The sequence below is a fragment of the Teleopsis dalmanni genome, chromosome 1 (assembly GCF_002237135.1).
Source record: "Teleopsis dalmanni isolate 2A chromosome 1, ASM223713v2, whole genome shotgun sequence".
Taxonomy (NCBI): domain Eukaryota; kingdom Metazoa; phylum Arthropoda; class Insecta; order Diptera; family Diopsidae; genus Teleopsis; species Teleopsis dalmanni.
In genome coordinates, this window is record NC_051846.1 from 119,895,547 (window position 1) to 119,950,230 (window position 54,684).

Consider the following 54,684-nt stretch of genomic DNA (forward strand, 5'->3'; position numbering starts at 1 on the left):
TACAGATGATCAACCAACAATGGCTGAAGCTGATCACGAAATACCTCCTGACAACGTAATTATTGGATATAAAAAATAGTCGTATAAAGAGCCCAAGACAAAACGTAGAAAACTGCCGACCAATTTATACCGTTCTGTATTACTCACACTATTACTAATATTGCCAATAGTAATAGAGTCTCCAATTGATAATAAAAGGTTTGAGTCAAAATTGGGTATTCACTTTGAAAATCTGGGTATAGCTGCCATATCAACCACTGAATGGAATCTATTAGTTTATTACGACTTAAGTCTTTATTGAACAGAAGCATCAGCTCTAAACACAGGAATAACGTCGCTACATCAAGCTTGTCAACAAATAAAACGCATCATGTGCGAGTACAATTAATCACTTTAAACGTATTGAATCCGAACTACAACTCGATGATAAATTACTTCATGACCATCGATCCAGAAGAGGAGCAATTGATCTTGTAGGCAATGTTGCACATTCGCTATTTGGAGTATTAGACTCAGAATATGCCAAAGGAATGTCAAATATAATTTCAGAAGTGAAACTAAATGAAATGCAATTATTGACGTTATTTAAGAATCAAACATCAGTTATCGATTCAACAATCAATATAATGAAGAAAGATAAAATCGCAGTTCAAGAAGGTTTTGAGCACATTGACAATGAAATAAAGGCACTGATGAATTCCATAAAAGATACAAATAGAGAGGTTAATCAGGTACGGTTCAATCAAGTTTTCAATGCAGGAGCCATTCAATTAACACTGGTAGCAAATAATCTACAGAAGATACAATCTACCATTATAGATGCTCTAACTGATACTCATCATGGAAAAGCCAATCCGTTGTTATTGACACCAACACAATTACAAAAGGAAGTCAATCAAATCAAATTTCATTTATTACCATCATTAGAATTACCGATGCCAGAAGATGAGCTAATATCCCTTTACAGACTAATGAAGGTTAAAGGTGGAATCACACAGCAGCATGCAATTTTTAGTATATCATTACCCTTGATTGAACATGAACGATTTGAATTGTTTCAACTAATTCCAATCCCGAACTGGTTAAATGACTCCATGGCCGTAATTGACTCATGCAGTTCTATTTTGGCTATTAATACGCATCATGATCAATATTTTCCTCTTATGAAATCCGATTTAAGTCTTTGTGAGGCCATAAAGGAAGGGGAATTTCTTTATGCCAACGTCCGCATACGAAACAATTTTGGTCCTGGAATATGTGCGTGTGAGATCAACCTATTCAACAACAACACAATATTAAACTGTCGGTTGAAACACACTATCAACACTCTGACCTGGATTCCATTGAATAACAAAAATCAATGGATTTATGCGACATCAACATCTTCACGAGCAACTGCAGTATGTAATAAGGAAATCATACCACTAAATCTAAAAGGTTCAGGCTTATTAACGATCGACCCAGACTGCGTGCTTAAACACAACTTCGTTTCCGTGCAAGGACAACAAATAATTGCAAGCACGTCAAGATATTCATACAGTAGTCTTGGTAAAATCTCCGAATTAAGACTACAATCCCCTATGAAGACATCAGATGCTTACATCTGACAACCAATACGATCAACAGCTGAAAGAGCTCACAGTATTGCAGAAGATTTTGCAGTCGTACCAGATAAATGATCTTCCGAATCAATTTCAGTCACACAAGTATCACAGCTTCACCATAGCTTACACAGCACTTGTTATAAGTCTGATATTAATCATAATCATGAAGAAGAAGAAATTGCAGAAAAAACCTGTAAACCCAATTGAAGTTCCACCCGATGAAGAAGCCATCTGCACGACACCTTTACCCATGCCACGTCGGTAGTCACGAGAATTCGTTATCAACATATAGTCGGACTGACTACCTGACAGCTAGAGGCTCATATTATTGAACGGTTGTTCAACACGGGGGAGAATGTTAAATATTATATTATATTATTATGTATAAATAATTTGTTTGTATTATTTTGTATGAATAATTTGTTGTAATAATTTCATTTCAAATATATTTTGTTGTAAAAAATAATTTTGTCAATGCAATGCCCAAAAACACGTCATACGCTTTGTTTCCTCATGAAAACAAAAGCGTCAAATTTCGTCTGCAAGAAAATGCACTCTTGCAGTTTGTAACAAGTTCATTGTTTGGCATGCATGGTCGTTATTTTAGTTAATTTATTTGTTGTAAATTGATTATTAATTTTAAATAAAAGGCACAATTGAATTGATGCGAAGCCACATTCGTTATTAATTCATTGCTTTATTCTATTAGCTTTGTAAATTTAGTTCAAGTGCTAAATTTACTTCACATAAGCGCCTATTCACTGGATTTAAGTGTTCCGTGACTAAGATAATTAGGACAATCGTCGAAATCTCTGGGTTCAAGTACTCAGTGGCTTTCTTGTTTAAATAGAATCAACATAAGTACTGGATTCAAGTGTTCAGTGCTTGCAAATAGTTGATTCCAACGTTGATCAGACATTTTGGTTTAATCGTACACTCATCTTTATTGGTGGTATATGCGATGTTGGTCCATTAAGTGTGCGTGTGGCTTTCCACAAGGAGTAGTCAGTGGCCTCAGAGGGAGACAAGCTTGCTAAGTAAGTTGCAATGCTTGCATTTTTTCTTGCCTCTAGATTTACTTTGAGTTTTTTGGTGGCTACATTCAGGCGCCTCTTATCGTTAGGATTTCTCGTCATCTGCCAGACCCTACGTAATTTACGTTTTTCAAGTAGTTGTTCTTTGATATCCTTGTCTAGATGTACAGTCCTACAATTCTGTGTAGACGGAGTTGCAGACCAAGCTGCCTTTTGTATAATTTTGTTGAATTGTTCTACTGCGACTTCAATGTCATGATTAGTTTTAAGAGGAATATGTGTCGAGAGGTGCTCGCTAATGTAACTACGGAAAATAGCACAATCAGTTCTTTTATTGTGAAGTCTTAGTTCTGGAGTTTTTAGGACGATATTCAAATGAATTTCTAACAGAAGAGGAGAGTCATCAGACGAAAGATCTAACGACGACCGCAAGGTTAGATTATTTATGGGTACGCCCTTACAAATGCAAAAGTCAATGACATCTGGTGTTTTATTTAGATCTGTCGGCCAGTAAGTGGGTTCGCCAGTAGATAGGTGAAATAGGTTGTTTTCTTATATCGTTTTTAATAGCTCGCGTCCTCTGGGTGTTATTAATCTTGAGCCCCAATGAGTATGCTTGGCGTTAAAGTCATCTGCTGCTACGAAATTGGGCCCGAGCGTTTTGAAATAGTTTGCGAATTGGTGACTTTTAATTGGTTGATTAGGTGGACAGTATTTAGAGGCAATAGTTATTTCACCATATATATCTCGTACTGATATGGCTGTTGATTACAGATAATCTTCATTGTGATTGGTGAGAAGTGAATGGTCAATATTATTTTTTATGATTATTGCTGCGCCACCACGGGCTTTACCAGAAGGATGGTTTGCGTTGTACATTGTGTAATATGGAACCCTCAAATAACTTTTTGATGTAAAGTGAGTTTCACTTATAAACATAACATCAATGTTTTTGTCAAGAAGAAAAGTCTTAATTTCGCAAATGTGTTGGGTCAGCCCGTTAGCGTTCCAAATAGCTATCTATAGACTACCCATTATTTGGATGTATTAGCGACAAATGCGGTTAGGAGGTTGAGCATAGAGCTCATTTGTTCCATAACCGTTTTGAGCATTGATTTAAGCTCAGGAAAATCGTTTTGCTGAGCTGAGTTTACGTGCTCCTGAGTGTTTATATTGTTAGATTTAACAACATTTGCATACGTTTGGCTTGTTACATTCAATTTGGTGTTTTGTTGCCTTTCTGTATAAGTTGTTATTTTTCTAAGTAGGGCTGGAAACGCTTTTTTCTGGAGTTGTTTGTAGACTGTGCACCCTTTATAGTTAGCCGGGTGATTACCTTCACAAAGAACACACCATACATCATTGCCGGGGATTTGCGAGGACAATCTGAGGATAAGTGGCTTTCAGGGCATTTAACACAGCGTGGCATACGATTACAAAAATGTTTTATATGACCACATCGTTGGCACCGAGTGCATTGCGGGAATTCGCGCTTCTTTTTAGGCGCTTCGATGGAAATTTTTGTGTGCAGCAAGTCAGTACAGTTGTAAATTGTTTTCACCTTGTCTGAGGGCTTTAGTCCAACGAAAAACAGAGGAAGTGGTTTTTTTGTTACACGATATCGAATGTTACTGATATTGACTACTTCATGGCCTAAACAAATTAAGTCTTGTTTGATTTCATCAAGAGGTATTGATGGATGTAGGCCCCTCAACACTACATTACAGCTTCTATCTTGCTTTAGCTTGTAACTATGAAATTCCGTCTGCTTTTCTGCAAGAGCTTTGGTAACTTTTGAGTAGATATCCGCTGTGTTGGGCTGTATTTTGACTTCATTATTACCCAAAATTTTGAGTACAAACTCATTTGGAGCCACATCATTTAGCAGTGCCCGCAATGGTTGAATGTTACCAACACCCGCTACAAGTATTGGTGGTGGTTTAGGAATTTTACTTTCTTTAATTAATTCGGCATGTTTTGATGTTTCTTCCTGATTATCAGCGTCAGGGTTGTCTAGAACCTCAAAACGGTTAGGTGTTGCAAGCCAGTAGCTATCAAGCTTTTTTTGTTTATTTTTTCGCTGTGCATTTACAGGACTAGAACGCCCACGTTTACCGTTTTGGGGTGAATTATTGTTACTCGCAACGTTCTTATGTACTGCGTTTATAATTGTAGCACTAGTACTGGTTTTCTTTTTAACAGAAATTGGTATATTTTTTTCAGCTTTAAGCTTTTCATTTTCTCTTAGTAGAGATTCGCAACCTTTTTCTAATGATTTGATCTTTTCTGTAAGATGTTTTATTCTGTCTTCAAGCTCATTAATCTTACGGGACTGCATCGAGATCTTAGGTTCATCATTTCCTAGTGATTGTGATGAGTTATTATTTAGTTTAATTTTTTTACTATATTTTCTTCGGACATTGTTTTGTTTAGATGTTTGGTTGTTGGATGGTTATTTATTTTAATGTCATCTGAAGTAAGTATTACATAACTGTTTAGGCCCTTTTCACTGATATGAGAGTGCCGCCTTGTAGCACTATTACTCATACACTTGTTTTACAATATAATTACAGTAAGTTTTTATGATTATTTTTAATTATTTAAGTTTTAAATTTTTAAACTAAATTATTAAAGTTTATATACGTTTCATAAAGATAATTAAAAACTTGCACTGTGGCAACACCACATTTACAATTTATTACTTCCGTTAGAAAGCATATGCTGTCTCTATCAGCTGTTTTTGACAAAACACAAATTTTTGTTTTCGTTTATTTTGCGAAATTACAATTGCAATTGCAATAAACAAATAAATAATTATAATTGTGATTAATAAATTAAATTAAATAAAAATTACAATATATCCAACTGAGTTGTGTTGTGCAATGTTGTGTTTATATAATATATGCACAAAAGCGCACTGGTATATTTAGTTTCTCAAACTTTTTTATAATACTTTTTAGCTTTAAATGTTGATCTGCTGTCTCTGTCAGCTATTTAAGCATTTAAGATTAAGTAATGCAAAAAGAAAATAAACAAAAAATCCGAAAAAGCGCGCGCTATTTTCAAATTAATATTTTATGCACTTTTCACTTTTGGTTTATACAAAAATATTTAATATAAATAGTTTTAAGACTGTGAATTTTAACTTTTTCGTTGACCGACTTGAAAACACCTCCGCTCAATTTTTTATATGTGTACATTAATTCAAAAAGAAGAGATCTGTTGCAACCGTTTAAAACTGTAAAAATATCTAGTACTGTAGTTTACTACAGTTCTCAATTTATCAGGGGACTCGCAGTCAAGTTAAGAGTACACCAACGCGGCATAAGTAATTATAGGCATTATCATTTGTTTGACCAATAAGCCACGCACATCGACTGGGGTATACTTAGCAGATAAATTCAAATATCTGAGGCAAATAAATGATTTTCTAACGACATGATTGATATGATCAGAGGCATGTAAATTTGAATTCAAAGAAAATACGAGACATTTAACTGATGCATTATATACAATAATTGCGTTTCCAATAGCCACCGGAGGTAATTCGTCTAACTTTAATTCGAACTTGGTATGCAGCAAAATGATTGTTTTATCTGCATTTAGCAGCATATGTTTACAACTGCCCAACGATGTATGCATATTAAATCAATATTAATCTATGTTACAAGGTGATTTCACTCGGGCATGAATGATACATTTGTATATCATCAGCATATCCATGCAGCTTCAAAAATTGAGATATTGAGATATTGAGAGAACGTCATTAATATAGATCGAAAATAGTAATGGCAATAGAATCAATAGAAGCAATAGAATCGAGCCTTGAGGAACCCCAGAAAATATATGTTCAAAATTTGAAAAATTATTGTAAATAATTACTGACTGCAATCTCTCAGTAAAATAAATAAAAATAAATTTAGTAACTAATCTGGAGAAGTGAAACTTATTTATGAGCTTTTTACAGAGCAAAGCGTGATCAACTCGATCAAATGCTTTTAAAAAATCGGGAAGTAACCAAATCGCTATCATAACTCAATCTAATATCTTCAGGGACTTTCAATATGGCAGACGCACAACTATGACCTTTTCTGAAACCAGATTAAGAAGGAGATAGTGGATGGAAAATGTTTAGATGATTACGAATCTGTTCAGACATTATAGTCTCACACATCTTAGAGAGAGAAGGAAGAATACTGATAGGAAGATAATCAGAAACTGATGACAATTCACTTTTTTTTAAATTGGAATAGCTTTAACTTTTTTCCATGCCCTTGGAAAGGTAGATGTAGTAATACAATAGTTTATAAGTTAATGGTAATATTATGTATGACAAAATTGTTGGATGAAAAGCTAAGCAACTTGCCAACAAAAGCTGATTTAGAGGTGATTGTGTCGGAAGTGGGCGAACTCTCTAGTAAGATTACAGAGCTAACGGCAGAGAATCGTGTGCTAAAACAGAAGGTGACGCAGCTCGAACAACAGCGGGAACGGGATGCACATAATATTAATTATATTATAAACGCACGAAAACGAAAATCGCTGGTTATCAAGGGTTTGAAATAACTGACAATCCAACATTGTCGATTCGGAAATTATGTGCTGAAGTTCTGCACGTCGATGATGTGCAAATAGCTTCTGTAAGAAAAATATTTGAGAAACACGACAAAATAGGAGTCGTTGCAGAGTTTCAAAAAGAGCAGTGTATATTTAATATTTTCAACAATATTAAAAAACTCGCTAATACGGAAATATCAATTGAGAGGGACTTAAGCGCAGAGCAACAATCAGATAAACGGGTCATGCTTAAACTAAAACAAAATTTGCGTGCTGTAGATCAAAGTCGTAATATAATAGTTAGAGAGGATCGTATGAAAATTGACAACAAATGGCTGTATTGGAATAGAGAAAAGGAGCTGAAATGTGGTAGCAGTAATGGAAGGGATGTACTGCAGGCACTTTATGGCAATAACCTGGAGTCAATAAATGTAACATATTGGGAGATTTTGCAAACAATTAATTCTCAAGAAAACTAAATAAAGACAATGTTGTCAGCTGTAGTTTAAGTTTAGATTCAAATTCAAAAGAAATGTTAAATATTTTAGCATTTAATGTAGCAGGTCTAATAAAGAAAGTTAATTACTGCGATTTTATAAATTATGTAAACTCATTTGATCTGTTCTTTTTATTTGAAACGTTCATGGAAAAATCCTTGGAGAAGATTGATAAAGTGTTTGAAAAGTATTTATTATGGTGGATTCCAGCAACTCGGGTCGCAATCAAAGGAAGAGATAGTGGCGGTATATTATATGGAATAAAGAAGAACTTAGCAGATAAAATGAATATACGTGTTTAGAATTAAGATTTATTGTATCATGGCCTTTAATTTATTTGTCATTTTTGTATTGTGTCGTCGCCTTTAAGCACACGCGAAAAGGCGACATGTGTTTTTGAGAAATAATAAAGCAGTCGTGAATAAAAGTTATCAGTAAACTAACTGAATAAAACATTGGTGCCGAAACCCGGGATAGTGATCCATAAAAGGGATAGTGATCCATAAAAGGGATAGTGATCCAGAAAAGGGATAGTGATCCAGAAAAAAAAAAATATATAATTGCAAAATGTTAGACTCAGAAATTCACGAACTCAGCGACGGGGAGCAAGGAGGCGTGCAGAAAGGGTCTAAGAAAATGGCGGAATTGAAGGCGTTGAGAGGCAGCACCAAAGGCAACATCACTCGCATAAAATCAATGATTTTGAAAAAAGGGTCAAGTTTGTCAACAGAAGAACTTAACTGCAGGCTTAGTTTGACAGAAAATTACTTCAAACAGTTTCTGAGTGTGCAAGCAGATATCGATAAACTAAACCGAGGTGCAGATACTTCTTCAAGCGAAGCAATTACAGCAGAAGTTGAAGATGCATTTGTGGCCACGAAAGCAAAAATAATGAGTTTACTAAAAAAAAGAAAGCTATCACTGGTAGATGTCAATGCAACGAATACAACATCGTTATTGCCGGGCCCAAGAAGTCATCGGGAAGTAAAATTACCGAAATTTGAAGGGAAGTATAGCGAATTTCCGAAATTTATAGCCTTGTTTAATAAATTAATCAACCAGGATGAAATGCTTGATGACTGTGAACGATTTTTGATACTTAAAGAGCACTTGGGCTCTAAGCCGCTGGCAGCTATTGACGATTTTGATGTCACAGAGGACAATTACCCCAAAGCACTCGATCGATTGAAGGAATGCTTCGATAAAAAGGCGTTGATGTTCGAGGAACATACTACAGCCCTCTTTGCTGTCCCAAAATTAACAAAACCATCTGCAGTTCATTTAAGAAATGTATTAAATGCAGCGAATGCACATTTGAATGCAATGCTATCATTAGGTGATTACAAAGATATAGCGAATGCCATGTTAATTCATTTGGTGATGGAAAGAGTGGACGAAGATTCGCAGGTCAAATGGGAAGAATCAGTGGATTACAGGAAGCTGTCAACTTGGAATGAATGTTCAGCAGTTTTGACGAGGCGATGTGAGAACCTTGAGGCAAGGGAACATAAAGTTAATCAAGTGAATTCAAAGGCTGTAAACTATCAAAAAGAGTATAGAAATAACCGCAACTACTCAACCTCTCTTGCAGTTACAAAACCTTTATGTGAAGTCTGCAATGGCAGTGGCCACGAGATTGCAGATTGTAGCAAGTTTAGAAAGCTTTCTTTAAAAGAACGCTTTTTCGTAGCACGGAGAATAAAGGTATGTTTTACATGTTTGAAAAAGGGACACCTTCAAAAAGAATGCTCTGCTGTTAAATGCTCGAAATGTAATTTATCTCATCATCAACTTTTACATAAAGATTATATCTTGGAGCCAAATGAACAAAGATGCAAAAATGGGCCATCTACGTCAACACAGGAGACAGCTCAGTCATCAGTTATGAACGTAATGACTGAAAACGAGGTTTTTTTGGCAACAGCAGTAGTAATGGTAGCGGACAAGTTTGGCAAATATCACCAAATGCGAGCCATATTAGATTCTGGCTCTCAAGTAAATTTGATGTGTGAGAAAGTTGCTCAAAAACTGTTATTAAAAAAAACGTCTTGTAAATTAGATGCTAGCTGTGTTGGAGACGTTGTAACTAGCTTTAAAACAAAAACTGTGGCTACCATCAAATCAAAAATAAATGAATTCGAAGTCAGTCTGCAATTTTATGTTTTACCGAAAATAACAAGCTCCAAACCTAATCGTTATGTCGATGTTGCGGACTGGAATTTACCAAAAAATATTCAAATGGCTGATCCAATGTTCAATAAGCCAGCGCGTATAGATATTTTAATTGGTGCGGAAATTTTCTTCGATTTGTTGTCGATTGGACGAATTTATCTTAATGAAAGGTTGCCAACCCTACAGAAATCCATACTAGGGTGGATAGTTGCAGGCAAAGCAGAAGAATGTTTAGCGCCTAGTCATAAAATAAATAATATGCTGGTCAATCACAACCATAATGAGAATGAAAACTTGAGTCAATTGGTTGAAAAATTCTGGAAAATAGAACAGATTTCAACTAAATCAAATTTTTTAACCGAAGAAGAAGAGGAATGCAAGAAAATTTTCCGTGAATCAATTCGTAGAGATACATCTGGCCGATTTATTACGAAAATTCCATTTAAAACAACAGTGAGTGATTTGGGTGGTTCCTATAATGCTGCCAAACGACGGTTGCTGTCACTAGAGCGTAGGTTGAGTAGAGATCGCTCTACACGAGACGCTTACAACGCATTTATGGATGAGTACCTCTCTTTAGGTCACATGACGATCGTTGAAGAAGCTGATATGGATAAGATAAAATATTTTGCACCGCATCAGTATGTGCTACGACCAGACTCCACGAGTACGAAACTTCGAGTTGTGTTCGATTGTAGCTGTAAAACTGACAGTGGCTTGTCATTAAATGAGGTAATGATGAAAGGACCACTGGTTCAAGATGACCTGTTATCTATAATACTGCGATTTAGATGTTACAAATATGCAATTACGGCAGATGTAACAAAAATGTATCGCCAAGCATGGGTGACTGATGATGATGCGAATTATCAAACGATTTTGTGGAGGTCTTCCTCAGATGAAAACATAAAGGCCTATCGCTTGCGAACCATTACTTATGGTACAACATCTGCCCCCTATTTAGCTACAAGATGCTTAAAACAGTTAAGTGAAGATTATATCGATAAATATCCGATTGGATCGAGAAAGGTGTTATCTGATTTTTATATGGATGATTTGATCAGTGGATCAAATGATGAAGATGAAATTTTTGAAATATATAATCAAGTATCAGCAATAATGAACTCAGCAAAATTTAAGTTAAGGAAGTGGTTTTCAAATAGTGAAAAATTTCTTAATTTCGTGCCTGAAGCTGATAAAGAAAAGACTCTTCGGATGAATGATGAGGAAATAATAAAAACTCTTGGTATCATCTGGGCTCCAGTGGGAGATACGTTTCGATACGTTTGGCCAGATTTTGATAGCTCGAAAGCGGTGACAAAAAGAATAGTGTTGTCGGAACTATCTAAGTTGTTTGATCCCCTTGGGCTTATTAACCCATTAATCGTAAAGGCGAAGATTTTCATGCAAGATTTGTGGATATTGAAGGCTAATTGGGATGAATCCCTACCAATGAATTTACATAGTCAATGGATAGAATTCCGCGAAAATCTAAAAGACGTCAAGAAAATAAGTGTGCCTCGATTTGTTTTGGCAGAAAAACGAGTTGCTAGAGTTGAAATGCATGGATTTGCTGATGCATCAAAAAGAGCTTTCGGGTGTTGTATTTATATTCGCTCAATATGTGTGGACAACGACGTTACAATGCAGTTGTGGAGTGCTAAATCCAGAGTAGCGCCATTAAAAACTTTATCTTTACCAAAATTGGAACTTTTGGCTGCGGAATTGCTGTCGAAACTAGTGACAAAAACCAAATCCAATTTTCCAATTTCTATTGACGCGACCTATTTATGGGTGGATTCCGAAATTGTGCTAGATTGGCTGAGCGAGCACCCATCAAATTGGAATACATTTGTTGCCAACCGGGTATCATTGATTCAAGAGCAGACAAAAACGTGTATTTGGCGGCATGTTCCTTCAAAGTCTAACCCAGCGGATATAATATCAAGAGGTGCGTATGTAGATGAACTATCTAATTCTATTTGGTTTGCAGGTCCTTCTTTCTTGAAGAGAGATTGTTGTGAGTGGCCACCAAATAAGTCTAGAAAGAATACTAATGCTGACCAAGAAAGGAGTCGTAATAGTACGATAATGACTGTTAATAATTTAAAAAAAAAAATACCTTATGAGGCATGCTCTGAGGATAACTCGAAATCTTCTTTTGTGACGTGGGTTGAAACCTTCAGCGATTTTGAAAAATTACAAAGAATTTTTGCCAATCTTCTTGGCTTTCGAAGAAGCGTTAAGTCTATGACTGAAAGATTAGATGAAGCACTAGTGCGTATATTCTACTGTGTGCAACAACATTATTTCAAAGAAGAAATTGAGCTGCTATTGAAGAATAGAGAATTGCCAGCAAACAGTAAATATAAAAATCTGAGCATTTTTGTAGAAGATACTTATGGTGTTCCGCTACTACGTGTTGGTGGGAGATTAGCGAAGGCTGCATTACCATATGATGCTAAACATCAAATTTTGTTACCGAATAACTCAGAAATAGTTTGCAGTTTTGTACGATTTCTTCATTTCAAATATTTGCATGCTGGTACGCAAGCGCTTATGGCTATAGTTAGGCAGCGATTTTGGATATTTCATGCTAGAGGAGTAATACGCAAAATTACTGGTAGTTGTCTACAATGCTTTAGATGCCATCCAAAATTGAGTAATCAGATTACGGGCGATTTACCCTCTTCTAGAGTCACCGTAGCGAGGCCGTTCACTGTGACTGGAGTGGACTTTTGCGGCCCTATTACAACAACGTATCTACTTCGTGGGTACAGAACAACAAAAAGCTATATTGCTGTTTTTATTTGTTTTGCCACAAAAGCTGTGCATATGGAGGTGGTCTCTGATTTGACTGCAAAGGCTTTCCTGGCTTCATTAAAAAGATTTGTAGCTCGACGCGGCTTATGCTTAAAATTATTTTGCGACAATGCCACTAATTTTGTGGGTACTCGTAAAGAGCTCGAGGAAATGAAATGCAAGTTTTTTGATCAACAAGTACAGGGCAAGATTTCAAAATATTGTACTGCCAATAGTATTGAATTTCATCATATACCACCCAGATCCCCCCACTTTGGTGGACTATGGGAAGCGGCTGTAAAATCAGCAAAATATCATTTGGCTAGAATATTGGGTCAATCACATCTTACATTTGAAGAGCTGGCAACAGTGGTTGCGGAAGTAGAGGCAGTTTTAAATTCAAGACCTTTGACAACCTTGTCTAACGACCCAAATGATGAAAGCGTTCTTACACCGGCACATTTCTTAACAGGTGGTCCGTTGGTTGGAACTGTGGAACCTACTGTGGATAGCGAAGAATGGTCTCATAAAGATAGATGGCTACGAATTTCGGCCATACAACAACATTTTTGGAGAAGGTGGTCGGCGGAGTATCTTCATGAACTTCAACAGAAAGTCAAATGGACTAAGAAGCAGAAGAACCTTAATGAAGGTGATATGGTGTTAGTTGCAGAAGAAAATTTGCCTTCTAAGCAATGGCTTATTGGGAGAGTGCTGAAAGTGACAAGAGATGCTAAAGGTTGGGTTCGAGTTGCTGATGTAAAAACAAAGAATGGAGAGGTTCGCCGAGCAATCCATAAATTGGCACCTATTCCATCTGAATGTTGATGTCTGCTGGAGCCATCAAAGGCGGCGATATGTTTAGAATTAAGATTTATTGTATCATGGCCTTTAATTTATTTGTCATTTTTGTATTGTGTCGTCGCCTTTAAGCACACGCGAAAAGGCGACATGTGTTTTTGAGAAATAATAAAGCAGTCGTGAATAAAAGTTATCAGTAAACTAACTGAATAAAACAATACGATTTACACAAATATTGAATATGATGGTAGTTAAGCTAAAATTTGAAGAGACACTGGCGTACATTATTCCAACATATATTAATTGCAACAACTGGGATGCCGATTTTAAAAACTTAAGTGATGTACTGTTCGAATTAGGGTGCGAAAATATATTAGTTGCAGGAGACTGTGTAACGACCCTTTCTTGCAGTCGTTATTTATTTGCTGAGGTATGCTCAGTCTCACCAGCGTCGTCACAATAAATTTATTGATTGTAGCCAAAATATTCAAAGTGTTGTGGTTTTATTTCAATTTCTTTATTTACGTAATGCTTTATTTCGGAATTTATAAATTTTAAATTTATATTTAATATAGGAAAAACAAATTAACTTTGTTTCAAAGAAAATAAAATAAATATATATGTATATATAAACAAAGTTTAAATATGTAATTTTTACGTTTCGAAAGGGTAAAAATTTAATAATTAAATAAAGATGTCTTTTGAGAAGTTTCAGTGCTTGAATGTCCTTGACAGATCTTCCTCCTTCAAGCCCCTGGTTTTGTATTCTTCTGACTTTATCTAAAAGTGCGGGATTTATTAGGGGGATTATACTGGATCTTGTAGAATTACTTTATATACTGTCGGCGTGAGACCACCTGTCATGTTCAAGTATTTTACTACAACTATGCCTTCGTTTGGAGATTTTCGTTATAGTCGGTCTCCTTTGCGTATTACGGAGAATTACTTTCGACACAGTCGACGTGATACCACCTATCGTGTCTCAGTATTTCCTAGTAATTAGTCCTTCCTTGGGATATTTTTTTTATATAAAATATCCTTATAAATATATAAATTTTTGAAATTATTTTGGACACAGTCGACGTGAAACCACCTGTCGTGCCTTAATAATTATTATACCTTGATTTAGATATTTTTTTCATATAAAATATCCTTATGAATTTTAATTTTAGTAACTATTTTGGACACAGTCGACGTGAAACCACCTGTCGTGCCTTAATAATTATTATGGCTTGATTTCGATATTTCTTTCATATAAAATATCGCTATGTATTTTAATTTTTAGCAACTATTTTGGACCCAGTCGACGTGAAACCACCTGTCTTGTCTTAATAGTTATTATGCCTTTGTGCCTCTATAGCTTAGTTGACTTGGTCTTCCAAGGTGTATGTGCCCTTGAAATTATAAAACCAAAGTGTTCGCATAAGTAAAATGCGCGTCTTATATACACACTCGACCGAGCTTTTGTGTAGCGTATCATTTTATTTACAGCTGATCTCACGTAATTCTTGTTTAATTTTGCCGTTCTGATTTTCTATTTCATGTTTTGTGCGTTACTCAGCTTGTGCATTTAACTTCTCTTTAAGCTTCTCTTACGGCGAATATTTTTGGCAGTTCTTGTTTTCTTATGCTAACGCTACTTTGTTTTGATTCTTACAAAACGTGTTTTAAAACTACATTCGGTCGGTGGTGGTTTTTATTTATTTTGTTTGTTACGATAAATAAAATGCAAATATTCATCAAATTTAAAAAAATAAAAATAAGAAATATAATTAACAATAAATAAGGTGAGTTTATTTATCATTTATTTAATTATATTTTTATATTTCATTTCAATATCATTTCAGATTAGTTTAAGGTGTTATTAAGACTTGCAAGCGGTTTGGGTTTTGGTAAATTGTTTTGAATAAATATTTTAAATATTAATTAATCTATTTAATTCCAGATATTTGCAACATTTATTACCATTGAGTCTACTTTTTCCAAGTTTAAACATAAACATAAAAAAATTTGTCGTTTTATAAAAAAAACTGTGTTGTATTGATGTGTTTTAGTTCGTGTTGTTATTGTTTTTAGTGCACGTTTATGTAGGTGGAAATTTAGTGTAAATTTCCATCCTTACAACTGTAATGCCAGAATTGGTAAGGAGCAATGTTTGGAATTTAACCCAACTTTACTAGCCAATGGACTATGTGCTATGGATGACAAAGTAGATAGAAATGGCAGAAAACTACTTGAAATCTGTAATACGGTAGGTCTTACTGTGCTGAACGGAAGATGCGAGGGCGACAAAGATGGCAAGCATACATTTCACAGAGGAACTATTGCCACCACGATTGACTATGGTTTAGGAGCGGGGATCTGGTTGAATAGAATCAAAAATTTCATAGTGCAGGATTTTATTTACTCAGACCATCAGCCGATTACAGTAAGTGTCCACGCCGGGAAAATTATTTAGGAGGAAAATTCAGGTCTACAGTTGTTACCTAAACTATACTGGAACAAACGTATATATAATTTAACACTTAATCAACAAATTATTGGAGTAAATAGAGCGACAATATGCTCAACAAATGGAATTGAGTTTTTAATGAATTGTATAAATAATGCAGCAAAGCCTCTGCAACAAAAGCAAAAAACTGGCGTAAAACAAAACCAATGGTTTGACTCTGAATGTAAAATATTAAGAGATACATCTTTTCGATGGCTAAGAAGAGTTAAAAAAACAGGATTAAAGGAAGACATGACAAACTACAGTCAAGCAAATAAACGATTTAAAGAACTTCTACATCATAAAAGAGCGACTCACTATAATGAGCTAGCTATCTCAATAGCAACAGCAAAGGACAGTAAATCCTTTTGGGGCAAAGTTCGAAAACTGACTGGGACGAGCCATATAAAAAATGCAAAGCTAGACGCACTGGAACTGAGTAAACACTTTGAGCGGATACTAAACAACAGTATACATAATGAGAGTTTAAGTTATGAGATGCCCATACTTGAAATGAGTGAACTAGATAGAACGATTACAGTAGCAGAAGTCAAAAAAATATTGCACAAGTGTAAGGATAATAAAGCTCCTGGAGAGGATCGAGTACCTATGGAATTCCTTAAATATGCTTCGGATCTATTTATTGAAAATATGACAGCATCATTTAATTATGTCTACAACAGCGGCAATGTACCTGATTCTTTTCGCAAGTCGATTATCTTCCCATTGTACAAAAAAGGCAAGACAAAGAATCCAGAAAACTATAGGGGTATATCTTTTAACAATGCCATGGCGAAAGTATTTGCAAGTATTTTGAACGAGAGGCTACAAGAATGGGTTGATAACCATGCACTGTTAATTGAATTTCAATCAGGTTTCAGAAAAAATTATTCAACTGTGGATAACATTTTTATTTTAACTAATATTGCAAAAATGTATATTGACAAAAACAAAAAACTTTATGTTTTTTTCGTGGATTTCAAGGCGGCGTTCGATTCAATACTAAGAAATGCGCTCTTCTATAAGCTTAGGAACTTAGGATTGTCAACAAAAATGATGCGGATTATTTGGAGCTTGTATCATGGTAGTAAAGCAGCAGTGTGGGATAGAAATATTATTTCTGATTAGTTTCTTACACAGTCTGGGATTAAGCAAGGCTGTGTTTTAAGTCCACTTTTATTTACTTTATTTTTAGATGACCTGGTTAACTTTTTAAACGGTAGCATCATGATTGATGGCATGCAAATAAAGGTTCTGATGTATGCAGATGATGTGGTGCTATTTGCAGAATCACCAAGAGCCTTGCAGCTAATGATAAATAGACTGAACGATTACTGTAATACCTGGAATTTAGAAGTCAATATAGCAAAGTCAAAAATAATAATATTTAAAAAATATGCAAGGCGTCTTGCATGCGATGAAAAGTGGTACATTAACGGTAAATTATTGGAAGTAGTTAAGGCATATAAGTATTTAGGCGTTTGGATAACATATAATGCAACATTCAAAACACACATTAATAAAATAATCAAAACTAGCAATGAACAGCACATGGAGAAGAGCATTAGGCAATGATACGGTAGCTCTTCCAGTTAAATACAAAGTTTTCCAAGCTGCTGTCAACTCAATTATGAATTATGATTCCCAAGTTTGGGGTTAGAAAAATATAATGATGTGGAAAACTGCTGACTTATTTTATCAAACGTATTTTGCGTCTACCGGTCAACACGCCAGGCTACGCAATTTACCTGGAAAATGGCTTATCAACACTACATATCGGCACTTTAAAATCCCACTTTCAATATATTAACGCTGTTATGAAACACACAGATAGCAGACTTACCAAACGGCTTGCGACATACTTTGTAGGTAGAAGGAGTTCGTATTTTGCGGCATGGTTAAATTTAGCCGAGGAACATGAAGAAAATTTGAATTTAGAGGACATGAATGGTTGGATTGACTGGCAGCAGCGCATTCTCCTAAAACAGGATCAAAGTGATAGTGACCAATTTGTTTATAAGGCCAAAACAAGCTACTCTAGACAAACATACAGGGAACTAACTTACAATCTGGGGAAAATGAATTATTTTTATGATAAATATACTGTGGAAAATATTCGTACAATTTTCAAATCTCGTACTGAACTCATCAAACTCAATTATTTACCCTACGTAAGTGGTGCACTACCTGTTTGCAGCCTATGTAATAAACAGGAAACGGAAAACGTAAAACACTTTCTCGCAATTTGCAAAATTTTAAAGGAAATAAGATACAAGTATTTTGGGGAAACGACTTTGAGCCAAACAGAATTGCACGGTATCCTTAATGGAATGAACTGGCTAAATATATGCGCATATCTTAATCAAGCAACAAATTATAGATGAGATCTTTTAACCGCACTTATGTAAGCACACCAACAATATATACTAATTATAACATCAAACTCACTACAAGATTAGAGGGATTAGAAAAGTAGGCAATCGCTAGGTAAAGCTGACGACATTAGTCATAGCTTTAAGTAAAAAATGTATAAAGTATGGATAATGATTGTATGTTTTTTTAAATTATTAATAAAGAAGAACTAACTAACTAACTAACTTATGTATGGCAAAATTAATTTTATGAATTTAAGAGGAATTTTATCTATCCCAACGGCATTGGATTTAATACTCATTAAATTCGTAAAAACAATATCTTCACTGAAGCTGTAAAAGCTAAAGCTTCATTAACGTCAACAACAACCATATCTAAGAATACTGAAGAAAAGTTACCATTATCATCTACAGAAGAGACAAAGAAGTTGTTTAGAGCATTCGGCTCCACATTACATAATTTACATATATTCCTTATAACCCCAAGTATTTTGATATTATTCCAAAGGGTTTTAATAGATTAGGTACCATCAAGCTTAGATTCAAAGTTAACTGACTTAGTCTTATGAACAACTCTAGCAGCTACATTTTCAGCAATTCTAAACTTCATCCAGTCATATTTAGTAGGGTACTTTTTCCAAACTGCATATTTTCTATTTCTTAAACTTATAAAACGTTTTATTCTAGTACTGAACCATGGGGAAGAAACACTATTGACGGTAATAGTACGAAAAGGTACATAGCGATGACGAAGGCTAAGCAGTTTAATGCCTCTAACTTTTGATCAGCTGAAATACCAGACCAAAATTCATTCCATTCAATTGAAATAAGTTCACAAAATAAGCCCACTGAATCAATTGACTTAAAATCTAAAAAAGAAAATCTAATTGAAATGGATTTTTTAGCTTTCTTAAAGTCTAGTGTAATAAATAGTAAGTCGTAATCTGAAACAAATGAAATCTTTTCAAACAACAATAATTATATTAGAAACTGCGATAATGTCCAGAAAACTAGGCTTAACATTATTGGCATATATACTAGGTATGTTGCTATTGACGATACTTAAGCCCGACATAGCAATAAGATCATTTAAACGGGAAATATTACTTCAGTTTGAGAAAAGATCACTATTGAAATCACCAAGTACTGCTAGAAAGTCTTAAAGCCAAAGTTAAGAGCGATGGGTTGCAGTGAGTCAAAAAGGGAACGCAACTGAAGCGCTTGTGTGAATAATACACACACCCCACCAAAATTTTCTAAAAACCAACATTGGTGCATATGATAACGAATTCAATGTCAGACTGACCAGATACACCTACCAAATTACTTTTTAAATGAGACTTGCAATGAATTGCAAACCCACCTCCTCTCCTTTCCTTCCTATATTTGGCGGTACAAAATAAAATTGTTCAGCGAAAGATTTAAACTATTGATATCACTATTAAACCAAGTTTCCGAAACGCATATGACATCAACATCAGAGTTTTCAAAAACAGTCTTAATATAGTCAAATTTTAGATCAGTTAGGCTTCTAGGGTCGATAAGGGATCGAATCAGCGAAATACAAAGCTGAAACAAATGTTTTCACAGACGTAGCGTCCCTGTTTCTGGCGTCCGAGTATACGGCTGAATAACCGTTTTTATTATCTTACTTTAATAGTAAATGGTTTAAGAAATTCAGCAGCAAAGGGCAAGGTTGGAGGCCTATTTCGCGACCCAAAAAAAGTTCAATCTCAATGCTACAGGCAGCAGCCCTGTCACCAACCTAGGTTACTTTAGGCCAATCACTTACTGCAGATGAATATTCAAAACATTAACAGTTTAAATAGAAATATAAACCGGACTGATCTTTTGTTGACGACATCTGCATGCCCATGGATACGATTTGCCCCATGGAATGTTAATTCTCTCTTCCAAGTGGGTAAACTTGTCAAACTTGCCACCGAAGCTAAACGCCTTTATGTCTCAATCATTGGGATCAGTGAGATGCGATGGAATGGGAAAGGAGATTTTTCGAGCTCAAAAAGTGACCGCATTATCTACTCACGAATGAAGAACGATAGCTACCCACACATTCGTGGCGTTGGAATTTACTTTGAAACGCAAAAAATACAACATATCCCGGCTCGCCAGCGATAATACGAAAGAGAATTTTATTAAAAGCATTTTAAACAAAGGGCCTCGAATAGAAGCTGACGTGAACTCTACCACTGATATAAACGAGTTGTGGAATATGACTAAGCGCATGATTGAGGATACTGCAGAAGAAGTCATTGAAGCAGCTAGACGGGAAGATAAAAAATAGCTTACACCTGCATTTTGGTCTCTTGTTGAAGAAAGACGCCTCGCTAAACCACAATTAATTAATGCCCTAAGTGTTGAGCAAAAAGTTTGGGCACAAACCTTATACCAATCTCTAGTGAAAAATGTTAAGTATAAGACCATAAACGACAAACGTAGTTTTATGAACAGCATCACTGCTGAATCGGAAGCACTAATTCTAAGAGGCGATTTGAAAACACTGTTTAATGTCACACGAAACCTCACAAATAAACAAGTTTTAAAGAACGTCCCCATAAGGACAAGGGTGGTAGACTACTAACTACAGCCGATGAGCAAATTATTTGCTGGTTAACACTTCCAGGAAACTTCTACCACAGTTTTATTACGTCTGTGAACGTAAACACAACCTTATTCCCACGCACACGACCTTTAAGATCCATACCTACGAGTACCCCTGATAGAGATGAAATTGCGCAACCCATAATTCAACTTAAAAACAACAAAGCGGCGGGTACAAACAATCCGCCTGCTGAACTATTTAAAACTGACCTCCTTGTGCTAGCTGACATACTTAAACCTTCCTTCGACGAAATCTAGAATACTGAAGCTGTACCCTAAGAGTGAGAAGAAAGTTTGATTATCAAAATTCCTAAGAAGGGTGATAAGAGGGACTGTAACAATTGGCGAAGCATCTCGCTCATCTTCGACCCAATCCGAAAAGGGCAAGCGGATTTTAAACCTAATAGATCATACGTTGATCACATCAACAGCCTGTGCCTTATTATAGAGCATTGTAATGATTTAAACACCCCGCTGTTTCTTGTGTTCACCAACTTCGAAAAAGTCTTCCACTCTATGAACCGAAGTGCCGAAGTGGCGCTTGAAAGCGTAGGTATTCTTGAAAAAATCAGAAGCCAATATTAAGTCTACGAACGCTCATAATTTGCTTAAAAGCTCTACCAGCTACTAAAGCATTAAAGCTGTTTTTGTTTTTGAAGAATTCAGATTTTTGAAACTTTTATATACTTAATCTCCATATTGTTTTGATTTCTTATTGCCTGGAGGGTGTAATTTAGATCGCCTCCACGTGGTACACCCTGGGTAACGCCAAATGGTCTCTCAGTGTCCGGGAGAGACACTGTCCCTTTAATGGGCTCCAGTATCCGTCGACAACGATGTTAGTGATAAAATCAGCATCCTTTCCTCCGACGACGGAGGTAGTATTTTCTCGTCATCCGAACTGGTTGGTATTGCGCTGTCCCGCGAACACTCACCGATGTTCAGCGAGGTAAGCTGAACAGCACCGTTGTCGAAAACACTTAGGTATGTTGAAGATTGTGTAAATCAACCTCCAACACTCGAAATATACCTCGGAAGCCTAAATCCTCCGCCTAGCTGAAAAAGGAGAGGACATCCTTCTAATCCAAGAGCCTTGGGATTTGCGGTCTTAATGCAAACAAATACCGTATAGTATTCGTAGAAGGTCAAGGTAAACCCAGATCATGTATGTAGTAAAAAATAACATTAATGCCTTTTTACTCCCTAGATTTAGCAATAACGACAATATAGCCATGGCCATCGAACAGAGGTAAAGGCTCTCTGGATTGTCTCAGCTTATATGGCACATGATCATGGTGCTACTCCACCACATGATTCTCTAAGGCTTCTGAAGGTGAGTGTCTGTTTGATTTCATTCTTACAGGTAACTATATGATTGCTAATAAAGGCAGTGAACCGACCTTCATGACTTCTAATAGAAGGGAAGTACTCGACATTACCCTTATTAGCGAACATTCCTCAAATTTTCTCAAAAACTGGTCTGTATCATAGAACTGCTCCTTTTCGGACCATAGCCACATAATTTTTAACTTGGATCCGTTGATGAACTTTGAAATAATTAGATCACCCAAGCCAGTCAATAGGAAACGTACCGAATGGTCCACTTTTCGATCAACTCTTGAGTCTAGCTTACAGCCGGACCCCCCACTATACTTAACTGCGCCGATATCAAATGGAAAGTCGATCTCCTCAAGGCAGCAATTAAAGGCGCCACAGTAGCGGCTTGTAAGCCCTCAAAATTTCGTGACAAACCCAAACCTCCATGGTAGAATCTAGCTATTGTAGATCTCCGCAAATGTTGCAGAAAATTCTTCAATGAAGTCATTTACCGGTTAAATGGGCACTATATAAGGCAAAACTTAGGGAATTTAAATATGCCATTCGGCGGGCCAAAAGAGCAGCTTGGAAAAATTTCTGCGGTAACATAGAAACTTCTTCTGAGTCTAGTCGACTGCGCAAGATTCTCAACTCCCACAAGACCCTAGATTGTATCCGGGGTCCTAATGGTCAATGGACTAACTCTAGCAAGCAAACTAGATATTCTGCTAGACACTCACTTCCCAGGGAGGGTGGTTTCCGATGCTTACGCATTAACACAGTTCGCGCCACCTCCACTGGCAGTCTCCAATCCTTTTCAAGTGCCAACACGCAAATAAAGTGGGCCATTAAAACTTTTCAACTACACAAATCTCCAGGTCTGGACGGCATCATTCCTGCCGACATCCAACAAGGCGAATTTGTCATTCTTCCCTGGCTTCTGAGTATATATACAGTTGTCTCAAACTCATGTATGTCCCACGTTGCTGGAGAAGTGCTCGAGTAGTATTCATTCCCAAAACAGGGAGATCGACACACTCCACCGCCAAAGATTATAGGCCCATTAGTGTGTCCTGCGTCCGTCTGAAAGTACTAGAAAGGGTTCTTAATCTTCATAAAAGAAACACTATAAATCCCGGACTTTTTTCTTTATCACAGCATGCATATACTAAAAGCAAGCCTGTCGATACGGCGCTTCATGCACTCATTTCACAAGTTGATCATTCCATCTGTTCAATCATGAACATGAATTATTACGTTATGACTCCCGGCAGAATGTTCAATCATGAACATGAATTTAAATATTTTATTATTATAATTTACTATAATAATTTGTATTATTATAAATCCATTATCACCCAAATTCTTAGAATAATGTACTAAGGAAAAATATAGGTAAATAGTAAGATTTTTGAGCATCCGTATCTAATTATCACAATAAAATATATTCGTAAAAACAATAGGAGGATCATCCCTAGTGTTGGGACTTCCGTCCTTTTTAACCTTTTGTTGCAAACAATAAGAAAATGTAATACAGTCCATTAAAATCATATTATTTTAACCTTGATGTAAAAATTAGTCTTAAGATAATTTTGTATATATACACAACATTGTTTTAAATAAAATCAGTAACTACAAAATATTCAATCAGTGTACGTCAATAATATAATAGTACATTTTGGTCCTTCGACCCGGATATAGCAAGAGTGCTACATTCAAAGGAGAAGTGAAATAAAATAAAGAATCCACAAGTGATCCCTCACCAATGGTAAGACACTTGATTATATAATCTAATTTTGGAGCCTTACAAACTCTAAAATTCGAAAAATAAATCTATAGTTTTCACCCATCAGTGGTAAGAAACTATAGAAAATCAAAAGCATTGTCAGGGCAAAAGACTAATAAAAATAACAATAAGCATCGTAGCTGCAATAGAGCAGAAAAAGCAGCAAGAGGTGACTCTGTGGGAATACTTAGTTTCAATTGCTTTTAATAAAGATTTAATTTCAATTTCATTAATTTTTAGGGATTCATTGAATTCGTTTTGTATTCTTTTAAGATGTTCGTATTTTTAATCACACTTTCTTATATTTTTCTCAAAGTAAAGTATATGTTGGATATGTTGCATATAGTCTTCACATATAAAATTTATCATTTTATTATTTAAAATATTAATATTAAATTGTTTTACTCATGACACTTATCCTCACTGATTCCTATATGACACTTATGGCATTCTTTCATTTTTAAATCATATGTATTATATATTCAAAACAATATTTTCAATACTGTATTTGACATTTAACTGACTATATCAACAAACTATATTTCCTTCTATTTATTCAATTACACAATTAACAATTGCTTTTTGTGAAATAAAAATGTACCTTCCACAACACTAGTTTTTGTTTTTATTTCAAGCTGTAGCGACACTTTTCGTCGCTCCTTTCGCCGGGGTAATACTCAGGGGTTGGTCCTGGCTCGTTACAATAAATTTTTAAATAAGGAGACAGTGTTCAATTTTAATATTTGTTTATTGTGATGTTCTCTTAAAACTAACAAAGTTTATTTGTTAATATTTGTATGAAAATTGATATTTATTTTATTTGCTGAAATTATAATGAAAATTACGATACGGTTACAGTATAGTAATATATAAATACTATTATTCGTATTATACTATTATACTATTATTCGATGTAGCTGGTGTATTGTCTTTGATACCTGTTGCGGAAAATTGCTTATTTGTTATAGACGTTGTTATCTATGGACGTGTTCACGTCTATATATGGTTTAGCATCTGGGATATAAACGTGTTCACGCTTATGTACGGTGGTGGTAGGAGGAATAAAACGTGTTCACGCTTTATATTATGATTTAGTAACAAGATATGAACGTGTTCACGCTTATATTTGATACAGGGGAAGGATATAGACGTGTTCACGCTTATGTACGATTGTCCAAGTCCTTGGTGTGTTTTCGGTGTCTTCGAGAGGCTCTGCCTCCTTTAAGCAAATGCGTCTTCTTATATACCCATCGGACCAAACTGTAGTGTAGCGCAACTGTTTGTTTTACGGCTGGTTTGCATTTTGATGTCATTGTGTGCGTGTGAATTCTTGTTCTAATGTTTATTATTTTGTTTACAGCTGTTTTGACTTCGCCGTGCTTCATTTTAGCTGTGCGCACATTGCCCTCTCTTCTTTTAGCCGCTATATCTTTTGTTTTAATTTGACATTCGCTAGAACGTGTGTTCATGTTTGCTAAATTTTAAGTTGTAAATTAAGAAGAAGGTTATAATAAATAAACAAAAGTAATATTCATATTCCCTTGCTAGGTAGTCACCTTGTCGTGGTGTAGGGGCTTATTGTGGACTGAAGCATGTCATATGGAAGTCATGACATGATGATTTTTCATGTGACATGATTCAGCATACAAACTAAGAACTGCCGCCAACGCACAGGTTGAAAGTAGGTATCTACGATTCCTGATCAGTCGTTGAGGCTAGCTAGTGGACTTTAATGGACACTTGCTAATTGGTCAGTCATATAGGAAAGTGCGGCTATCTATCAGACCAATGACTCGCCTTCAGTACGGTCATGTCTCTGCTGTTTGTGGGTCGCCGATAGTCGGGCGGGGGTGTAGAAAATATAGTTTTCACATGAAATAAAATACAATACAACTGTATGCTGCGAGTGTGCATTTATTACTACTTTTAACAAAAAAGAATAATTCAATTATAAGTATAAAGTTAACAAAAAAAAAGAGATTAAAAATATTAATTTGTGATAAGAGATAAGTGATACTTATGATATTAAGAGATATTTTTTACATCCTGGGACCCGGCGAATCGCATATTAATTCAAGCGGATATAGTAGTTGAATAGGTCTTCTCATAATTTTCTGGTCTTTGAGTCTGACATCGCACGCTCTGGCACGCCCATCTCGTCCAATGTAAGTAGCTACCACCACTGCCATTCGCCAAAGAAGTCTTGATTGATGTTCATCTTTGACCAATACTACATCTCCAATATTTATAGATTTTGTTGGTTTAGATTTATTAAGATGAATTGAGCGTAATTGAGTTAAATATTCGTCCTGCCATCGTTTTAAGTAACGCTTTAAAATATAAGTTCGGGATTGCCACATTTTTGCTATAGTGCTGCCGTCAGACAAGAAATTTTCTTTGTTTAACACACCACATTCTCCCAAAAAATGTGCAGGTGTTAACGGCGCCAAATCGTTACAGTCAGTAGTAATATAGGTGAGTGGTCTTTGATTTACTACACTTTCTACTTCTGTTAGTAAAGTATCCATTTCGTAAAAAGTCAGCCTTGCTTTCCCAATTGCTGCCTTTAAACAGTTTTTTACAGTTCGTACAAGCCGCTCCCAAAATCCACCCCACCACGCTGCACGTTTTGGAATAAACTTCCACTTAATACCATTGGCTACAGCAAATTGGTTGATTCTGGTTTTCTCCATTAGTTGTTCAAGCTTTTGCACTTCCATACAACTTCTTTTAAAAATTTTCGCATTGTCTGATATAATAATAGAGGGGGTGCCACGCCTTGCAATAAATTTTCTTAGTGCGTTTATACAGCTTTCAACAGTTAAATCTGCTGCCAGCTCCAAATGGATTCCTCTAGTTGCTGCACAGGTAAACAACATTATATACGCTTTTTTAAAATCATTTTTGTTGTCAGTAGAAGTTATATATAATGGACCAGCAAAGTCTATGCCAGTGGTTTCAAATGGTTTGGATACAGTGACCCGTTCGATAGGTAAATCCGTCCAGTTTTCAGATGCATTTTTCCCATGCAGCCTTTTGCAAATTATACACCGCTGTACAACGCTTTTAATAAGTTGCCGGCCTTTAACAACCCAAAATCGCTTTCGAATCTTAGCTAAGGTAGCATTAATTCCACTGTGCATAAACTTTTGGTGCGCTTCCAAAACAATCAACTTAGATAAATATGACTCCTTTGGTAATATAATTGGATTGCTTAGATTTTCATACTCAGTCGTTGGTAAACGACAAGAAAGTCGCAGTAACCCATCTATTAAAACGGGATTCAATTGTAAAATTTTTGATTCCGCTCCAATTTTTTGTCCTTTCTTCAACGATATTATTTCTGACAAAAAATACTCACTTTGTGCACAACCAATCCAATAAACTTCCGCTTTATTTAATTCCTCTAGAGTCAAATCATCAATCTTCTCCAATTCAGTGTTGATAGATTGCTGAATTCCTTTATGTAACTCTTAACATTTTCCGTAAATTACTAAACTTTTGTATATCAAATATAGTTTCCTTAGATATATTGCAAACATTCTCTTCTTGAAGTACTTTTGTGATAAGAGTTGCGCTATCCTCAATTTTGCTTATATTCCATTCGTTGCTTTCCATGATAAGCCATGATGGACCCCATTTCCATAATTCTGACTGCATCAATTGTTTGGCTTTTATACCACGCGTTAACAGATCTGCTGGATTACATTTGCCATCACAATGACGCCAGTCATATACATTTGTTAGTTTGTTAATTTCGCTTACTTTTGAGCTGATATTTTGTTTTACGTGTTTACCGTCTCCAGTTATCCATTGCAGAGCTATACTTGAATCTGTCCACATGTTAATAGAAGAAAAATTTATGTTTAACTCAAGCTTTAAAAAATTTGCTAATCTGGCTGCAATAAGCGCGGCTGTTAGCTCTAACTTTGGTAAAGTGAGTTCGCTTTTATTTTTATTTTTAATAGGACTTACTCTGTTTTTAGAACATATAAGGCTTGTAAATAATTCGCCACTAGACAAAATTTCTCGTAGGTATGCAACAGCTCCGTATGCAATCGGGCTCGCATCTGCAAATACATGTAGTTGAATTGTTGACAAATTGGATCTTACCAGGCATCGACTAATAGTAAAATATTTTAAATTATGTAAATCATCACACCATTTATTAAAATCATCCGCTAAGCTTTCAGGTAAGGTAGAGTCCCAGTCTAAATTTTCTTTCCATATCCTCTGCAAAAGTGTTTTGATTTTTACAGTAAACGGACCTAAAAATCCTAAGGGATCATAAACTCCAGCCATAATCTTTAATACATTGCGTTTAGTGGGTCTTAAATTCCGAGAAATCTCTATACAGTGATCTAAATTTATAAATAAATTATCTTCATAAATGTTCCATAAAACGCCAAGCACCTTTTGTATCGGATGCTGCTCTTTATTATTTTCTTCAAATTTTCGTCGTAAGTCTTCGCTGTTGGAGGTCCATTTCCGCAAATTAAAACCACCTATTTTCATTATTTTCGTTGCTATGAGGTATAAATATTCAGCTTCTTGAACAGTTGATATACTAATTATTAAGTCGTCTACGTAAAATTAGTTTTTTAGTTTGTCACATATTAAACCATATTGCTCAACATTGCCTTGCAGATGTTGCTGCATTGTCGACGCTAACAAGAAAGGACTAGATGTTACACCAAAAGTTACCCTTGCCATTCGATAAGTTGCAATTTCCGCTGATTTGTTATCATCTCTTAAATTTTTATACCAGAGGAAACGATGACTATCTCTATCATTCTGATTTAATGAAATTTGTAAAAATGCTTTTTCTATATCTGCACTCATTGCAATTTTGTGACAACGAAATCTTAGCAATATCGAACTTAAATCTGCCAATAAGTTCTCACCTGAATCAAGCATATCATTGAGGGATCCATTCCTGGGTTACTTGAAGAGGCGTCGAACACAATGCGCATTTTTGTTGTAATTTTATCTTCTCTGTACACTGGACGATGCGGCATGTAATATGTTCTCTCATTACTATGGCCATCTGGTACTTCCTCTGCTATTCCAGACTTAATTAGCTCGTGTATTCCAGTGTCGTATTCGATTAGTTTATTATGATCTTTAAATAATTTAGAACTAAGAGTTTTGAGTCGATTTAGAGCATTATTTTTATTATTATGAAGGTAGACATCCTTATCATATTTCCATGGTAGGCTTACAGTATAACGTCCATTAATTTTCGCTAAATTTGCTTTTTTAAGAGGTTTTGTACATTCGGGGTATGATTTAATCCCAACGGATTCTAAATCCCAAAATTTAGAAACGTCAAAATCGTTTGAATCTTCGATAACATTCAATACATATTTCGTTTGAGTTTGATTATCTGAACAGCCTTGAATTGTCCAACCGAAAAATGTTTCAACTGCAACCAAATTCTCAGTAATATATTCACAATTATCAGAGTTGAATTGCCAATAATTGTCTTGGCCAATTAATAAATTAATACCAGTCATTTGTTTTACATTTGTGACTACATTTTCAGCCATGTTTTTAATTTTATCATATATGTCACCAGGAACTGGTATAACATCAGCACATATATTTTGCACAACTGAAGCATAAATTTCTTTAATTTCATCGGAATATTGGCTTTGCACTTTTAATATTACACGTTTTATTTGCTTAACTTTTCTATTGTGGCTACTTTGGCCAAACGAAATAATTCGTGTGTTATCAATACCTACAACCGGTAATTGTAGCTGCTTTGCCAAATATTCGGTAACATATGTTCCTTGACTTCCATTGTCCATAATCACTCTTGTTAAACATTTAGATTCATCACTTGAAACTATCGCTTTAGCGGTTTGTAAATAAACTTCATTTTTTCCAACATTTGACATTGTGTTCAGAGCTGCTGATGAATTTGATGTGCTCGTTTCAGGCAATGCTGGTTTTTCCGTTGTAGTTGTTACCGATTGGCGTTCAACCAAATTGTCTACGCTGTTTAATTTAAACGTTTTATTCTCACAAATGGCACTCATATGGCGACCACTGCAAATGGAACATTTTATCCACTGATTTTTACAAAATGTAGAAGTATGATTTGCCTTACCACATCTGAAGCACCTACCTTGACCTTTTAATATATTTTTCTTTTGATTAATTCCAATTGTTTTGTGTTTGCAATCACTTGTATTATGATTTGCGCGTTTACAAAAAATGCAATTTCTGTAAATTTGTTCAGAAGAATATAAACCAACGGCTGTGCCTCGTGCTGTCTTTGTTTTGTCATTTTCCCTTTTATCTGCATTGCAGTGAGTTGACATTGTTGCTTTTTCTAATGCTTCTACTTCAATTCTGATATGTTCTAATAACGTTATCAGCTGATCATCATATATTATTTTTGTTATGCTTTCACCTCTTTTTTTCTCTTTATGAAATTCTACTCTTATATTCGGAGGAATTGCTTTTAATATTAAAGAGTATACCATGATAGTATATTGAGAAGAAGGAACGCCGAGAGCCGTGAGTGTTCTAATTGATGATTTTGTTTCATTATACAAACTTCGTAAACCTTTTATATTTGATGATGAATGTACAGGTTGAATTTGGATGTACTTTTCGATTATCTTTTCTCTGTCTCCATATTCTTCCAACAACAAATTTAAAGCGTCTTTGTAACATGCTTCTGTTGGAATGAATCCCGCTATTTTCGCCGCTGCTTCACCGACTAACGCTTCATTTAAATAATTAAATTTTGTTGCTGCATCTAGCTTTTTATTATCATGTACAGCTACTTTAAATTGCTCCCAAAAGGGCAACCAACTTTCAAATGCTCCGTTAAATTTTTTCAATTCTATAGGTTTAAGTCTGACTCCATTACTGTTATTGGAATTTTCAAAGCCCTGAATTATACTTTCCTTAAGGTCTGAGTGAAATGGTTCGTTGCTGGAAATCTTCAGCCGCTGTATGTTGTATTCAAGTTTCGCAATAACTGCTATTGCTTTGTCATCATAATCAATTACTATGTCAAAATCTTTGTCATCCTGAACCATTTCATCAGCCTTTTTCAACTTTTCGTGGGCGTTCTGAAGCCGCTTCAGGTTAATAGCCAGACCTTCTTCAGTAATGTTATCAGGCTCGTTCAAATAATTATTGATCTGATTACACAACTTTGTAAGTTGTGTGCGGCACGATGTCCTATATAGTGGGTCGCTCATATTTTATGATGAATTTTATTTTACGATAAAATTTAAGTATTTAAGTTTCTTTTACACTCGCCCGTTAGATATTCTTCGTTTATAATTTTGATAGAAATTTCTTTTTTAATTCGCTTCTAAATTTTACGATAAAATTTAAGTATTTAAGTTTCTTTTACACTCGCCCGTTAGATATTCTTCGTTTATAATTTTGATAAAAATTTCTTTTTTTTTAATTCGCTTTTTAATTAAATCGCTTTTTACTTGCACTATTATATTAGAATATCGACAGTTGTCTTCCCGGGTTTCGGCACCATGTAGAAAATATAGTTTTTACATGAAATAAAATACAATACAACTGTATGCTGCGAGTGTGCATTTATTACTACTTTTAACAAAAAAGAATAATTCAATTATAAGTATAAAGTTAACAAAAAAAAAAAGAGATTAAAAATATTAAGTGATATTTATAAGAGATAAGTGATATTTATGATATTAAGAGATATTTTTTACAGGGGGAGAAGGAAAACTCCCTAGGGCAGGGTCTGTACATATTCTAGGCTCCCAAGGCTAGGTCTTGATAGACTGGAGTATGAACAAACCTATTGCCCCAAACAAATCCCCTAAACTCACAGTGGAACAGCTATGCTGGTGAACTTACTTGACAGGGTAGAGTCAAGCTTAATAGCGAACTCCGTATCAGGTCTGGCAAACCTACGGTTTCAATTTGTCCATCCCATGGGGGCGCTCATGGGTGACCAACCTGCACGGTTTATTAAAACTTATTCTAAACAACATTTTCAATTCTATGGACTGCACACCTTTAAATGTGCAAAATATGGCTTTACACAGCCAAAACTTATCACTGACCGAGAGGGCACCTGGTACCATCGACAGTGAACAACTTGTTGGAGAGGGCACCTGGTCCTCTACCCGACAAGCCGGAGGAAATGGACATTCTACTTAGCCAGGAGTCGGCTGGAATGTCTATTTCCTCGGAACAGGAGAGAGATCTTCTGGAGCCTGGTCCAACTAAAAAGACTCAAACGAGGGTGAAGCTATCCGGCGCTGAACGCAAAAGGTTGAAGGCTTTACTTGCCAAGTGCATCCCGTTGGAAACAGCAAGGTCCTTGGCAATAAAGCCGGCCACTGCGACTAACGAAGGGCAGGCAACAGCAAAAAGATCCCGATCGGACAGCTCTACACCAACATCGAGCTCAAAACCGACAAAGCGGATTGCATTACAGGGCAAGAAAGTTGATAACAAATCAACAGTGCCTGCAACTGCTTTGCCGATTTTCAGTAGGATGAAGGAAGTAGAGACCTCACACGGGGGCAAACCTGGTCCCAGTAGAGAGGTGGCAACGGTATCTGTGGGGCAGGCTAAACAGAGTACTTCTTCCGAAGACCATTGTTCAAAGCCTACCCTAGCAGAGACTGTTCGCTCTAAGAAGATCGGTATACTACCGCACAACTTCCCAGAGGGCATTTGGTCCAATGAGGACATTGGCAAGGTGCAGAAATGCATCCTCGACAAGATGTACGAAACTTGTCGAGCTCCTGGGTTGAAGCCCCAGACCACTGTAACTTGGTCTAAAGAGACAATCCCAGCTTTGAAGCCGTGGGAAGAAGCCCAACTGAAGGTAGTGGACGAGGCAGAAGTGCCAAAGTCTGAAATCTATGTTGGCTACTTCGCAGGCTCAGCTTCCTGGCAAAGTGACCGTATTCTGGGACAAATTGAGTGCCAAAATTCGGGCATGCGTGTCGGGATCCTATGTCGTCCGAAATGGTCGGAAAGCTGGGCAATAAAGTCTTCTATGGACTTAGCAGTGCCGTGCTGAGACGAAGACATAAAGGAAACAGAGCAAAGGAAGTGGATGAGCGATCAACAACATCTGCGGCTTGTGCTCAGTCAAGCAACCAGAAGCCGAAAAGACCCGGAGGCCGCGGAATTGCTGCGCGGTACGAAGGGCGCCAAGGTCTGCAAGGGCCAGTCTGGGATATAATGTCCCGGACTCCGCCATATCCGCAAAACTCTGGGAGGTAACTTCATTGCCTCCAAATTAACCTCCACCGGGGTATAACAGCTTCATATAGGCTCAGTGCCCTGGTGGAACAACACTGTCTGGATTTTGTGGCCATCCAAGAACCATGGGCCACAAAGGGGCGCATAAACGGTCTACAGACAAAAACGTGTAAGTTAATCTATGATAATAATGTTGATCGTCCTAGAACGGCGATAATGATTAACAAAACCATTAAATCTCTTCCAATTACAGAGCTCATACAGCGTGATCTGGTGGTGGTACAGACAGAAGAGCCTAGTACTAGGGGGACGAGAATAATTGTTTCTGCATCTCTGTACTTCCGTGGCGACGCAGAGGAAGCGGTGTCTCTCGAGCTCTAGCAGCTTATAGAATACTGCCGTATCCGAAATCTACAGTGGGTAATGTGCTACGACGCCAACGCACACCGTATGGGGAAGCACAGACAAAAAGTACACGAGGTGAGTCACTTTTTGATTATATCACAACTAACAATTTAATGGTAGTTAATAAAGGTAACGAACCTACTTTTGTAAATGCGATAAGGGAAGAGGTATTAGATCTCACTTTAGCAAGCGCATTTATATCTAATAACATTTTAAATTGGAGGGTGTTGGAGGAGAACTCCTTATCAGATCACAGATATATACGCTTTGATTTGGAATTGGAAGTTGAAGACACTTTCGAAATAAGAAATGTTAGGAAGACCAACTGGTCTCTATATAACTTCTATTTAGAACAAAACATTAGTTGCCTTGGGAATAGGATTACTAATTGTCAGGAACTAAATCTTGAGGTTAACAAACTAGAAAATATTATGACAGGGGCTTTTGAAAATGGCTGCGAATTTATCAAAAAGAAACGTTCTAGGAACGTCCCATGGTGGAATAGGGAACTTGATATTTTACGCAAAAAAGCCCGCCAGCTCCTTAATAGCGCCAAGTCCAATGGGGACTGGGCATCTTACAAGTGTGCCTTAACGGCTTACAATAAGGAATTGAGGAAATTAAAGAGGGAATCATAGAAGAGGCACTGCGAGGAGACTGAAACACTTCCTGTGGCTGCGAGACTCCAGTAATATCTAAATAAAGACCACTCAAATAGCCTCTCTACATTAAAGAAGGTTGACGGAAGCTTTACCGTAAGTCTGGAAGAAACGGGAAAGCTTTTGCTGGACACTCATTTTCCAGCCTGCGCCATGTATACTGAGACTACGGAAACCATCGAGGATACTCGTTTCTTATTGGTTACACGAAGAGATCTTTCACTGGCCCGTAAAATCTTTACAGTCAATAAAACTAAATGGGTCATTTCCACTTTCAGCCCGTTTAAGTCACCTGGTATCGATAATATACAACCGTGTCTTCTTCAGAAAGGCGTTGATATATTAGCACCGATATTAACAAACCTATTTAGGATATGTCTAGAATTAGGCATAATACCTGTTTATGTTTGCATTTAATTAATATTATTTAATATTTTTGTTTTTTTTTGTTATTTGGTTACATGTGTTTACATATTATTTGGGCCAACACTGCGACCAGTCATTGACCAACGAAAAGTACAATTTTGCATTATCAGCTTTTCTTGTTGGTCAATGCACTGAAGAAAGTGTGTAATATGTTGGCCTATAATTATGTCACCAAAGCGTAGGCAAATTTATTTATTTGTGAATTATGCATTAATATTTATTGTTAATTAATGCATAATTTAATAGCTTTTTTATAAAATAATTTTTGTATAAATATAAGAAATAATTTTAATAAAGTTCAGAAGGAAAAGAAAAAGAAACGAAATCAATTATAACTTTCTTACTTTCTCGTATCGATTACTTTGGGTTTCAAGTGCTCAAACTAATCAACATAGAAAATACAAGTAGTTTGAGTTATAAGTGCTCAAACTACTTTACACACAAAAATTGGCTACCAAGCTAACACAGATTAAGGATCTGGGTTAGCACCAAGTAGCGTACATTTTTTGGTGACCCCGAAGTGATTATTGATATAATATCAATTTTCATTTCATTATCCTGACGAAGAACACTTCAAAGGAGTCAACTGTCTACCAAAAGGTCTACTCATTAACCATTTGAAGTATTTATTGGAATTTTCGGACCGAAAATTCAAACATCGCTGTGGATGCGTTATTAAAGAAGCAGTCAGAGCTCGGTACAGAGATTGAGCGACTGATAACCAATTTCAAAAAGGATTCTAGTACCCGCAAGCAGGATACCACATATTATGAAGAACGACTCAAGAAGCTAAATTTCCTATGGAATGATTTTGAAATAAATGATGTTGAAATCAAAGCATTGCCACATCCTGAACTCGAACACGAATATTTCAGTACAGGTTACTTTGAAAAAATCTCCAATCTAGTAATCAAATATGATGAACGATTCAAGTTGGAGAAATCAAGGCTACTCCTGAAACCACAGGACGGGAAGCCAGTAGTAAGCCCAAGAGGGTCAAACAAAGCTACATCGCTCATGCGAAACATCAAAAAGCAATCCTCATTAATGCATGCATTACGCGCAAGCATAGATGAAATTTATGAGGAAATTACCATAAAACATCATCCTAGTTATTATGATCTGAAATATTCTCTGATAGAAAAATATCAGAAGGATCTGAGGAATAACAATGATGAAATATGGCTATCAGCCGACGCAGAAGACATCGCCGGATATACTTGGGATCAATACTATTCAACGTATAAAGATGCCCAAAAAGCGTTAATATATTGAAAACAACACAGTCAACCAACTGAAGGATTGACGTCAGAGGGGCCTACAGCAACTCAACAAATCAGACTTCCAAAAATAGTTTTACCAACATTTGATGGAGACTATTTGAAATGGATTGAATTTAGAGATTTGTTTCAACAATTGATCCATGATCAATCAATAAGCGCAGCCCACAAAATGTTCCATTTATCTACAAACTTGGCAGGTGAGCCGAAAGCCCTCATACGGCATCTGCCAATTTCCGAGCAAAATTATAATATAGCTTGGGATATTCTGTCAAATCGGTATGACAACAAACGACTCTTGGTGACAGCATTACTAAATAAATTGTTATCACAACCAAATATAACAATTGAATCAGCAAGCAGTCTTAAGGGCATACATGATGTTACAAAAGAATGTTATTATGGATTAGCAGCTCAAGGTATTGATGTTAAATCTTGAGACGCCATAATGGTTCACGTAATTATTAGAAAGCTAGACAAAGCTTCACATACAGCATTCGAGCAATCGTTAGAAGACAGCCGAAGAATAATTTCATTAAAAGAATTATTGCGGTTCCTAGAAGGAAGATTTCAGGTATTCGAATCAATGACGAATGGAAACCACAAACAAAGTCACAAACCACGACATCCAGCAGTAGCACTTGCAGCTACAGACTCAGTATCAAAATGTATTACTTGCAATAGCAGTCATCAATTATTTTCATGTGAAACTTTTAAACGTAAATCCATACAACAGAAATATGATTTACTAAAACGTCATAAATTATGCACAAACTGCATGAAACCTGGTCATATGGCATTATAATGCTCCAGCAGTGGTTGTACTATATGCCAAAGAAGACATAATATACTGTTGCATCAAAATAGACACCCAGTTCAACCATCAAATCATAAGTTAGTTGAAAACACTTCAAGGCCACTTGCACAAACAACTCTAATGTCATCCATCAAACATGGTCATACCAGTTGCGTTCTCTTGGAAACAGCAAAACTTTTAGCCTCCAACTCTAATGGAAGAACAGTCGAGTGCAGAGCAGTATTGGATTCAGGTTCACAAATAAATATTGTGACTGAACGACTGGCATCCAGATTGGGTCTGCAAGTAAGCTCCAGTTCGATTTGCATCGAAGGCATAGGGATAGGTAAATTGAGTTCTAAAAGTCGTACAACAGTTTCTGTGCAATCAAAAGTGACCGATTACAAAACAATACTTGAAGCATTTGTGTTGCCAAAAATTGTATCCAATCAACCATCGCAACACTTACAAATTTCAAATTGGAATCTGCCCAATAACATCCAATTAGCAGATCCTACATTCTATAAGTCTGACAAAATTGATATGTTGCTTGGAGCAGAATTTTATCATCAACTCCTAAGTCCTGGTCAAATACAACTTTCAAGGGAACTACCAATTCTACAGAACACTGTGCTCGGATGGATCGTATCTGGAAAAATCCAAAATGCTAACACAATGATTGCAACATGTAGAATAGCATAAGAAGATAGTTTAGAAAATGCAATAGAACAACTTTGGAAGGTTGAAGAAGTTGATACTCACTCAAAGGTCTTGTCAATAACAGAGCATCATCCATCATTTGATGCATCATCCAAAACAACATCAGGGCAATCTCTCAACGATTTACTACACACCGGACCAACTGTTCAAAGTGAATTACTATCTATTTTATTACGATTCCATCTTCCTCGTTATGTGTTTACAACAGACATTGAAAAGATGTACCGACAAATACTTGTACATCCAGAAGACAGACAATGTCAGCTTATCGTTTGGAGAAATGAACCAAGTCAACCTATAAAATACTTTGAACTCAACACAGTAACATATGGTACTAGATCAGCACCGTATCTAGCAACCAAATGTTTGCAAGTTTTGGCTGATGACAATATGCAAAATTATCCATTAGGTGCATCTGCTCTCAAACAAAACTTCTATGTAGATGACTGTTTACACGGGGCAGATAGTCTGAGAACATTGTTAGAAACTCAGAGTCAATTAAACAAAATACTGACAGCAAGCGGTTTTAAATTGCGAAAATGGTGCGCAAATCATCCAAGTCTACTACAAGGAATTCCACACGATGACTTAGAAGTCAATTTAGATTTAGAAAATAATAACGATACAACAAAAACTCTTGGATTATCCTGGTGTCCAAAATCTGATAGTTTATGCGTGAAGGTTAAATTAGAACCTGTTTGCAGCACGACGAAGCGCAGTGCAACCTCAGATATAGCAAGGCTATTTGATCCACTAGAACTTTTGTCACCAGTTGTGGTGATGGCAAAGATCTTTATTCAAGAATTATGGAATTTAAAGATGGATTGGGATGAAAAACTGCCGACTGAATTACATAAACAGTGGTTAGAGTTCCTGAACAATTTGACAAAAGTAAATTGTCTGCAGATATCTCGTCATATTTTCAAGGGCGAAGTTCCTGCCAACATTCAATTACACATCTTTACAGATGCATCAGAAAAGGCAAATGGCGCTGCGGCGTATTTGCGACCAATGCTTCAGAATGGTCAAATTATTGTACGATAATTGTGCGCCAAATCTCGGGTTGCACCTTTGAAAAGGTTGACGTCACCTCGTCTCGAACTTTGTGCAGCTGTGGTTGGTGCAGAACTAGCAACAAGAATAAAGAACGATCTACAAATAAGAAATTACCAGACGTTCTTTTGGTGTGATTCACAAATAGTGATATCATGGATCAACTCTCCATCATCAAAATTTCACACTTTCGTTGCAAACAGAGTAAGCAGCATTCATCAATTAACAGCCACAAGTCAGTGGCGCCACGTCAGTTCGGAACACAATCCAGCTGACATTTTATCAAGAGGCCTTGCACCCCATAAACTACAGTCATCAAATATGTGGTTTTATGGACCTATGTTCTTGCATGGTCGGGAAGAACTGTGGCCTTCAAAACCGTCATCAGCGTTAAAATCCGAAATCCTCATTGATTCTGAACGGAAGAAGGAAACTCAGGTATCTACATTGTCTGTTGTTGAAGGCACAGCAAATCCTGAAAAGTTCATATACTCAATACGACACAACAACTCATTTGGAAGACTTCAACGGATATTATCGTATATATTAAGATTCGTAAAAAGAACCAGAAGAAAACAAAATGATTATTCAAGCAATTTTTTGACTCCAGATGATCTAGATGCAGCACATCAGGTCATCATCAAAAGTATTCAATATGCAGAATTTAAAAATGAAATCAAAATTATGAAATCTAATGGAAGAATAAATAAGTCCAGTGCATTGGCAGCACTGGCACCTTTTATTGATAATACGTGCATCATAAGAGTTGGTGGACGTTTGGATGCAGCCTCATTATCGTATGACGTCAAACATCCTATGTTGTTGCCTTATAACGACCCCATTGTCAAATTAATAATGGAACAAGTCCATAAGAAATACATGCACTGTGGTCCGCAGTCTCTCCTAGCTAACATGCGTCAACGATACTGGCCAATTAAGGGCAAATTGATGGCAAGGTCAATAGTACAACATTGTGTACGTTGTACTAAAGTAAGACCACGATTTTATGAACAACTGATGGGTAATTTGCCAGCGACAAGAGTACAACCTGGGCGACCATTCCTCACCACTGGAGTGGACTTTTGCGAACCTTTTTGGATACATTACAGAATCCGAGGCAAGAAACCACACAAGGCATACATTGCTGTGTACTGTTGTTTTACAACTAAGACAGTTCACCTCGAAGTAGTTAGCGATTTAACCACAAATGCATTCATCGGATCGCTGAAACGTTTTATTGCTCGAAGAGGACACTGCAAAAATTTGTTTTGTGATAATGCCACAAATTTCGTGGGAGCACGCAATCAATTACTTGAACTTGCAGACTCAATTCAAATAAGCAAGGCGCAAGAGAAGATAATTAACGAATGTAATGAAAGAGGAATAACATTTAAATTTATACCTCCTCGTGCACCACACTTTGGTGGACTGTGGGAAGCAGCAGTCAAATCAGCAAAACACTTATAGATACGAAGTACTAAGACGACTTCACTAACATATGAGGAACTAGAGACTGTGATGCAAATGTCCAATCAGGAAATATAAATTTGGTGACAAGGTGGAAATTAGTTTCTCGCCTCAAATTGGACTTTTAGGAACGTTGGAAAACCGAGTACCTCACTGAACTACAATGTCGACACAGATGGAAAGCAGCCAATCCAAATATAAAAGAAGGTACCCTTGTAATCATCAAGAAAGATGATGTTCCTACATTAAAATGGCCGCTTGGACGTATTTCAAAGGTATATAAGGGAGATGACGGTCTTGTTCGCGTGGTTGATGTTAAAATGGCTTCAGGAACTCTAAGACGTCCTTTGACAAGACTAGCGCCTCTGTTTCCATCCGATGAACAATCTCCTGTTTCTGATGAACAACTTTCAAAAAGTTTTACAAAAGCGAATTCGAAAACACCACACGAAGGCGCAGATGCCATTGGTATCAGGGAATTCAGTGAATGTAACACGTTTCGACAATAATTTAGGAATATACATTGAATCCATTGGCTTGATGAAAGTAGCAACGGCAGAATGGAAAATGATTGTTTACTATGATCTTCATCCATATTGGACCGAAATGGACTCCTTGAACAACGGGACTAAAACCATCAAACGTTTATGTTCAGAATTGCAAACACATACAGCATGTACTTCTCTCTATACTCATTTTAAACATGTAAGAGATTAGTTGTTGCAAGACCAAACATTATTATATAAAAGCCGGAACAAGCGAGCTGCAATTAACATAGTAGGAAATATTGCACACACCTTATTCGGAGTGCTTGATTCAGACTACGCTGAGAGCATGTCTGACACAATAAATCAACTTAACAGTAGAGATGATTATGCAATGCAGTTAATTCATAATCAAACATCTATTATAGATTCCACAATAAATATAATCAAACGAGATGAAGTTACCATGCAGTCCCGAATGAATCATTTGCAAAAGCAGGTTGATGAGTTTCAGAATAGAATTGGAACTGCAACAGAACAGATACATGTCACTCAATTACTACTTTCATTATCTGCAGAACTCACATTAATGGTATCCAATCTTCAACACATCCAGTCGGAGATAATTAATGTGCTTACAGATACACATCATGGGAAAATCAGTCCACTGCTATTAACTCCTGATCAATTAACAAAGGAGATTAACAGAATCAAAGGCCACTTACCATCATCGCGTACATTACCGTTCACAGAAGACAATTTGACCGATTTTTACAAGCTAATGAAAGTGAAGTCAACAATTAAAAATCAGCATGTATTATTTTTAATACAACTACCACTGCTAGACAAGCAGCAATTTGAATTGTTCAAGACAACACCGATACCGGTTGTAATAAACAAAACCATGATAATTATCAAAACTGAAGTGGAGTACTTGGCAACCAACACTTACAACCAATGCTTACATTTGGACCTACGTGCATCATTAAAAACGCAGAAATAACCATACATGACCACTATTTTATGTCCAGCACTGTATCCACGTCATTTCCACGATTTGGAAATTTATCAACAGTTGTACACATTAATGAGATGCAGAAAATCTTCAATACAACACCAAATGATGTAGAAACACAACTCAAGGAACTCACAGAATTACAAAACCAGCTAACTAAGGAAAACTTGACGTATCTTCACTCTAGAGTGCGATTAAACAGTATTCATCATCATACGATAAGTTATTTGGCGTTGTTAATTTCTATAACAATAATAATAATCATTACTTGGAAAACTAAACATAACATATGTCAGAAACACACAATAAGCGAAATTTCAACACGAGAAAATGATATGCAGAATGCAGAATTACGTTAACAAAATTTGGACTTCACTGTGACCACAACCTAGGACAAGTTGAGTTGGCACTCAACGGCGGGGAGAATATTTATGTTTGCATTTAATTAATATTATTTAATATTTTTGTTTTTTTTTGTTATTTGGTTATATGTGTGTAAATTATAAGCGTTTTTATAATTGGGTTTTATGATCTTTATTTCAATTTCTTTAACACAATGTAATTTATAAACGTTTTTATAATTGGGTTTTGATTTCATTTAATTTATACAATTGAATTTATACAATTTCGGTTATTGATTGTTTAATCACTTTTTTATGTGTACCCGTGTGTTGACACGTTCGCGATCGAAAAACAAGAGACAGAATCAAACCAACGGAGTTTACTTGCAGCCAAAAAATATAACAATAAAATTTGCTCATCTCGAGCGCAAAAAACAAAAGGCAATAAAACAAGACTTAGAACCGTTGGTTTGATTACATCTTATACAGGGTTAGTTAGATAAATTAATTAACCATATATTAACCATATAAAATATTATATATATATATGAATTATATAATATATTAATTATAATAATTTAATTATACAATATGATTTACAATAGATTAAAATATAATAAATTATAATATATAAATCATATAACACATCAATTAATAATTCTACAGAATCCTACAATATTAACAATTTGACTTTAACCGCTCTAACATCCCGCCCCCCTTGAAAGGATTTTCAATTGGTAATAGTGCGAGTTTGTGGATTGGACGGCGTATTACTCCTTTTGGGGTTTGCACATCAACAACACGAACCAAATTATCTGGACCCCTGATGCAATGCACGATTCGGCCCATCAACCAGCGTAGTGGAGGCATATTGTCTTCATGGATTAGAACCAGAGCCCCCTCGGTGATGTTAGATTGTTCTTCTGTCCATTTGGTGCGTATCTGCAGCTCATTCAGATAGTCTCTAGACCATCTGCGCCAGAAGTGATGTTTGACTGCGGTTATACGAGACCATTTATCAATTAATGAAGCAGCTTCATACTGAGGACTTGGTTCAGATAAAGTTTTGAGCGGCCCACCGATAAGAAAATGTGCCGGCATTAGCGCTTCGTAATCGCTCGGGTTACAAGAATGAGGTGTGATTGGTCGCGAATTTAAGATGGCTTCGATTTCAATCAGTGCTGTTCCAAGCTCCTCAAAGGTGAATCGAGTATTTGATAGTGTTCGATACAGATGGCCTTTCGCACTTTTTACAGCCGCTTCCCATAGACCTCCAAAGTGAGGTGCTCGGGGCGGTATAAAATTGAAATTTATGAATTGGTTGCTGCAAAAGGTGTGCAGCATCACTTGATTAGACTTCTCGAAAAACATCCTTTTTAACTCTGCTAGTTTGTTGTTAGCCCCAACGAAGTTTGTGGCGTTATCGCAATAGATGTCTGATGGTAACCCTCGTCTACCGATTAACCTTTTCAGTGCTGCAATAAATGCCTCCGTAGATAAGTCTGACACGGCTTCTAGATGAGCTGCCTTTGTAGACAAACAAACGAACACGGCTATATAGGTCTTATATGGAACCCGTCCCCGAATTCGGAGATACGTTAATATCGGACCGCAAAAATCTACCGCAGTACGCGCGAAAGGACGACTTGGAGTGAGGCGTTCGATTGGGAGATTACCCATCATTTGATTAAGTAGTTTGGGTTTATAACGCACGCAGTGAATACACGAGTGCACGACTCGGCGTGCAATTTCTCGAATATTAATTATCCAGAAGTTTAGTCGAGTAAGGGCAATTAGTGCCTTTGCGCCTGCATGATAGTTGCACAAGTGTACATGCCGAACATAAAGTTCCACAAAATAACAGCCCTTCGGCAACAAAATAGGGTGACGTTGGCCTACTGAGATGTCATTCAGCTCGAGGCGACCTCCCACCTTTAGTAATTGATAACCGAATACATTGTCCAGGAAGGGATTTAGATGCTTTAATGTACCTTCGGCTGGGTTCCCTCGTTGTAGGCGTTGTATATCAATTTCGAAGAATTGCTGTTGGATGACCCAAATAATACAGTGCAATGCCTTTTGTAGCTGAATAGGTTGAAGGGTACATTCTCCGTTCTTCAATTTATTCTTGGTTACATGATAAAATCGCTGTACCTGCGCTATTACTCGTAGCATCTTAGTGTATGAACTATATCTTGACAATACCTGTAATACGTAGTTGTCTTCATTTGTGTTAATGAATACAACCTTCCGCGTCTCTTTATTGACTTCTTCCATATCCAGGTTGTGACATTTCAAATGCGGCCAGTATTTATCAGCGAGTAACAAAAATTCCGGCCCCGTAAACCAACAAGACTCTGATAATTGGCGGATGTTACAGCCGCGCGACACAACATCTGCCGGGTTGGATTGGGTAGGAACGTGTCTCCATTGCCCATTTGCGGTAATATCTTGAATTTCCGCTACTCGATTGCCAACGAATGCAGACAGGGTTGATGAGTGCTGCTTCAACCAATGTAATACAATCTGTGAATCAGTCCAAAAAAACGTTTCACCCTTAAATTGCGCAAATATTGGTTGGACCTTCTGATACAGTTTGGCAAGAAGTAAGGCACCACAGAGTTCTAGTTTAGGTAGCGACTTCCGCTTTATAGGTGCCACACGGGATTTTGCAGTGAATAGCCTGACCGTCACCTTACCTGATGTGTTTTGTGATCGGAGAAATATACAGCAACCATATGCGCGTATTGAAGCGTCACAGAAACCGTGTACATCAACCTGTTGATAGTTTATGGATAGGCAGTATCTCGGCACCTTAACCGATGAAAGCGTTGTAAGATCTTGAATAAATGTTTTCCAAGCTGAGTGAAGATTTTGAGGGACTGACTCGTCCCAGTCCACACGCAAAAGCCACAATTCTTGCATCATAATTTTGGCTACGAGTATGATCGGTGCTAGTAATCCAAGCGGGTCGAATAATGAAGACGCAAGGGATAAGATGGTGCGTTTTGTTACAATATGACCTGGTTGTGCATTGAACGAAAATAGGAAAACATCTTGCATTTGGTGCCACTTGATGCCTAGAGCGCTGGTGACGGTATCTGTATCAAGATTCAAACTCTTTGTTGTAGTATCGCTGATGAAGTCATGATGGTTTGAATGCCATTTGTCAAGATCGAAGCAACCCTTCTGTAGAATGGCCGTTAACTGATGTCTGATATTGGTGAGTTGATCAATGGAATCTGCTCCACCTAAGAAGTCGTCGACAAAAAACGATGATTTAATGAGTGCAGCGCCTATTGGGTATTGTGTTTCAAATTTGTCCGCCAAATACTGCAAACTCCTGGTTGCTAGGAAAGGTGCTGATGCAGTACCATAAGTGACTGTATTCAACTCGTAAGTACTAACAGGATCGGACTCCGTATCTCGCCAAAAAATATATTGGAATTTTCGATCTGGTTCATCTATCAGTATCTGTCGGTACATCTTAACAATGTCAGCCGTCAAGGCATATCGGTGCAAACGAAATTGAAGTAGCAACAAATATAACTCCGGCTGAATTGTCGGGCCGACCAGTAGAATATCATTTAATGAACGTTGCGAAGTTGTTGGACATGACGCATCAAAAACCACCCTCAGCTTGGTCGAAGTGCTCGACGGTTTTAAAACACAGTGATGAGGGATATAATAATGTGGTTCGTTGGTTTTCGGAGTCTCAACACGCGTCATGTGTCCGAGCTCTCGATATTGTTTCATGAATTCTTGATAGTCTTGCTTCAGTGCACGATTAGATGACAATCGCCGTTCTACAGAACAAAAACGGCGTAAGGCGATATTGTGTGTCAAACCAAGACAATCTGGCGAATCTTTGAATGGTAACCGAACGACAATTCTTCCCATCGCATTTTGGTGGACCGTTTCACGATATAATGACTCACACGCAACATGTGCTGGTGACCATGACTTTGAAGCCGGTTGCACTTCCTCTATCTTCCACATCATTTCTAATTGATCGGAGACTGTATCTTCAACTGATAATAGGCATTTTGCTGATGGTGATGCAAATGGCTGACCCTTGTACTTGCCAGATACAATCCATCCTAATAGTGTTTTTTGAAGTACTGGAAGATTTTCACCTAGTTTGATTTGACCGACAGACAAAATATCAAAGAAACTTTCAGCTCCAAGCAAGAGATCAACGCGCTTGGATTTAAAGAATTGCTCATCGGCGAGAGGTGTATTTGGTGGAACCTTCCACGACGATATATCGATTTCAGAACTTGGTTGATATGCGATGTGATTCGTAATACCAAAGTTTAAAGCAAGTTCAAGATTTGAATGACGAGATTTGATTGATGTGAGCGTCTGATACTTTGTGTTGGTCAACGAACTACCAATACTGGAAACATGCAACCGATGTTTATGTTTTGCTAAACTAAGCTTCTTTGAAAACTCCTCCGTTATGAAGTTGACCTGAGAGCATGAATCAAGTAAGGCTCTACCCACTTGATAACTTCCCGATGAATCCTTCACTAAAACCAATGCAGTGGCTAGAATTATTTGCTCGGCCGATGACATATTAAGATGGGAATGGCTGGCAACGTTGTCGTTGGGCATAGCAGCGTGTTCTGTGCGTCGTGATGATCCCGCGCTCTTAATATTCGTTGGCAATTGCGAATGATGCAAGAGAGTGTGATGTGGCTTTGCGCAAACCTTACATTTAAACGTTGATGTGCAATTAACCACATGATGGCGTGGCGATAAGCAGTTTATGCAGAGTTTTAGGCTCTTCACCTTTTCAAACCTTTGAACCACCTCCAGTGCCTTAAAACGATGACAATTCTGTATTAGGTGTTCATTGCTAGAACAAAATGAGCAAGAATTGCTGGATGTAGATGCAACAAATGCGTATTGTTTTGAGCGTCTGTTACTCTTGGAGTTAAGATTATTAGGTTTACGTTGTGATGATGACTGATTGCCGTTTTCACTGTCGAGTGATTCGAGAAACTGGCAATGCCTATCCAATAATTTTGAGCAATCTTCCCAACTAGGTAATGTGTCGAAGTTACGCGATTCATTCCATTTCCTACGTGTAATTGCGTCCGTTTTTTGCATGATTAGCGAGATAAGTAGAGCCTCACATATTTGTTTCTCTGTACCTAGCGAACAGAGTGAACCATACAAAGCGGATGCATTGTTTACCAGACTACGAAGTTGTTGGCTTGACTGACCCGATACTGCTGGTAGATCAAATAGTGTCGCGATATTTTCGGCGAAGATTAGGCTATTATTGTCATAGCGCGATTTAAGCCTATCCAGAGCCTTTGGATAGTTTTCATTCGAAATAGGAAATGCCTGTACTGTCTCTAGAGCTTGACCAGTAAGGCAGTTCAGTAAGTGATTAAATTTTTCAATATTTGTGAGGTATATTTCGCGATCTATGATTTGGAGAAACGAATTAATAAAATTGTTATAATCCGAGTACTTACCACTGAATGTATTTAATTTTAACAGTGGTAATTTTTTACTTGAGGTGGGCATCATTGCTGTTACGTCTAGCACTGATGCATTGTGGGCCTCTTCCTGCAGTTGAGACATGATTAATATTTTGGTGGAAACGTATAGGTCTTCTAATTCATCTCTAGCTGAGTCAGTTGCATCTAATTTCTCGATCAACGTCTGAAAAGCTAAGATTTGTTTAAAATATGATTCTAAAATACCTAGTCGACATTTCAGTTCTGGTTGTGAGAGCGAATTACTCTTTCCTTTGACGAACGTCTTGATCCTTGAAATGCTCGCTTTCGTCGAGGCTCGCTGTTGTTTTAGTTCTGACAGTTCTGCCGTAGTGGTTGGCTCTGCCGTTGCCATTGAAACAATTGTAGATACTTGAGAACAGCAAGGGACGAAGTCGAAAAGTCACAATAGCAGCAGCGAACTTTCCGAAATTGAACTGCTCTTACGGTGGTTGTTGTCAGACGCGACGTTGACGAATCCGCCCACTTACTGATTGGAAGCAAATATTAACCAGTAATCAACAAGTAAGTTAACTTGTTGTTGTTGTTGTAATTGTTCAGCGTGACCTTGATGCGGACACGAGGTTCTATTTGGCGCTTAGCAGAACCTAAGCCGAGAACCATAGAATGCACAATAGTACACACGTACGATAGTATATAGTATATATGTACAGATGTACGATATTATTAAAGTTAGCACACTTTAGATATATAACCGTTTAGGAGCAATACTCACACGAGCACATTATGGTTACAAATTAACCAAAAACAATAAAAGCGAAAGTATGTACAATCAACAAGTAAAGGTATCTTGTTGTTGTTATTTTAACTGTCGAGCACGACCTTGATGCGGACACGAGATTCTATTTTGAGGTTAGCGAACCTAAACCGAGAACCACCAATTGCACAAGAGTATATACGTACGATAGTACATATGTAATATATATATAGATGTACGATATATTATAATGGTTAGCACACGTTAGCTATATAGCTGGTTAGAAAAAGTATTCACACGCGCACATTAATGGTTACAAATTAACCAAAAACAATAAAAGCGAAAGTATATACAATCAACAAGTAAAGGTATCTTGTTGTTGTTATTTTAAATGTCGAGCACGACCTTGATGCGGACACGAGGTTCTGATTTGAGGTTAGCGGACCTAAACCGAGAACCACCAATTGCACAAGAGTATATACGTACGATAGTACATAGGTAGTATATATATAGATGTATGATATATTATGATAGTTAGCACGCGTTAGCTATATAACTGGTTAGAAGAAATATTCACACGCGCACTTTAATGGTTACAAATTAACCAAAAACAATAAAAGCGAAAGTATGTACAATCAACAAGTAAAGATATCTTGTTGTTGTGAATTTAACTGTCGAGCGCGATCTTGATGCGGACACGAGGTTCTGTTTTGAGGTTAGCGTACCTAAACCGAGAACCACCAATTGCACAATAATATACGTACGACAGTACACAGAATAGCACTATTAAATTTGCAAAAAGTCCTGTCACGGTCGCCAATGTAAATTATAAGCGTTTTTATAATTGGGTTTTATGATCTTTATTTCAATTTCTTTAACACAATGTAAATTATAAACGTTTTTATAATTGAGTTTTGATTTCATTTAATTTATACAATTGAATTTATACAATTTCGGTTATTGATTGTTTAATCACTTTTTTATGTGTACCCGTGTGTTGACACGTTCGCGATCGAAAAACAAGAGACAGAATCAAACCAACGGAGTTTACTTGCAGCCAAAAAATATAACAATAAAATTTGCTCATCTCGAGCGCAAAAAACAAAAGGCAATAAAACAAGACTTAGAACCGTTGGTTTGATTACATCTTATACAGGGTTAGTTAGATAAATTAATTAACCATATATTAACCATATAAAATATTATATATATATATGAATTATATAATATATTAATTATAATAATTTAATTATACAATATGATTTACAATAGATTAAAATATAATAAATTATAATATATAAATCATATAACACATCAATTAATAATTCTACAGAATCCTACAATATTAACAATTTGACTTTAACCGCTCTAACAATGTGTTTACATATTATTTGGGCCAACACTGCGACCAGTCATTGACCAACGAAAAGTACAATTTTGCATTATCAGCTTTTCTTGTTGGTCAATGCACTGAAGAAAGTGTGTAATATGTTGGCCTATAATTATGTCACCAAAGCGTAGGCAAATTTATTTATTTGTGAATTATGCATTAATATTTATTGTTAATTAATGCATAATTTAATAGCTTTTTTATAAAATAATTTTTGTATAAATATAAGAAATAATTTTAATAAAGTTCAGAAGGAAAAGAAAAAGAAACGAAATCAATTATAACTTTCTTACTTTCTCGCATCGATTAGTTTGGGTTTCAAGTGCTCAAACTAATCAACATAGAAAATACAAGTAGTTAGAGTTACAAGTGCTCAAACTACTTTACACACAAAAATTGGCTACCAAGCTAACACAGATTAAGGATCTGGGTTAGCACTAAGTAGCGTACAATACCTAAACATTGGATGAAGGCTAGGGTAACTTTCATACCGAAAGCAGGCAAAAAGGCGGACCACACGCCAAAAGCTTTTCGGCCCATTAGCCTTACTTCTTTCCTGCTTAAAGCAATGGAGAAGATTCTAGATCAATACATCAGGGAAGTCTACATTAAAGCTTCACCTCTACATATTGAACAGTATGCTTATCACTCCTATGGCTATTGGTCATTGACGAACTCTTACAGTCTCTTGGTGACCTCGGATATGAAGTTCAGGGCTTTGCAGATGATCTAGTCATCATGGTTAGAGGCAAACTCCACCATATCCGATCGTATGCAACTAGCTCTTGATATCACTCAAAATTGGTGTCAAGAGAAAGGACTCTCGATTAATCCGAATAAAACAAATGTAGTACCCTTCACCAGAAGAAGGAAGATGAGTCTAGGGACCTTAAAGTTAGGGGACACTGATTTAATACTATCTGAGGAAATGAAATATCTAGGAGTAATTCTGGATAAAACTCTTACTTGGGAAAATCACTTATCATATGTGACTGGCAAAGCTCTAAGAACAACTTATGCGTGCCAAAGACTGTATGGTAAAACATGGAGTCTGCGACCAAAAATGATGGCTTGGTCGTACAAGACCGTAATAGTACGTAATAGGTAAATCAGACGAAGGCTAAGATGACTCTCAATAAGATTCATCGCACAGCTTGTCTAAGCATAACGGGAGCAATGAGAACGTGCCCCACAGAAGCCCTAGCAATGCTTACTGGACTCACCCCATTACACATTACAGTAAAAAGGACTGTGATCAGTGCTGCACTAAGGCTTCCTTATCTAGGTAATCTTAAAGAGGGCAATCTGACAGGACACGCAAAGATTCTAGATGAAATCTAGAATTCTCCGTGCCTTAAGGTCTTTGACAAGATGAATAGAAAATTAGCTTTCTCCAGGGAATTCGAAGTGGTCATTAGTGACCGATCAACTTGGAGAAATAATAAAATCAACTTAAAGCAGGGCTCTCAATTATAGTATACTGATGGGTCCAAAATGGCAGTGCAGAAGCAGGAGTTATGGGACCAAACTTCCGTAAAGCAATCGCAATGGGAAAAACTGCTTCCATTTTTCAGGCAGAGGTCCATGCCTTAGAGCTTTGTGCAAGAGAATGCATACGTAGGGGCACCCGAGGTACCAACATATGCATTTTATCAGACAGCCAAGCAGCTCTAAAATCTTTAGCAAAATCCTTATTCCAATCAAAGCTGGTTTGGGAATGCTTTCAACTTCTCAACACCCTAGCATCGAGGAACTATGTTACTCTTATGTGGGTACCGGGACACGAGAGGCATGAGGGCAATGAAATAGCAGACATATTAGCAAAGAAGGGTGCATGAACTTCTTTCATTGGGCCAGAGCCCTTCTGCGGGGTAACTAATAGCTTCACAAATAACTTATTATGTGAACGGGAGAAACAGCATCTACTTGACACTGGAGAGCCCAAACAGGCATGCGACAATCAAAAAGATTCATTGATCCTGAACACATCAAAGTTGATGCTATCATCAACCTTAGCAGAAATGATATCAAAATCTACACTGAACTTCTTACAGGACACTGTAGATTTAATTACAACATGAATATTATAGGTGCGGTAGAAAGTGATTCCTGTCGACTCTGTCATGAGGAGAAGGAAACTTCAGAACATGTTCTATGCAACTGCCAAGCGGTTGCAAGACGTAGACTCGATTACCTTGGTAGCGGGATCCTGGTCCCAAATCAAATAGGTAAAATTAAGCCCACTGCAATTATAAGATTTATAAACAGTCTAAAATTGTCCTAGTTGGGCCTATAGGCGCACAATAGATCTTTTAGGTCGGGGTGCACAAAAAGCCTATTTAAATAATAATAATAATATTCATATTCAAGGTATTTGTTTATTGCAGTTAATTTCTATAATACATATTTCAATTTTATACTGTGTTCGCAGATGTCACCGGTTCGGACTTGTGTTACTTTCTTATGTAGGGTGGAAATTTTAATGTAAAAATTTCGTGCTTACAAAGCTTGAAAAGTTTAATTGCTGTCTCTGTCAGCAGTTTTAAGTATGTGTATAAAATCAAATCAAATTAAATTTAAATACGCGCAAATTATCTTTCAAAGTAAACAACATATTTGGCTAGCAGCACAATTCATTTAAATTTGATTTTGATAAAATTCAATACACCCCGTGCAAAGATCTATCACTCTTGATGACTGTTCGCAGTTCTATTAAGGTTTTTACCACTGCAACAATTATTTTTTAGATTTTTTCCACAAAAAAGCGGACAACAACAAAAGCATGAGTCCTCTATCAACAAAATATTATGGAGGTGATGTTCTATTAATAGACATAAATTTTATTTGTTGAATCGATATATTTCAATATTTTCAAAAAAAAAAATTTTACTAACAAATTGTACAATTAGAGAATTGCAATTGGTATAATTTTTGTGTCTTTTATGTCTTTTTATGTCAATTTTTCTTCTTTATTTATATAGTGTTTTTACTCTTTATATGCTGTTTATATCAGCTGTTTTAAATGTGTGTGACAAAATATTAGTAAAAATGTAATGACACTTTCTTGGGGTCGTTTCGTTTTGCTGGGGTATACTCAGTCACTCCAGGTTCGTTACAATAAAATTTATATGTATGTATGTATATTTATTTTCATTTTAAATTTAATTTTTACAGTATGATGTATCTTAAATTAATACATAAATAAATATAAAAATAAATATAATTAAAATAGCGACTGTGACACAATGTCGTCCGTCGACTTATAGTGTAATAGTAGTATTAAAAATAGTTGTATAATAACTAGTATATACGCATTATAAATGATAGATGAGCTAACATATAAACTATATATTAATTATTATATTCTGATATTAAATAAGACCGATATGCTATACAATTTTTTACATATTCTGCTACTTTTACCCATTCTACCTCAGAACCGTTTTAAATATTTATAATGTTTTCATAAGATAGAATAGCTTTACTAAAGTAAGCTAATCGAAACTCTTGTAAAATAGGACAACGGCCAAGAAAATGCACAATATCTTCAGTCTCATCTAAATTACACATACTACAGAGCGCAGATCTACTTGTATATATATCAAATCTGTTTCCATTTAGCTGTATCATGCTACTTCTTGCTTTGAGTATCCAGGTGATATTTTTAATATGTGTTATGTCAATTATATATTCCTTTCCTAGTGATGGTGTTAAGTCTTGATATATTCGGTTAGTTTGTTGAGATTTACTTATACATTTGTACCTCAAATCAGTTTTCAGAAATGTCAACAGCAGTTCATTATTTGCTTTCCAAAGACTTCGCGAAGCTGTTTGTTGATTCCAATTTATGCCGCAAACATTTCCCAGCTCATTTAGAACCTGCACCCAAGAAAGGTTAAGATTTAACAATTTTTTGGTCAATTGATTGGGTAATCTTTCGGTACCAAATATATTTTTTAATTAATTAATTAAAGAGTAGACGTGAAAATTGCCCAACAGCCGGTACTGCGGCCAGAATAGACCTATTGTATCAGTTTCACTATTGATTAAACAAAACCCCTTAAAGCTTTAAAGTCTAAAACTAAATCTAGAGGAGAGTTCTTAATCTGTTCTGGTGACAGAAATTCTTTATGAAACAGGTTTCTTCTGTGCGTTATTAAAGCTGGACAGTCACAAAGAATGTGCTTGGTCATTTCCTCATCTTCGAGGCATAATCTGCATTCCGTGTTAGCAGATAATTGTAGTTTATGAAGGTGATATTTCAGACCATAATGTAATGAAACCCGTTATCAACCTTAAATTACATTTTGAGATTTTAAGAATGTCTTTGCAGGAGTACGGTGTTATCAGTGCTTTGCTTTGTCTGAATCCTGGAAAGTTTACCCAGTACTCCAGCCGCATATGATTTTCCATTTCCTTGATAATCTGTTTTGTACTGGCCCAGTTTATTCCACAAAAGGGTTGAGGGCCTATAAAAGCAGTTTTTGATGCAGTTCTGGCTAGCTTATCAGCTTTTTCATTTCCCAAAACTCCTTTGTGGCCCGGAACCCAGTAAAGGCTTACCTTATTCCGAGCTGCAAGTGATTGCAGAAGCTCGTAACACTCTACGACCTGTTTTGATTTGATAGTCCAAGAAGAAAGATCTTTAAGAGCAGCCTGGCTGTCAGAGTAAATAACAATTTTCGAACCAGAAGATTTTTTGATTAAATTGGATCTTACGTATAAGTTGATTGCGTGGATTTCAGCTTGGAAGACACTGGGCCATGTGCCCATTGCCTCCGAAATGCTGATGTTGGGTCTATATACACCAGCGCCAGTGCCTTCATCCATCTTTGATCCATCTGTGTACCAAACCAAACTTTTTGGGTCAACCTGTGGGCCTCCATTCTCCCACGTTGAACGTGATGGTAGGTGTACCTCAAATTTTTTGCCAAAACGATGGAGTTCTGTTGTATAGTCTCCATCACATTGAGGATTTTTATGTGCTCCAAATGTTTTTAATATTGTTGTATGACCATAGTCAAGGCAACCCTTGTTCATGTGGAGTTTTAGTCGAAGTGTACTAAGCGCAGCCGTAGATTGAATATGTATGTTCAGAGGTGTCAATCCAAGTATAGCCTCAAGTGTTGCAGT

The 54,684-nt window shown here is 36.5% G+C and overlaps 7 protein-coding genes across 7 annotated transcripts; 4 read left to right on the plus strand and 3 right to left on the minus strand.

Annotated features, from left to right (window-relative positions):
* The first annotated feature begins 9,930 nt into the window (after positions 1 to 9,930).
* On the plus strand, positions 9,931 to 13,494 carry LOC119665766. Its single transcript, XM_038075011.1, has one exon. The coding sequence runs from the start codon at positions 9,931 to 9,933 to the stop codon at positions 13,492 to 13,494; it is 3,564 nt and encodes a 1,187-aa protein (XP_037930939.1).
* A 12,600-nt stretch (positions 13,495 to 26,094) lies between these two features.
* Positions 26,095 to 27,898, minus strand: LOC119665767. Its single transcript, XM_038075012.1, has 2 exons — positions 27,596 to 27,898; positions 26,095 to 27,525 (listed from the first exon to the last, which is right to left on the minus strand). The coding sequence occupies exons 1-2, from the start codon at positions 27,896 to 27,898 to the stop codon at positions 26,095 to 26,097; spliced, it is 1,734 nt and encodes a 577-aa protein (XP_037930940.1).
* A 128-nt stretch (positions 27,899 to 28,026) lies between these two features.
* LOC119665768 lies at positions 28,027 to 31,278 on the minus strand. Its single transcript, XM_038075013.1, has 5 exons — positions 30,624 to 31,278; positions 28,960 to 30,425; positions 28,696 to 28,849; positions 28,169 to 28,638; positions 28,027 to 28,125 (listed from the first exon to the last, which is right to left on the minus strand). The coding sequence occupies exons 1-5, from the start codon at positions 31,276 to 31,278 to the stop codon at positions 28,027 to 28,029; spliced, it is 2,844 nt and encodes a 947-aa protein (XP_037930941.1).
* A 5,223-nt stretch (positions 31,279 to 36,501) lies between these two features.
* LOC119665769 lies at positions 36,502 to 36,858 on the plus strand. The gene has a single exon (XM_038075014.1). The coding sequence runs from the start codon at positions 36,502 to 36,504 to the stop codon at positions 36,856 to 36,858; it is 357 nt and encodes a 118-aa protein (XP_037930942.1).
* A 2,085-nt stretch (positions 36,859 to 38,943) lies between these two features.
* On the plus strand, positions 38,944 to 40,089 carry LOC119665770. The gene has a single exon (XM_038075016.1). The coding sequence runs from the start codon at positions 38,944 to 38,946 to the stop codon at positions 40,087 to 40,089; it is 1,146 nt and encodes a 381-aa protein (XP_037930944.1).
* Positions 40,090 to 40,548: 459 nt separating this feature from the next.
* Positions 40,549 to 41,577, plus strand: LOC119665771. The gene is made up of 2 exons (XM_038075017.1): positions 40,549 to 40,765; positions 41,003 to 41,577. Exons 1-2 carry the CDS (start codon positions 40,549 to 40,551, stop codon positions 41,575 to 41,577), a joined length of 792 nt encoding a protein of 263 aa, XP_037930945.1.
* A 195-nt stretch (positions 41,578 to 41,772) lies between these two features.
* Positions 41,773 to 47,528, minus strand: LOC119665772. Its single transcript, XM_038075018.1, has 4 exons — positions 47,459 to 47,528; positions 46,106 to 47,368; positions 42,705 to 46,030; positions 41,773 to 41,832 (listed from the first exon to the last, which is right to left on the minus strand). The coding sequence occupies exons 1-4, from the start codon at positions 47,526 to 47,528 to the stop codon at positions 41,773 to 41,775; spliced, it is 4,719 nt and encodes a 1,572-aa protein (XP_037930946.1).
* Positions 47,529 to 54,684: the final 7,156 nt, after the last annotated feature.

Coding starts and splice junctions, on each gene's coding strand:
- LOC119665766 (XM_038075011.1), top strand. CDS start 9,931: ATGGCTGATCCAATGTTCAATAAGCCAGCGCGTATAGATATTTTAATT.
- LOC119665767 (XM_038075012.1), bottom strand. CDS start 27,898: ATGTGGACAGATTCAAGTATAGCTCTGCAATGGATAACTGGAGACGGT. Junction 27,526..27,595: donor AAGTACTTCAAGAAGAGAAT/GTTTGCAATATA, acceptor AAATGTTAAGAG/TTACATAAAGGAATTCAGCA.
- LOC119665768 (XM_038075013.1), bottom strand. CDS start 31,278: ATGAGCGACCCACTATATAGGACATCGTGCCGCACACAACTTACAAAG. Junction 30,426..30,623: donor AAATATAAAAGGTTTACGAA/GTTTGTATAATG, acceptor TAACGTTATTAG/AACATATCAGAATTGAAGTA. Junction 28,126..28,168: donor TTACTATTAGTCGATGCCTG/GTAAGATCCAAT, acceptor ATGTATTTGCAG/ATGCGAGCCCGATTGCATAC.
- LOC119665769 (XM_038075014.1), top strand. CDS start 36,502: ATGGTTCACGTAATTATTAGAAAGCTAGACAAAGCTTCACATACAGCA.
- LOC119665770 (XM_038075016.1), top strand. CDS start 38,944: ATGTGGTTTTATGGACCTATGTTCTTGCATGGTCGGGAAGAACTGTGG.
- LOC119665771 (XM_038075017.1), top strand. CDS start 40,549: ATGCCATTGGTATCAGGGAATTCAGTGAATGTAACACGTTTCGACAAT. Junction 40,766..41,002: donor ATTGCAAACACATACAGCAT/GTACTTCTCTCT, acceptor CATCTATTATAG/ATTCCACAATAAATATAATC.
- LOC119665772 (XM_038075018.1), bottom strand. CDS start 47,528: ATGTCTCAACTGCAGGAAGAGGCCCACAATGCATCAGTGCTAGACGTA. Junction 46,031..46,105: donor TCTCTTGCTTGGAGCTGAAA/GTTTCTTTGATA, acceptor AAACACTATTAG/GATGGATTGTATCTGGCAAG. Junction 41,833..42,704: donor ATGTGCAAACCCCAAAAGGA/GTAATACGCCGT, acceptor TTATTGTTATAG/AAATTAACAACGCCAAATAA.